The sequence below is a fragment of the Halichoerus grypus genome, chromosome 4 (genome assembly GCF_964656455.1).
Source record: "Halichoerus grypus chromosome 4, mHalGry1.hap1.1, whole genome shotgun sequence".
In the NCBI taxonomy this organism is placed as follows: Eukaryota; Metazoa; Chordata; class Mammalia; order Carnivora; family Phocidae; genus Halichoerus; species Halichoerus grypus.
Genome location: NC_135715.1, coordinates 182,905,206 through 182,977,294, shown reverse-complemented (window position 1 = coordinate 182,977,294; position 72,089 = coordinate 182,905,206). Strand labels below are relative to the sequence as shown.

The 72,089-nt window shown below is 42.4% G+C and overlaps 3 protein-coding genes across 5 annotated transcripts; 2 read left to right on the top strand and 1 right to left on the bottom strand.

Annotated features, from left to right (window-relative positions):
* Nucleotides 1-24,423: 24,423 nt before the first annotated feature.
* On the bottom strand, nucleotides 24,424-24,719 carry LOC144381531 (small cysteine and glycine repeat-containing protein 2-like). Its single transcript, XM_078070001.1, has one exon. It carries the CDS (start codon nucleotides 24,697-24,699, stop codon nucleotides 24,424-24,426), a length of 276 nt encoding a protein of 91 aa, XP_077926127.1. The 5' UTR covers nucleotides 24,700-24,719.
* Nucleotides 24,720-30,175: 5,456 nt separating this feature from the next.
* On the top strand, nucleotides 30,176-30,502 carry LOC144381530 (small cysteine and glycine repeat-containing protein 9-like). Its single transcript, XM_078070000.1, has one exon. The coding sequence runs from the start codon at nucleotides 30,176-30,178 to the stop codon at nucleotides 30,500-30,502; it is 327 nt and encodes a 108-aa protein (XP_077926126.1).
* Nucleotides 30,503-33,904: 3,402 nt separating this feature from the next.
* Nucleotides 33,905-56,686, top strand: SLC19A3 (solute carrier family 19 member 3). Of its 3 annotated transcripts, none has more exons than XM_036074164.2 (6): nucleotides 33,905-34,002; nucleotides 48,400-48,551; nucleotides 50,297-51,122; nucleotides 52,671-52,863; nucleotides 54,328-54,469; nucleotides 55,447-56,686. In XM_036074164.2, the coding sequence occupies exons 2-6, from the start codon at nucleotides 48,402-48,404 to the stop codon at nucleotides 55,621-55,623; spliced, it is 1,488 nt and encodes a 495-aa protein (XP_035930057.2). In that variant the 5' UTR covers nucleotides 33,905-34,002; nucleotides 48,400-48,401; the 3' UTR covers nucleotides 55,624-56,686. The 3 variants fall into 3 exon arrangements, with proteins under 3 accessions (XP_035930057.2, XP_035930063.2, XP_035930042.2); XM_036074170.2 differs by lacking the exon at nucleotides 33,905-34,002 and adding an exon at nucleotides 34,012-34,696; XM_036074149.2 differs by lacking the exon at nucleotides 33,905-34,002 and adding an exon at nucleotides 37,757-38,016.
* Nucleotides 56,687-72,089: the final 15,403 nt, after the last annotated feature.

Genomic DNA, 72,089 nt, shown 5'->3' with positions numbered 1-72,089 from the left:
ATCAAGAAAAAAAAAGGACTCAAATAAATAAAATCAGAAATGAAAGAGGAAATGTTACAACTGATAACATAGAAATACAAACGATAATAAGAGACTTTTACTTTTTTTAAAGGGTAGTTTATGGTAGGATCTGTATGTGCATATGTTCAAGAATGCTCACTGAAGCACTGTTGACAATATCAACAAACTGGACACAACCTAAATGCCCGTTAATGGTGAGAAAGTTATAAAAACAACTGTAGTAAATCTATAAGATGGAAAACTTTGCAAGAATTTCTAAAAGATATGGAGAGACCAGAGAGATGGCATGCAGTACTGACAAGTGAAAAACAAAAGTTGCACAGAAGTATATAGATAGAACTTAGTCTCGTTTTGCAAATATTAACTACATGTTAGTAAAGGTGTAGAAAAAAAAACAGAGTAGCTACCAAATGTAAATGTGATTATATTTAAGTGATGAGATTCACAGTGGACTTTTGCTTTTTACTTTGTCCACTGCTGGACCATTTACATTTCTCCATCATCATGATTTACTTTCATGATATAAAATCAACACTGCTTTAGATAGAGTGGTAGACAGATGTGCACATTCTCTGTAAGGCTGCATTGCCCTATAGTCTGTCTTAGCAGAGTCACATTACCCAGGAAAAAATAAGACATGAATGTTCACTGCAATCTCTTAGCAAAGTTCAAAAGTGGGAAGCAAACTATAAAAGTCAGGGGAAAACATCCTGAGCATGTTTACTCTCCCGTCTCTCGAGTACCTGCTGCATGGAGCATGGCCAACCTCTTCATCTGCTCACCTTCTGAAAATGACCCATGAATTCCCAAAGAACTCAGCCTTGGCTCTCTTCTTGCAGGATCCTACCTATTTTCTTTCCTCATCTAATCCGTCTCTGTCCTCCAAACACAAATCAATTTTGTCTTTCTAAACTTCTTTCAGTTTTCCACTCTCAGAACTGGCAGACAAACTCAAAACCTGAGGGATGGAGGGGAGGCCATGCATATTGACCCATGACTAGCATGTATCTGTGGAACACATGCTCTCTCTCTCTCTCTTTTTTAAAAAAAGATTTTATTTATTTATTTGACAGAGAGAAAGAAAGAGAGAGTGAACACAGCAGGGGGAGCGGAAGAGGGAGAAGCAGACTCCCCACTGAGCAGGGAGCCCGATGCAGGGCTCGATCCCAGGACCATGGTGTCATGACCTGAGCCGAAGGCAGATGCTTAACCGACTGAGCCACCCAGGCGCCCCCACATGCTACCTCTTTTATAAGGTACGATGCCTACACCTACATACCATAGTAATTCCACTTCAGTAATTTTCCCTATAAATAAGTAAGACACAAGAAGCTAAGAGCACAACATGCCTGGGTGGCTCAGTTGTTAAGCTTCTGCCTTTGGCTCAAGTCATGATCCCAGGATCCTGGGATCGAGCCCACATTGGGCTCCCTGCTCAGTGGGAAGCTTGCTTCTCCCTCTCCTTCTGCTATTGCTCCCCCTGCTTGTGCTCTCTCTCTCTCTGTATGTGTGTGTAAAATAAATAAATAAAATCCTTAATTTAAAAAAAAAAGAGGCTAAAGGCAAAAAAAAAAAGAAAAGAAGAGATCTTCTAAGGTGGTTATCACTGTTTGATTTAAAGTGCCCACGTTTAACAAAATAGCTCATGCTCTTTTGAAAACAAAGAACAGTAACTATCGAACAGTGTTAAATGATTAAGATACCATTTTCCCTGCTAGAAAAACAGAGCCTGGGGAAATGGCCATAAAAGTGCATTACAGCCAATTATTAAACTTTGCCCTTTACTGAATATGGCGCACTCTACTCTCTTGTGCTATGTGCCAAAGGGTCAGCGCAGAAATGTTGGATGATTATCTAGTGTGCCATTAACTCTTATTTTGCATAATTATTATTTAAGCGGATTAACATTCTGTGTGCTCTCTCTGCAGGCAGCTTTCCTCTCAAGACCAGAACTTGTGCAGAACATCACAAAAGTGCTTCAGCCCCAACTAGTAATCACAGTTGACATTCCTGCAAAGGCACACGGTTCCCAGTTAAAATATTAAATGAAACCTTGCATGGGACTAGTCACCTTCAACTTTTAAGAAGTGACTTCTGTTATCAAATATTTCCTGAGAGCAGGTTTTGAGAAAGAAAGGGAACACATGAGTCACTGAAGACAGGTGAAAACATGAGCCCTCCCCAGCACCACCACCAACCTAAGGCACAGAAGAGGAACAGGCGTGAGGACACCAACATCAACCTTGATCTTCCTCACCTATTGCTTCAAGCTAATCCTTCCAGAGCCTCTCCTGGGCTTCAGCCAATTGCCCTCGTAAGTTAGCACCATTAGGACACAGAGCGCTCCTGCTCACACCTATGCAGACAGTCATCAACATCAGACACTGCAGAAAGCTTCTGGCTAGGGGATGTGCTGAGAGTCCTCCTTTGTAAACTTTAGACTGAAAAATAGAATTGGTGCTCAGTGAATCCCAAACATGTCAAGAAATGTTACTGTGATCAGAGTCTTAACCAAAAAATGTCCAACGAAGAGAGTTGTCCTTGAATGCAGAATATGCTGTGACAATGTGATTGTGAAGATATACACTTAATAAGCTATTTTTAAAAACTAATGAAGCTTTATTTTTCATTATCAAAAAAAAAAAAAAGCCACCAGAAAAGTTATTTCTGTCTGGGAAAAGAAGAAAAAGTATTTTTCTAAACACTGCTCTCTTTTATTAGTTATGTGCCACTTTATTTCATATATATATGTACATACATATATATCCATATATTTCATATATACATATATATTTGATATATATGTATATACATATATATACGATTTTTTCAAGTGCAGAAATATGAATGAAGGAATAACAAGGAAAGAAAAGAAGGAGCGAAGTCAAGAGTGAGTTTCATTCAGAAAAAGGACACCGTGAGGTCTTAATAAGAAATCTCAAATTTAGACTTGATATCTCCAAAAGCAATCTCTGCAAAACAAGGATGAAAAAACATTATGGAGGTGTAATTTGGGTTTTTGAGACCAGTCACAGCATGAGAAGACACAGAGGCAGATGGCTACACCTCCAATCAGATCTCAGAACAAGAGGTCATGTGTGTGTCTCGGGGGCCTTTGGTCAAACCATTTTTCTCTTCCACTTGAATGGACCCTACTCAAAAGTCTTTGTTAGCAAATATGGCCTTGAGAGATGGCTAAGTAGGATGAGAGAAGAACAATTTAAAATATGTGAAAAAGATGTCTACTTTGAAGAAGAATAATTTACATGGATCATTGAAAACATGACATCTGAATTTCCACAAGATAGGACTGTGAAAATCTATCTCTTCTGGACAAGACAAAAGGTCATTTATCGTGGTACAGGTGAAGTTCTTCTCTTCCAATCTTACCTGCCTCTCTTTGGCATTATGCACAATTTAGTGTTTGGAGGAATTATTGGGTCCATCTTTCACTATGCATCAAAATAAGGTAGATGGAAGAGGAGGGGAAATGCACATAAAGAAAGATTTTTCATAACGGTTGTATTTTTCCTCTAGGAAGAAAACTGCTCAGGGTGGACCAGTAGGAACCAATTTGAGAAGCTGAACTCTGGGAAGCTCCAGGAAGGACAAGTAACTATCAACATTTTACTTGGCTGAAGTGCCAATGGCTTTTGTTTGATTATTTTCTTGCTTGCTTATTTATACTCCACTTGATTTCACAAAGGACTTGAGATGGCTTACAAAAAACACACAGAAAGATAAAGAGTTGAAAACATGATGGCAAGGGAGCACTAAGAGGAAATCACACTAAGAGGAAAAACTAATATAGAAAAACAGACATGATGCAGTCCTGCTCTTCACTGGAGTGGACAGAAAAATTGACTCTAAGCTTCTTCCCAATAAAGTCAGGCAGAGAAAGCTATGAGACCCATTTAACATTTTATCCATAGTGTGTTAAGTGCACGCACAAGAAATGTGTTCAGAAGAAACTTTTTTTTTTAATATTTTATTTATTTATTTGACAGAGACATAGCGAGAGAGGTAACACAAGCAGGGGGGAGCAGCAGAGGGAGAAGCAGGCTCCCTGCTGAGAAAGGAGCCCAATGTGGGACTCGATCCCAGGACCCTGGGACCATGACTTGAGCCGAAGGCAAATGCTTAATGACTGAGCCACCCAGGCACCCCCAGAAGATAACTTTTGCAGGGAGGGATACCGGATTATGACTTCCATTCAATAAGTTGGACTAACTGATTCCTTCTTGGGCCCAAAAAGACAATCATAGGGGCTCCTGGGTGGCTCAGTTGGTTAAGCATTTGACTCTCGGTTTTGGCTCAGGTCATGATCTCAGGGTTCTGGGATCAAGCCCTGCGTGAGGTCCCACACTCAGTGGGGAGTCCACTTCTGTCCCTCTCCCTCTGCCCCTTCCCCTACGTGCCATGCAAACATATATGTACTCTCTCGCTCACTCTCAAATAAATAAATAAATCTTAAAACAAAACAAAAAAAAGATAATCATAATGTTGCTGTGCCTTTCATGAACAGACATTTCTCCAAAGAAGACATACAGATGGCCAACAGACACATGAAAAGATGTTCAACATCACTCCTTATATCAGGGAAATGCAAATCAAAACCACAATGAGACCACCTCACACCTGTCAGAATGGCTAAAATCAACAACACAAGAACAATAACTGTTGGCGAGGATGTGGAGAAAAAGGAAACTCATGCACTGTTGGTGGGAATGTGAACTGGTGCAGCCACAGTGGAAAACAGTATGGAGGTTCCTCAAAAAGTTCAGAGTAGAACTACCCTACAACCCAGCAATTGCACTACTGGGTATTTATCCAAAGAATACAAAAACACTAATTCAAAGGGATACATGCACACCTATGTTTATGGCAGCATTATTTACAATAGCCTTAGGGAAGCAGCTCAAGTGTCCATCAGTAGATGAATGGATAAAGAAGATATGGTATATATATACAATGGAATATTATTAAGCTGTAAAAGAGAATGAAATCTTGCCATTTGCAACAACAGGGATGGATCTAGAGAGTATAATGCTGCACAAAGTAAGTCAGTCAGAGAGAGACAAATACCATATGATTTCACTCATATGTGGAATTTAAGAAACAAAACAAATGAACAAGGGAAAAAATGAGAGACAAACTAAAAAACAGACTTTTAACTGTAGAGAACAAACAGATGGTGACCAAAAGGGAGGTGGGAGGTAGGTGAAATAGGTGAAGGAGATTGACAGTACACTTATCTTGATGAGCACTGGGTGATGTATGGAACTGTTAAATCAATCACTATATTGTACACCTGAAATTAATATAACCCTGTATGTTAACTACACTGGAATTAATTTTTTTTAAAGTTGTGTCTTTCTCATTTTAAAAATAATTTTTAATAATTTCACAGTATGTATATGTATCCATATCAATTATATAGTCCTATTGAGGAAGGTCTTATATGGTATTAAACTGTACATAAATTGCATAATGCTTTATCTTGCTGTATCTACTCACTGTTTGTGAGATCTATATCCATGTTGACTCAGTTGTAACTAGTTCATGTTTTGTTTCCTCTTTCCCTCTACTGGGAATCAATTTGTTTAACTTTTTTATTAACCTTGCATTTTTGAAAATTATCAACAAATACACATACATTTTCAAGTACCCCTTTCTTAGTTAATCCTACCAAATTCTTTAAAATACTTAATTCCTTATTTATAAAATTGTTCTAGGAAATATTTTTTTAAAAAGAAAGCTGCCTGGCTCATTTTATAAGGCAAGTTTTAATATTGATTCCATACTAGGTAGGGACCATACCAGGAAAAAAAAAAATGTGTAGGGCCATTTCACTTACAAAATTCACTACTTCGATGGACTGAAGGAGAAAAGTTAAGACTACTTCAACTTATACATAAAAAGCATCTCATAAAACTGGACAACTTTTTATGTTTTTTTTTTTTAAAGTACCTCTTAGCTACCTAGAAATGTCCAAGTAATCTACAGTGAACCTTATATTTAATGGAGAGGCTTTAGGTATATTGCCATTACTATCAGGAATAAGACAAAGATTCCTAGAAATAGTAATGGAATCAACTGAGAAATCATTAGAGCTAGTGAGAGAGCTCAGCACAGTGACCACATATAGGACCAAATGAAAGAAATCAATAGCAATTCTTTATATACTACTCTTAAATGCAGGGTACTTAACCCCTGAATTAGCTTCCTAGGGCTGCTGTAACAAGGAATCACAAATTGGGTGGCTTAAAACAGCAGAAATTTATTATCTCATATCTGGAGGCCAGAAGTCAGAAATCCAGATGCCTGCTCCCTCTGAAAACCACGGAAGGACCCTTCCTTGCCTTTTTCTAGCTTCTGCTGGTTTTCTGGCCATCTGGCATTCCTCAGCTTACACCTGCACAACTCCAATCTCCGAGGCTGTTACCACATGACATTCCCCCTGTGTGTCTGTCCTCACATGGCCGAGTTTCTCTAAGGACGCCAGTCTTACGGTATTTGGAGATAAGACCTTTCAGGAGGTAACTAAGGATAAATAAAGGCTTAAGGGTGGGGCTCTAATCTAATATGAGTGGTGTTATCCTTATAAGAAGAGAAAGAGACACCAGGGATGCACACACACAGAGAAAAGGCCACGTGAGGACCCAGCCAAATATCTTCAAGCCCAGGAGAAAGGCCTCAGGAAAAACCAAACCTCCCCAAGCTTAGATCTTGGACTTCCAGCCTTCAGAACTGTGAGAAAACAACTTACTATGACTTAAGCCATCCAGCCTGTGGTGGTTTGCTACCACAGCCCTAGGAAACTAATATAGTATGCCACTCCTGGCAGATGATATCCTTACAAGAAGTAAGTTACAAAGTCGTTGAGTATGTTATATTACATTTCTTAGTAATTGACCCTTGAAATTTACCTAATATAAAAACTAAATATTATAAGACTAATTTTCTTTATCACAGGAGGTTCAGTTCAATATCATCTGATTTTAGTTTAATTAGTCTAACAAATATAAAAGAGAAATAATTTACTCAAATCAGCTGAAAATGTAGGAGACATTTAAGGCCCATGTTATTACTTCAGGGTCTTGCCAAGGCATAAAGACACTTGCTTGTTGAGAGAACTTGAATCATAGATTAAACAGAAGTCAGTAAGGCTCTGTTTTAACTTGAGGCATCTTTATCAAACAGGTCATATAACCTCTAACAGCAAAGAGAACCAGAAGTCAGGTCCAAAGAAAAAAATTGAGATAGACCAAATCTTACCTTTCCAACATTAAAAGGCAAGCCAAGTCAACCATCATTGTCCACCTGTTCATCCTTCCCAGCACACTCCCATCCTTCTCATTGATGTTCACCTTCTTCTCCCCAGACAGCCAGTAAACACAATCCCAGGACATTCCGTGCATAAGTATCTACTGAAGATTCTTATGTCTTTGCTTTGGCTGCTTTGAAGTGACCAAAGGTCTTTTGGATGGTAACACTCTAACCTGTGATAACCTGGATCATAGAATCCACAGAGGGTAAAGTAAACACAAGGGCAAAGTCCCAGGAGTCACGGTTGACCCAACGATCAAGAAGGAACAGACAGAAGGAGATGGAGGCAAGCCTTCCCAGAAACAACTGTATTTGAGAACATATCTTCGCAAATCAGTAGATCTTACAAATGAGTGAAGAAAAAACTCATGTGTTGAGTCATAAAATTCATAATCTGAGTGCATATGTGTGTATATGTGTGCATATATGTAAGTATATAAATATTATGTATAACATATACCACATACATAAGCTGATATGTATATATCAAAATATATGTATAACATATGTAAGGTAACATCTATGACATAAATAAACAATGTTAAATATGAGTAACATGTAAACATATAAAACATATAGGTTATATACATATGTTATAATTAGTGTCTACTTATTCTAATAATATTATTAGCAAAGTGTAATGTGTGCCAAGCCTTATGGATCCATACAAAGCATATTTTTAGTCTGCAATCTGAATCCATTAGTCTTCTTAGAAATGAATGCGAAAGATCAAGATCAGGTAAGTAGACCAAAAAGACAATTTTTTCAAGTCTAGATCTTTTCAGGTTAGCAAATCAAGGAAACGTGCCACTCCTCCAAACACCCATGTTGAGGGAGTAAAATAAATATACTGTAGGACACCTGGGTGGCTCAGTCAGTTGAGTGTGACTCTTGGTTTCAGCTCAAGGTCATGATCTCAGGGTCGTGGGATCGAGCCCCGCGATGGGCTCCATGCTGGGCATGGGGCCTGCTTGGGATCCTCTCTCTCTCCATCTGCCCATCCTCCCGTCAAATAAATAAATGAATGTGTACGTACATACAGGATGAACAGGATCGGAGTGATTTATGAGAGAATTTATTGTGTGATTTATTGGATGGCTTTTTTACATTGTTATCAAGTCCCTTCACTCCTTCACCTTACAGAGTGAGACAAACGACCTTAAAGGAAATGGTCAGGTCCTCACCGTGTTGACCATATTTAATATGAATTTAAAAACAGGCTGCCTTTTACAGTATCCCAAAGCTCTCAGAAACAAGAATAGAAGTCACTATGTATCGTTATATCACTGTATTATCCGAGGCTGCCCTAACCAAAGACCATAGACTCACTGACTTAAAACACCAAGGATTTATTTCCCAGTTCTGGAGGCTGGGAAGTCTGAGATCAAGATGCCAGTGTGGTTGGGCTCTGGTGAGAGCTCTATTTTCACTTGCAAATGGCCACCTTCTTGCTGTACCCTCGCAGGGCAGAGAGAATTCTAGCATCTCTTCCTCTTTTTATGAGGGCACTAATCCCATCATGAGGTCACACCCTCAGGACCTTAACCAAACCTAATTACCTCTCAAAGACACCATCTCCAAATACCATCATGTTGGGAGTTAGGGCTTCCACCCATGAATGGGGGGTGCATTATTCAGTCCACAGCAATCACCATTGGTATCTTGCCTATTTTGTGATTGCAGACATGGCCCTCGCATGGTGGATTTTGTATTACGGTTTTATCACTCATACCTACACGTCCGGTTTCCATTTGCCATTGTATCAGGTCCTCATTGTCTTTCCCAGGATTGCTGACATGGCTTCAGCTCTCTCCATGAACCAGTTAACTCTGTATGTTGCATTAAACACCCCCTCTCAAAAACCACCAGCCCGTAGCACTGTCACATCAGAGCCCCACCAGCAACACCCGTGTGCTTTAAGCGAGTTACTTAACCTCTCTCTCTGTGTAATGGGCATAATAATATGGCTTCCATCAAAACATGTACGTTCTTAGAAGAATGCTTGGCTTTTAAGGGCAATGTGAATGCTAGTAGTTGCTGTCACTATAAATTGTATGCCCTGTCTTGTCATTGCTTATCTCCAACTATACTCAGACTCTGTATTTCGGTCACACTCACAGCTTGCAAGCTCCCATATTTGTCTTGAACTTTCTCATCCCTCACTTTTTTGCCCTTCTCCTTGAAATATCTGCCCTCAATCATCTCTACCTGTCAAGACTTCACTAATTCTTTAAAACACACCCCCAAATGTCATGTCTTTCTTGAAGTTATTCCAGTCCATTACACTCATTCTCCATCCAACCAGTGTGGACTCCCTCCTGCCATGACACACCACATCACTGCCTTTTGACATGTTCATTATTCTGCCTTGTGTTCGTGGTTATTTGTGTATGACTAGACTGTAATCACACAAGGCATAATTAATTGTGTATTGACAGTCCCAACCCATGGAGGAACATAATTAATGTTACCTTAATGAAAATAACTCTAAGAATAAAACAGTAACAACTGTTCAGAGTTTATTTTTGTACTTTATTAAGAGATTTTTAGGGGAGTATCTAGAAAGCTTCTGTGGCCACAGAAAGGACAGAACATTTATGGTAAATACAGAAAGATTTCATGTCTAGATAGAAAAAAAACATGAAGCGAACACAGTAGAAGTCACGGTTGCTGAGCTCAATCATCAAGAGGTTCTCTCTCTTTTTTCTTGGATGACATTGTATACAATGTCCCCGTGACGATTTTTTAAATGACCAAAGTTACTTAAACTCAGAGCATGAGAACCGAGGGGGAAGTTGCCATAAAGCCCAAGGAGACAGCGGGAGTAGACAGATGGGCGGAGGGGAGCCCAAGTGATGGCAGCACCCGCACCCGGGCCGCCTAGTAGCAACATTGATTCTTGCAACAGCTCTTCTGCTGGCAACAGCTCTTGTGCTGGCAACAGCTCTTCTGCTGGCAACAGCCCTTCCCACCACCGCAGCCACACGAGCCACAGCCACATGAGCCACAGGAGTGACAGGAGCGGCGGCAGCAGCAGACCACGGGGACAGTGCAGCAGCACCCACAGCAGCCGGTGCAGCAAGGACAGCAGTTGACCCGGTAGCACCTGCAGGTGGTGCATCCGCCGTAGCCGCCGCCGCAGCCGCCACAACTTCCGCAGCCACCACAACTTCCGCAGCCACAGCAGCCCATGGTGTCAGGAGAGAGGACTCAGGAGGGAGTAGCGAGGAGGGAGACTCGGGAGGTGAGGGAGGTCTGATGCCACCTTCTGCTGGGGGAGCTCCTTATATACTGACACCCCCCTTATTTTTTAGCCCAATTTCCACGGAAGAATCTCACAAGACCTGTCCTTTACTTCCTTCTGAGCACCCTTGCCATGGTAACGCTGCTATTTTTAGCACAGCAGCATGCTTAATAAACTCTTGAGTTTTCTGTTATGAATGAAATTGTTGTGTGTTGCATCGTCAGTCCAGATGTAGAAAACTGGTGGCCAAAGCGGAAGAAAAAAAGCAGTTCCAGAGGCCTGACAAGGATGCGTGCGCCTCAGACAGGAGCCATCAGAGACCTTTCACGGGGTTCCCCTGCGCACGGCAACCAAAATGGAGAGCCGGAAGCATCCTGACAGCCTTCTGGTCGACCAGAAGTAGCTTATGGGAGGGATTCTAAGTCTTCCTTCTCTGGCTTTTAAAGGGTAAGCTTATAAAAGATGAGCATTCTGGGGGAGTGCAGACCTGCCGGAGCCGGGTTGTGCTGCAGCATAAGCCCGGAGACAGGCTGGGGTGCAGTGGCTTCCTTTCCGGCGCGCTGTCTGGAGTAGCTGGACCAGGCGGGTTCTCGAGACAATCCAGCCAGAACATGCCTCATGCCTCTCTGGACTCCTGATCACAGCCGCGGGCTCTCCGGGGCGGGGGACGCAGCCGGATGGAGAGCGATCATTTCAAATAAATATTCCCCTGGCCTTGGTTGGTCTGAAACGGGGGGGCCTGGCCATGGGCCTTAAACCTGAGAGAGGCAGGAGAGAAAGCCAGTCACCCAACAAAACCTTTCTTATTTTTTGTTCCCTCAATTATTTAACAACAGACAAATAAGAGCAGAAACTTCACTCTTGGCAGATTGACTTAGGAGCAGGCTGCCTACAATTATATCTTTAGCATCTGACATTACACAACTTTTTTTAAAAAATTGTAATGAGCAAGCAATTCTTGTGAACAAAGAATGTCAGGGAGCCAGGAAAAGCATATCCCAGTTTTAAGGGCAGACAGAATACATTTAGGGGTGCCTACTTTTTCTCTTTTCAATCTGGTTTTCACTTATTCTTTCAGAAAGTTTTTTGTAATAGGTGTGTCGTGGATCCCAGTACAGAGAAAAACAGTGTTTGTTTTATTTTTTAAACCTATGGTGACTAAGAAGTATATACAGAAACACGGAATTTTGCCTGGCTCTAGACTCAGACTCCCATGGTTATAAAAAAATAAAGATTGTTCTTAAATATTTCAGGCATTTATTTAACTCAACAGCTGTTCCATTGAATATTTACAAGGGCCCCAGGCGCGATTGGAGGCCCTGGGGCAAAAAGCACACAGACACTCACGTTCTCACGGGCACACACCTCGTAGAAGCATGTTCTCATCCAAATATAGATTTAAGAGGCAAGTAAAGGTTAAAATTAGCAAGGTTCGCGGACCAAGCCTTCAACAAGGAAGGGTGTACGAGGCCCCGTGAGATCCTTCCTGGGAAGACAGACAAACAACAACAAGGCTCTGGCTCAGCTTGTGGAGATGGTACAGAAGGGGCTCCCCCCGCGGACGGCGGCACCAGGCCTCCCTCGCCTCCTGAGTCTCCCTCCTTGCTACTCCCTCCTGAGTCCTCTCTCCTGACACCATGGGCTGCTGTGGCTGCGGCTCGTGTGGCTGCGGCTCGCGTGGCTGCGGCGGTGGGAAGGGCTGTTGCCAGCAGAAGAGCTGTTGCAAGAAGCAATGTTGCTGCTAGGCGGCCGGGGTGCAGGTGCTGCGGGGGCATCTGCTTGCTCCCATCGCTAAGGCTCCCCTCCGTCCCATCTGTCTGCTCCCGCTGTCTCCCTGTCACCTGAACTTCGTGGCATTTTCTCTTTGGTTAAGTATCTCATACTCGGACCTGTCCGTGAGCCTTCATGGTCTGAGAGCGCGAGCAAGAACATCTTGTACAAGGACATGGGGGGAGGGGGGGAGATGGAGACCATCTTGATTATTCCTCTGTGGCTCTGGGGGCTTCACGCTTGGCAGATGCTGGCAGTTCGGCTGACCCTGGCAGACGCCAGCCTGGCACCTGCCCAGGGAGTAGTTGTGGGGGGCAGACTCCCCAGCGTGTCCCGCTCTGCTGCTCCCTGGTTACTGGCCCTGCTGTGAGAGCTTTATGGCTTGGGCTCTGTGTTGGGACCTTGCTTGCATGTCTTCTCTGTTTGCTTTGGGTGGCTCACGACTTCACACTCAAAAGTGTCTGAACCAAAAGGTGTGAGCCCTTCCCAATGCCTGAAGAGCAGCCCACAGCAGCCCTGAGCTCAGACCAGTAGGATCATTTTACTCTGTGTTCATTGCTTTTGCCTGTCTCTGGGCAGAAGTGTCTGCCTTTCCCGTTTCTAAGCACAATGGATTCCTGATTTCTGAGCTGCGGCTTTGTATTTCTAGATACAACACTAATAATGTCTAATAAACTATACTAGGTCATCCTTGAAATACTGACTCCCAAAAACTTCTCATTTGGTGGTTACCTCTCAGGGAGGATGAGCGGGAGGTGTTGAGCAGGGAAGAAAGAGCCCCGCTGGGGTTGCCTACATTTACTATGAACACCAACTACTTCTGGAATGGATGGCCTATGGTAAATTTTTCAGTATTTTATCTCTTTCGAATCTATATTGTAACTTTTGAAAAAAACTCAGTTTTTTCAAGAAGGTCTTAAGTAAACTGACAATAATGGCTAAGCACACACAGGGAGCTTGAAAAAATCTCCTTCAGGCATCAGGATGCCTATCACGGCCATCCACGTGTATTCCTTCCAAGGCAAAATAATTTCCTGAAAATACAGATTTTGTATACAATTTAAATTTGACTTGGGAGTGGCATCTTTTTGACAAGCAGATTTCCTCATTTGAATTTAAAATTCGGGTTTAGCCACAAAAGATTAATTCCCACAGATTTTTAGCCAACTCAGGTCTGCCTACAACCTAAATATTCCCTTACGGGAAAACATAATACCGCTCCTCAGTTAGAAGTTTATTTTCACATTAAATGTACACAAATCAGCTTTTGGAGCTACGAAGCTTTGACGTGAACTCTGCCATCCCATTTGCAAAAGGGATTTTCCATAGAGGATATCATACACACCGCCACCATCAGTTTGTGTGAAATAAGCTTGGATAGAGATAACGAGGAAGTTTGGCCTTCAAGATCTCTTGAACAGTTTTTTTTCCAGTCCCCACTAGCTACTTTTGAAAAATGAATAGCAACCTGTTGGCATGGGCATGGAAAAGCTGTCCCTTTTCTACAATATTGGTGAGAATGTTAAGTGGTACTATTTCTAGAGACAGCAATTTAGCAATCCGCACGTTTTTTGTTTTTTGTTTTTTTTTAAGCACATGCCTTTCAACTCAGAAATTTCACATCTTGGACAAAGACATACTATTGGCAAGGCTATTCATTGCAGTGTAGTTAAAGACCAGGAAAAAAACCTAGATGTCTGCCATTGAGGTCACATTAAATGTTATATCTATACATCAGAATACTGCACAGCTGTCAAAAAGAGCGAGATTCTGGGGCACCTGGGTGGCTCAGTCAGCTAAACATCTGCCTTTGGCTCAGGTCATAATCCCAGGGTCCTGGGATGGAGCCCCACGTCAGGCTCCCTGCTCAGCTGGGAGCCTGCTTCTCCCTCTCCTCCCTGCTCGTGCTTTCTCTCTCACTATCTCTGTCAGTCTCTCTCTCAAATAAATAAATAAAATCTTTAAAAAAAAAAAAAGAGTGAGATCCCATGGCACATGGATGGTTAAGCATCTGCCTTCATCTCGGGTCATGATCTCTAGGTCCTGGGATCCAGACCCACATCATCAGCCTCCCTGCTCTCTCTCTCTCTCTCTCTCACAAATGAATAAATAAAATCTTAAAAAAAAAAAAAAGGGAGATCCTTGTGAATTTAAAAGGGCTTTAGAAGGGATGATTTGAGAGCTCAACAAGATCATTTATGTGAATAGAAATTTACCCAAAATATTATAACATGCAGTCAAGGGAAAGGTGTTACCAGCAAGGTGTGCATGAGTGGGGTGGCCATGGGGGGACAAAATGGATTAGGGAGATTTTAGAAAGAAAGACTTAACTGATGGAAATCCCACAGGCTTTTAGACGGTGCAAGCACCACCAAGCATTATAGTGTTCCTGTGACATCAGCTCCTCAGAGAAGTATTAATGCTCCGGGGAGTGTTCATACCCAAGGAGAGAGGTGCTCTGAACTCTTCTGCTTCAGGGGACTCACTGTGTCTCTTCAATTACCCACAACAGGCCTGGACCTGAGGCTGAGGGAATCCGGGCAAAATCGTGGCCCTGTTAGTGTCAGCAGCTGCCTTCATTGTGGGACACAGGAGTCTGACTTCCAATTGGCCAAAGTATTCAATGTGTCAGGCTTTGGGCTGAAAGTAAAGCAATTTGGGAAACAATCAGGAAATTCTCATAATTAAGTTAGGTCAATCTATAGGTTTCATTAAATAATCCACCCCAAGCTTGTTCTCTGCAGGTTTTCAAATTCCTGTAGGTCCTAAAGATGTTCTTTAGTCGGGGAATTAGACCTACACTGTCCCTCAGGTATCTAAGAAAACACACCCAGGTGAAGGAACTTGTCCCCAAACACATTCCCAACAGAGGTGAGGATCGTTCCACTCTCCACTGGTAAGAGCACTTTACCAAACATGTGGGGAGATGCCACCCAGAGACATGAAATGCTGCCCTCACTTCTTCCCTGTGTCCACCTGCTCTGACTTCAGATCTTGGAAACATTCGGAGAGAAAAATGGAGGAAACGGAGTGGTAACTCCCTCCTTCTTTCAAAATATTTTTTTCTGAATTTAAAATAATGTAAACTCATTATAAACAACTTCAAAATACAGAAAATTCTAAGGGCGAAAATTAACATTGCTTATAGTAAGCACTTCTACCATTCAGTTATATTTCTTTCCATTGTTTTCCTATGCTTTTTTTTTTCCCCCCAATATTTTTATTTTGGAGAATCGCAAACCTACAGGAAAGTTGTGAGAATACTGTAATAAGATCCTATATGCCACTCATTTAAGTTCACCAATGGTGAACATTTTGCCAGAATTTTAGTTTTCTCTCTCCCTTTCATTTGAGAATAAGTTTCAAATATGAAACTTCACCCTTAAAAATATTAGCATGTATTTCCCAAAAGGGATCTTCTGCAAAACTACCACACAATTTTCACACTTAAGAAACTTAACAGTGATACATGCTACTATGTAATATACAGATCATCTTCAATTTCTCTATCCCAAGAATGCCTTGTAATTTATATTGACATTTTTAGTAATTTTTCAACCTGGCTCCAACCAAAGATGTATTTTAAGTTGTCTTTCATCTAGAATGGTCCTCCAACATTTTATTTTTGTCCTGGCAAGTTGTTGTTGCAAAATCACCCTCAGAATGAATTTGTTTGTTCCCTCATGATCACATTCAGGTTAAACATATTTGCAGGAATACTACACAGGTGATTTTTTTCCCCCTCAGAACATGGCATTGAGAAGTATGTGATGTTGGGGTGCCTGGGTGGCTCAGTCGTTAAGCGTCTGCCTTCGGCTCAGGTCGTGATCCCAGGGTCCTAGGATCGAGCCCCGCATCGGGCTCACTGCTCCGAGGGAAGCCTGCTTTTCCCTCTCCCACTCCCCCTGCTTGTGTTCCCTCTCTTGCTGGGTCTCTCTCTGTGAAATAAATAAATAAAATCTTTAAAAAAAAAAAAGAAGAAGAAGTATGTGATGTCAGTTTATCCCTTACTGGTGATGTTAAATTTGATCAGCTAATTAATATGATGTCCACCACATTTTGTCATTGTTAATCTACTCTTTCCCTTTTAATAACCACGGTGTTATTTTCTGTGGATTTATATAACAAAATGAAGAGTATTACAAATACATAGGTTTTATTCTGATTTTTGACTTGCCATTTAATTGTATATAATTGCCCTTATATTAAATATTGGCTTTTTAGAAACTGTTTTTAATGACCACATAATAGCCAATTTTGGGAAATAATTTCCTCATATTCACCACTAAGATACCTAAGCAATTGGACATTTAGCTAACCATTTGGAAATATAAACTTGGATACCAACAACAAAAGAAAAAAATGATTTTTTTCCTTATTTTGAAAATTGTGTAGATTTATAGTTTTTAAAAATATTATGGAGAGGTCCCATGTATTCTTATTCTAGCTTCTGTCAATGGTAACATCATGCATAACTATAGTATAACAGTGATTTTTTTTTAAGTAAAAATTTCACGTCACACCAAATTGCCATAAATTCCAGATGGATCTTTTTATATTTCAATACTTATACTTTATATTGAAATATAAAAATTAAAACCATGCTGTAGTACAAAAACTATAGGAGAATAGTTTTGTATTCCTAGAATGTGGAAGATCTTGCTTACTATGGCACTAAGACCAAAACTCATAAGAAAAAAAATGAATACGTAGAATTTATAAAACATTTAAACATCTGCCAACAACTCAACATGAACAAAGTCTCATTTTTTTTAAAGTAGGAAAACCATATATGCTTATCTGACAGACAAAAGATAAATATATTCATATGTAAGGAGTTCTTACAAATCCACATGGAAAAAAATGTACAAAGGACAGAATCAGGCATTTAAAAAAAATAAAAACACAAACCAGGGCTCCTTGAAAAATGGGTGATTCCTGGTTTGGGTCATAAAATGCACAAGTTGAGCCCCGAAAGTCTTGTCACTCTGGAAAACAGGAAGCTACAAAGTGTAATGGGATCACATTGAGGGGACAATTTAAGCATCAAAAAGAATAATAACTGCAATGTACTGAAACACATTAGATATTTTTAAATACATGAGTTCAAAATAATACCAACAAATAAAAAATAAACCTCATCAGTCATCTTTGGAAGATGCCAGAAAATTAACACATTATTTTGAAACCGGTTTTATAAAAATGGTGGGCCAGAGAATCAGGCATTTATCCTGCCTTTCCTCCATAAAATGTACCTCAGAGTAACCAAAGAGTTGAGAAGAGGACATTTGTCTCTGCAGACGGAGTCCTGGTAACAAAGAGGAAGGAAAATGCAGCCCTAATGAATTCGTGGATGTCAGTAGTGACTAAGCATGGATGCCGATATCACACAGGGTGAGACAAATAGAGTGTGTGCCTCTTGATGGAAGACTTCAACACCACCTATGAAGCAAGTTTGTCCAAAACTGGATACAGAATCCTAGCAGGCCACTAGATGGGATTACTGGAAATCTAGAGGGTTAAACTGATTCCATGGAGATGCAGTCTTCCAACTCCAGAACTCAGCCATGGAAAACTAACCAACTCTACAGTAAAGACAAATTGCGAGGACACAGAGAGGGCTGCAGGGGAAATGCAGGTTAGAATAGACCATAGAGGCTCCAACCAGGTCTAGGGATACATGAGTCTTCTTAGAACCCTAACTAGATAATTGTTTTTTAAAATAAGATATTTGGGGAAATTTGAGCATAACTAATTACTAAGAGATATTAATTAAAAATTATTCTTAGGGGCCCCTGGGTGGCTCTGTCAGTTAAGTGTCCCACTCTTGATTTCAGCTCAGGTCATGATCTCAGAGTTGTGATATCGAGCCTCACATCAGGCTCGGCACTGGGCGCGGAGTCTGCTTGGGATTCTCTTTCCCTCTCCCTCTGCCCCTCCCCCACCTCCGCTCATTCTCTCTCTCTCTCTCTCTCTCTAAAAAAGAAGCATTCTTAACTGTTAGTCATGACGATGGTATTGTGGTTATACTTTAATTCTTACAAATTTGCTTCAAAATAATTGGCTATGAATTAATCATTGTTGAAGCTAGGTCCATGGGAGTTCATGATACATGTTTAAAATTGGGTTCTGAGGCGCCTGGGTGGCTGTCGTTAAGCATCTGCCTTCGGCTCAGGTCATGATCCCAGGGTCCTGGGATCGAGCCCCGCATCGGGCTCACTGCTCAGTGGGAAGCCTGCTTCTCTCTCTCCCACTCCCCCTGCTTGTGTTCCCTCTCTCGCTGTCTTTCTCTGTCAAAAAAATAAATAAAATCTTTAAAAAAAAGAAAGTTGGGTTCTGTTTTGGTTTTGGTTTTTTTTTACAGTGAACTTCACTAATTAGAAAAACATCAATTTTCTCATCTGCTGTATTAACAAAACATTGTATTAATCATATCTAGTGTTGGTTACAGAGCATAAAGAAACCGTCATACACAGTGGCTGGGAGTAACTGATCAACATTTTATAGAGAGCAATTTTGTAACTTTTATCAGCAAAACATGGATACCCTTTGATCTAGTCATTCCACCTTTAAGGGTTTGCTCCAAGGAAATGATCAGGAGCGAGAAAAGTTGTAATGCATAGCTAACATTTATTGAACTCTTATTTTGTGCCAGGCACTGACTCATTTAATCTGCATAATAACCGTTTGGATTCAGTATATTATTTTTTTAAAGATTTATTTTATTTATTTGAGAGAGAGGGAGAGAAAGAGCACCTGCAAGCAGAGGAGGGAGGGGAGGAGAGGGAGACAAGCAGTGATAACAGGGGATCTGCCCCAGCCTTTTGCTGGAATTCAGTCCCACAGACAGCTGTGCTGTCCTGTGCACTCTCTCGCTCAGCTTATCCTGAGAGATCCCTAGGGTTCCAGATCACACACCCAGGCACAGCTCACCCCACCCCCACCCACATCACCAGGGAGCCCCTCCACTGCCACCAACTGGCTCTCAGGGGTCCCTGCTCTGCTGGGCTGAGGGCAGAGTGCCCTGTTGGTGTCCAGGGTTCTTACAACCACTGGGCCCACTCCCCTCTTCCCTCTTCATCCCAAGGGTGGAGCAGAGTCTTCCTTTAATTCCCCATGACCTTTCAAGGCCTCAGATTGTAACTATTGACAAGTCTCTACAGGTTCAAGGACAACAGGGAGTGATTTAAAACCACAGCCAAATACAAGCCGTGCTCTTCACCCCGTGTGCCTCTCCCCACCTCTTTCCACTTTGCTGCCTACCCCTACTCTTCCTGCAGGACGCCCTCCAGCATCTTTGCTCCCTTTGGAGTCACAAACCACAATTAAACTCCATTGAAAGAAGAGATTCACCCCATGTCCTATTCTTAAATCTGCCTGGGTTGGCTCAGGTGGTGGAAGGTGGGAGTATCTGCTCCCTTCAGGGTAAATTTCACTTTAGTCCCACCCACACAGATGGGATCTGCCCCCTGCCCCCAACTTCACAGTAGGACAATTACCTAAGAACTCAATTAACCAACAGCCCTACCTCCTGATGCTTGGAATATTTAATTTCAAGCATCACGTGGGATGTGGCCTAGGAATATTTCATGTCTGCTGAAAAGTGCCAAACTCTGTCCTATTCATTTTCACACTCCCTCCTTCACTGAGGGTTAAAATTGAGCTGGGAGGTCTTTCCTAGAGACTCAAGGCCAGCGCTCCAGACCATCTGTGACCATTGGCTTGAACGAGAGGACGCACACTGTCCCCCACCCTCCACCCCAGGCAAGCAGGCACCTGAAGCCAGGCAAAGAAGAGAAACAGGTCTACCCAAACAGCCCCAAAGCAGCACAGCGAATGAAATATCATCTACCAGGTCCCGTGCCCTGATGGACCTTCTGTGTCTGCCTCTGCGGGGAGGAGGTGAATGCTTGTCTGTCTGCGTGCCCAAATCACAGGAGCAACTGAAGTCTGCACCCAAGACAGACACTGCCTTCAACTTCTCCTGTTCTCACCAAGGTTTTCCAGGGCACAATTAGAGGAGGGAAAACTGTTGACAACTTAAGTTCTACATGTTCAAAATTGGACTCTTGATCTCCCTACCAGTACGCCCCCAAAAAAATGCTTTTCTCACAGACACACCCCTCCCCATGAATCCTCCTCAACAGTGACTTCATCCTTCCTGTTTCCCAAGCCAGAGAGACACTGGCACCCAGGGATGCCTATCTTTCTCTCTGGTCCTGCACTAGATGGATCAGCAAAATTGGGTGCCATCACTGGAACCCAACCCACTCTCACCTGCACCCCTACCCCACAGGTCCAGGCCCCCCGGCAAGAGCTTCCTCAGGATGGAGCGTCTCCCACCCCCCGCCATAGTCAATTCTCAAGGCACAGTGACAGTAATCTTTCTGCAGAGAAAGTCAGGTGATCTCATCTCTAACTCACGCCCTCCTCAGGTGGCCTATGACACTCACCGGCCAGGTTGAAGTTTGTAATGACCTGAACTGACAGATGAGAGGCAATCCCCACCAACCCCACCCCCCTGCCCACCACCACCACCTTGCTGAACACCTGCTCCCAGCACCCTCATCTGCTTACAGTCCCATAGTCCACAGTGCTCTTGACCCTGACAAGTGGACACCTCACTCCCTCCGCACTTCCTGGTGTGTCTCAAATGTCACCCACCTTCTCCATGAATCCTATCTGAATCACTCAATTTAAAATTGAAATCCTACTCACCCTCCCTGCAATCCACATCTCTCCTGCACTGCTCTTTCTCCCCATGACATCATATTTTAATATACTTTATTTTTTAAGGACCTCCATGGCACAGAAAACAATGGACTGTAATCTGTGGTTCATAATACACTCTAAGCATAGTCTTCTTTATTTAGTTTGCTAATTATTTTGATAATGTAACAGGACTAAGCCTTGACAGCATAGTCTAAAAGGTTCCTCACCACCCCAACCCTTTCTTCTGTACCCCTACACCCAGGTTAGTCCTTACCCTAAAGCCTGTGCTCATCATTTCTTTGCTTTTCTTTGGACATGAATTTATTACATCTATATGCATTCCTTCCTGTAACTACACTAAAATTCATTGGTTCATCTACTCTCTGGATGATGGGAATTTCCATTGCTTCCAGGGTTTTGCTGGTTTTGACAGTGCTGCTATGAACATTTTTGTGTCTATCTGCTGGAGCACGTGTGGAAGAATTCCTACACACCTGAGAATGGAATTGTTGAGTCTCGTGGAAATAAATGAAGACCAACAAGAACAGAAAAGGTTATTTATTCAGAGCTCACTACAGCAGAGGGGTTGGCCACCATCTCTTGCACTTTGGCAGAGACTCAAAGGCAGACAGAGAGGGAGAGCTTTAGGGTGGAAAAGGGGAGGCTTCAGTTGTGCCCCGATGGGAGCCTGTGGCCCAAGGAAGGTGGAGGCGGGATAACTAGATGCAGGGCATCCTATGTGACTGGTTGAAGGGGCACATATCTGGCTCTCTCTAGTTGGTCCGAAGTTGCAAGCAGGGACAGAAATCTGGGAAAAAGCCAGTTACTGATCAGGTCCTGACTATCTGGGGCCTTTATTGCAGGAGTTATTACTTGACTCCCTGGATTGTTTGCTGGAGATAATGATCAGGGTTCTGGAAGTCTGACCTGCAGGTAGTAGATTGGCTGCCTGGACAGCTTACTTAGATAAAGGCTGGTTTCCTGGCTGGTTGCTGCAGATTATGGGTGAGAGTTCTGTTTCTATATATGGTTCGGCCATTGGCCATTTGTATGTTCAGTGTTTAGTCTCTAACATACCTTATAATACACTCATTTACTAAGTGTATTATCTCACTCCCACGACAAGGATGTTGGGTCTATGAGAATGGGTATTTTTATCTGTCTTGTTCACTGATGTACTCTTGGTGCCTAGAACAGTGTCTAGCACATTGTAGTTACTCCCTATGCATTTGTAAAATCAGGAAATACAATGTATAAAAATATCATGCTGCGGGCACATATTTTATTTCCCTGTTATCCTCAGAAGTAAACATTGTATCACTCACACCTAATCTCCCTCCATTAGTGCAGGAATGTTCCCAGCCCTGGATTATTTTCCTGTGTCCCACCATGCCCAGGTATGTCTGTCAGAGTTGGTGATCCCCAGGTGTACGCCGAAGCAAATGCATCTATTTCATTTTATTTTCCCGTTCCTTTGATGCACACATTAGTGTGATGGCTGGCAAGCAGTAATAAGTAATGCCTCTCCCAGCAGGTAGCATCACCCACCATCTCCTGGGTGTCTTTGAAAACAGACCTGGGCCAGGCAAGTGGTGCCCATTTCTGCTGGAGACTTGCGAACCAGGGCCCGGCCTCCGCAGAAGCATCCCCGACACTGTGATTTGGTGTGTGCTTTTCCTTTGCTCCCTGCACCCCGCTCCTGCAGTTCTGTTCAGGGCAACTCGCTGAAGCACCTGTTCTCTGTGAGTACTTCCCGGATGGAAGAGAGAGAGAGGACCCGAGACCTCGTGGGCTGGGCCATCAACCAGTGGGAGGAGATCACCTCTGCAGCCCCTGAGCAGCTGCCTGAAACGTTGAGGTGTGCTCTTCTGGCCCTGTCTCCGTCCTTTGATTTCCACAAGAAACAGATTTAAGTAGAAAAGTCTAAAGCATCGTTCATACAAAAGGGTACTGCATTCCGAATGTGGGTTCATCAATAACATACACTGTGTGTGGTTTCACCTTCAAGGGACACTGAGACATGTGGTCTGAAAACAACCCATTGTGACATTTTCAATATTTTATTTATGTAGAGAAAGAGAGAGCATGAATGGGGGGAGGGGCAGAGGGAGAGAGAGAGAGAATTCTCAAGCAGACTCCCTGTTGAGCCCAACGTGGGGCTCGATCTCATGACCCTGACTGAGATCATGACCTGAGCAGAAATCAAGAGTCAGATGCTTAACCAACTGAGTCACCCAGGCACCCCCTCCCATTGTGATATTTTAATTTTTCAGTTCTTATAATATGTTTAGGATCTAGCCCCGTGTCGGGGTCCCTGCCAGCAGGGAGCTTGTTTCTCCCTCTCCCTCTGCTGTTCTACCTGCTTATGCTCTCTCTCTGTCAAATAAATAAAATCTTTAAAAAATATATATGTTTAGATATGACAGAATATAGTCAAAGTGAAGAAAGTGTTTGGGTAACTCACAATGCTTACTAATAGATTTATTCACTTATGACCACACTAGTATTTTGTGACCACAACCTGACAAAGACACAGTTAACTAGTACTGGTGATGGAGTAAAAATTCTCATTAATATGCAGTCGGATTTTAGGTTGTTAATAGGACCAGACAGAAATAACTAAAACTTAAATAGGTACACATTGCTTTAGGTGTTGAATTTCCCCTGACTGTAGACACTGAGATCAAAATCTGTTAGAAAAGTTGAATCCAGAGGTGGACAGACAGAGTCCATTGATACAGTGTTCCCAGAATCTTTTTCCTGACTTGCACAGGGGGATAGTTGAGGCCACCAAATTATGACCATCCTATGAAAACCTATTAATGACGGATTATCCACTAATTACTCCAAACCCATCTCAAACAAACATCAGGGGTCTTACTTTGATGGGTGTAATCACATCCTTGGGTGAGACACAGTCGAGTAAGGACAAGAGAGGAGATGTCGGTGAGACTTTGCCAGTTTTATGCGGTTTATTAGGAAAATCATTGCCTTAGGTTTACAGAAACAGAAACTAGCAGAGATTCGGGATATAGAAGCCACAAAAAGAGGAGGAAAGGAGTAGAAACATACATTTCAGCAGGAACATTTCAAGAAAGCATAGCATTAAAAATCATCACTCTATTGTGTTGGGCTCATACTTTGGTGATGGATGGAGGATTGTGCTGGTGTTTTCCATTTAGAGGCAGGATCTCAGGGACCAGGCGATCTGTATTAAACTCCTCAGGCTGAGAACCAGTGTCATGTCACCCCTGTGACATTCAAATCAGGGAGGACTGGCAGGAAGAAAGAAAATCTTACCAATGGGACAGTTACCTGCAGCATCTTCCCAGAGGCCGACTGGCCGCCTAGCAGCAACATTGCTTCTTGCAACAGCTCTTCTGCTGGCAACAGCTCTTGTGCTGGCAACAGCCCTTCCCATGCGAGCCGCAGCCACACGAGCCACAGGAGTGACAAGAGCGGTGGCAGCAGCAGACCACGGGGGTACTGCAGCAGCCCCCACAGCAGCCGCAGCAGCAGGGGCAGCAGGCCGAGCAACAGCCCACCCGGTAGCACCTGCAGGTGGTGCATCCGCCGCAGCCGCCGCCGCAGCCACCACAACTTCCACAGCCACAGCAGCCCATGGCGTCAGGAGAGAGGACTCAGGAGGGAGTAGTGAGGAGGGAGACGTGGGAGGCGAGGGAGGTCTGGTGCCGCTGTCCGCGGGGGGAGCCCCTTATGTACCAACCCTGCAGGTAGGGACAGTGAGACACGTGACCACTTCCCTGTTGCTATTTAGTTCAGTCATCATGGGAAAAACCTCATAATATATTAATGACTTCCCTTTTCGTGATGTCAGCTAGATTTATTAGGTTATTTGTTTATTTTTCTAAGTCAAATAAATGCCCTAAAAATTCCAGTAAGGGCTCCTGGGAGCCATGGAAAAAGGGGATGCTGTCAACAGCCACGGACACGCTAAGGAAGCCCAGGCAACACAACATCCTGTGGCTGACCGCCGAGCAACAACTAACATCACGACGGGGCTATTTCCGCGCTCAGCCCAGAAGTCCTCTTACCAAAGACTAGAAAAATAAAAGGAGTGTCATGCTGAAATGGCATTGCCAACTGCAGAATCAGCCTTGCTACCCTCATCAGAGATTGTTTAGCAAAGAATGAAAGCCTTACTCCCCGCCACAGACTTGTAAAGCAGGTCACCGTGTTCGCTGAGCTGTACATTTCACCTAGCGAGGCTGCTTAGAAAGCACAAGTAAATATTTGCAAGGGCTCATCTTTTTCTGGTACGATTCTGATTGCATTTAAAATACGAAGGCATTTCCTAATTAGAACAAAAAATGAATCTGAGTGCTTGGGAAGTTTTTATCAACTGATATCTAAGAGGAAACTCTACGTGAAAAATGGTATGGCCCACAATGGCAGATAGATGAAGAGAAATATTTTAACTATGTACATCTATTTTAAAATTAATATTCAAAGCATATTTGAAAGCTACTGACATAATCCATATTGCCAGTTTCCACTAGTCTCATATAGGTGACCATACACCCAGCCTTAGATCCTTTTCTAAAACACACACCAAATAATGGCACAAAATGGTCCATTACGGGACCTCCCAGCACAGAACGTCGTCTATGTCAAAGGCTGAATGCTTCTTTATTATTGAGAAATATTTTTTTTAGGTGAGTCTCAGGCGACTATATTGCTTTGGAATAATAGATGAGGAATACTTCAGAAATACTTTGGAAAGATAAAACAGTGGTAGGGGTTCCTCACCTTGGCACTACTGACATTTTGAGCCAGACATCTCCTTGCTGTGGATGTTGCATTCTAGGATGTTGAGCAGCATCCCCAGCCTCTGACTAGTTATGACAACCTCTCTCCCGGTAATGACAACCCAAATGTCTCCATACATTGCCAAATGTCCCCAGGAGGCAAAATCACTCCCCACTGAGATCAGAGCCCTACTGAAATATAAGGGAAATAGCCTACATCCTAGCACTCGGGCAAAGGATGCGAGTTTAAAACTAGCCCTTGAAGTCCACAAAAGGATATTGTATGAAATTCTTTTTTCTTTTTAAATTTTTGGAGAGAATCCCCGGGACATATGATTCAGGAGGGGTAAAGTACATGGGGTGGCTGGTGAATGAGGCCAGGGAGGGCCTTGCCCACGCTGACTGACCCCTGCCCCCTGCCACCATACTGACAAAAATGTGTGTTGGATGGAGTCAATTGAGTTGTGTTCTCATCAGTTTCTTTTGTGTCAAATACCACTGGGAGGCAGGCAGGGAGTAGTAAGAAAACGACAGGAAATGCTAGTGATGCCAACAGAACGAAATCCTAGCCCCTTTTGAAAAATGAAGTCGAGCAAAGCACAAAAACAAAACAAAACAAAAAGCCACGTGAGTCTATGTTGTTTTGCTAGTCAGCACAACCCAACGTTCTATGTTTCATCCCCACAGGAGGGGGAGAAAGGAAGACAGAGAAACTCAGGCGATGCTTGGTGAGGGAAAGGGGCGGGTGCCTTGGTTGGGCCAGCAGGCTTGCCTTCTGACTCCTGGCCGCACAAGCACAGCTGTGAAGACAGGAAGCCAGGCAAAGGGGCCTGGGGACAAAAACTTTTTATACTACGTTGTACCCCAGGGAGCTCAAAATGGCTTCCAAGAGACCTAGGTTGCAGGGAATAGAAAGGCAGTAATTCAAGAAATAGGAAAGAAGCCATAAAAACAGAGCTGGGAGAATGCCGTGGACAAATCTGCCATCTTGTAACTTTGGCCCAAGGCTTATCCCATGCCTCCTTCCCCCTCTATTCCTGTTGCTTACAGGCTGGGTAGGAAGACCCCTTCTTTTCCAAGATCTGCCACTTCGTCCTCCTCAGTGTCTTTTTGGATACCTTCAGTGTGATATATCTTTGGCCCAAGTTACTTTGCCTGATCACATCTGTCTTAGTTTGGGCTGCTCGAACAGAATACCACAGACTGGGTGGCCTATAAAACACTCACAGTTCCAGAGGCTGGAAATCCAAGATCAGAATGCCACCATGGTGGGTTTCGGTGAGAGCCCTCTTCATGGTTGCAGACTTCTCGATGTATCTCCACATAGTGGAAAGAGGAGGTGAGAGCTCTCTGGGGTCCCTGAATAAGGGCACTAATCCCATTCATGAGGGCTCACCCTCATGACCTGATCCCCTCCCCAAGGCCCCACCTCCTAATACCATCACAATGGGGGTTAGGATTTCAGCCTATGCATTTGGGACTCACCTCCCACCAATCTGCCCCTTTCTCAGTTCACTTCTGTGTTCCTGATACAGGGATGAAAACATAAATAAAATATGATCCCAGACTTCAAGGAACTTAGTCTGGTCAGGGACACAAGGTGTATAATCTGGCAACATGAAGACAGAAAAAAGGAGTAGAAAAAGTGGCAAGGAAGGAGTGCACAATGCTTTGTGGGCAATGATGATATAGACACAAGATGTTTCAGTTGAGCTTTGAATAAGACCAGAAATCTCTCAAGGGGCCACAGGTGAAGAAATAAGGGTGGTGAGTTATCTTTCTTGAAATATAATTTTTTTTTAATGACCAGTCATGGTATTTTTCTGACTATAAAAAAATCCAAGAAATTAAACTTGGTCGTGAAGGCCAAGGTCATGTGCCATTCCCCCAGGCTTTGCAACCTATGGTGACATTTGCAGAGGGGACCCAAGTGATAACGAGACACTGGAGCTCCTTCAGAAGTGATGGGTGATCCATTGCAGGCATTTCTGCAGAGGGGCGTAGCCTCAAATAACCACTGTTCTTCACAACATACGTTAAATATGACAGGAATTAATTGTAATCCCTGCGAGTGATGTTGAATCTCAGTTACAATGGAAAGGAAAAATAGAGCCTGGACGTTTCAGCAGTAGGTTCTGAGAAAACATGGCTGTCCTTTTGTTATGCTCAGCCAGGGTGAGGCAGAGCTGAGTCCGAATCCTGGCTCAGACCCCAGATGTGACGCTCAGCACGTACCTTGACCCCTTTGAACCAATGTTAATAGCATTTACCTCCTAGGACTGCGCTGACATTAACCACGATAAAGTACCTGGAATGGAGTTACATACTACACACATGTGATTAGTTCCTTTCTTCTACAAAAGCTAGAAATAGAAGCTACAGTGACAAAGCCGGTTTCCTACATTTACTGTGAACCCAGTAAGTACTAGTCAAGATCTTGCTGTGATTATTTTAGGCTTGGCCATACAATCTAGGCAGGGCGTAACTTATATACAGTTGACCCTTGAACAATGCAGGATTGGGGCACCAAACCCCCGCACGGTTTGAAATATAACCTTTGACTCCTCGAAAACTTAACTACTAATAGTCTACTGTTGACCAGAAGCCTTACTGATAACACCAAACATTGATTCACACGTTTTATATGTTATATATATTATATACTATGTTCTTTAAAATAAGCTAGAGAAAAGAAAATGCTGTTAAGAAAATCACAAGGCAGGGGCGCCTGGGTGGCTCAGTCGTTAAGCATCTGCGTTCAGCTCGGGTCATGATCCCAGGGTCCTGGGATCGAGCCCCGCATCGGGCTCCCTGCTCCGCAGGGAGCCTGTTTCTCCCTCTCCCACTGCCCCTGCTTGTGTTCCTCTCTCTCTGTCAAATAAATAAATAAAATCTTAAAAAAAAAAAAAAAAAGAAAGAAAATCACAAGGCAGAGAAAACACATTTACACTATTGTACTATATTTATCAAATAAAAATCCACTTATAAGTGAAACCATGGAGTTCCAACTGAGTTGTTCAAGAGTCAACTGCGTATTTTTCAAATTAAACATGGATTATTTCAGTGACAAGACATTCTGGAAAAGGTAAAACTGGAGACAGACATTTGGGGGGAAACAGGGACAAATAGGCAGAACACTGCTCTGTATGATACTATAATGGTGGTTACCTGTCATTATACATTTACCAAAACTCGAGGAATTTATAACCCCAAAAGCGACCCGGAGAGTAAAGAGTGGATTTCGGGAGACAATGACACGTGGTGTTAGGTTCCTCCATTGTGACAACTGTCCCACTCAGGGGCAGGACGCTGATGGTGGGGGAGGCTGCATGTGGGGACAGGGAGTACATGGGGAATCTCAGAACTTTCAGATCAGTTTAGCTGTGAGCCTAAAACTGGTCTAAAAAATATAGTCTACTTTACTCTGAAACCAATAATACATTATATGTTAATTAATTGAATTTAAATTAAAAAAATAAAAGATTCCAAAAATACATAGTCTACTTTAAAAAAAAATAGACATGACTTGACCTCAACGAAAGAAACTGAGGCACAGAGGGACCATGGCTTTCTCTGGGCCTTGGAGCCAACTTGGCTCCGTCCACTACCCCATGAGTGCAGAACACAGGGAGACATGAGCTGGCGTGGGAAGCTCATTTTGAAATACATCATCACAAGCCCTCCAGCCCCAGAGCAATCCCTTTCCAAGTGACTTTCCCATATTTTGACCCATGATCCAAGGACAAAGTGAATCTGAAAATCAATGAGAAAACTGTTGGACTTTCTAGCCTCAGAGCTTTATGACATGTGAAAAGAGGCAAATGGGGGTGCTTTGCTTCCCCAAGGGGGATCCCACCTTCTCTAGCATTCAGCAAAGACCATCTGCAAGCAGAGAAGGGTCTGTCTGTAACCAAGGGAAAGACACGCACTCGGCAGAGGGACCCCGATGCTCACAGGATGCATGAGCTTTCATCAAGTGAGAGTCCTTGCACTTGAAGGTCATCCTTGCACTTGAAGACTGCTAGATGCAAACAAGATTAAACGTTTCAGAAGCATGTTGTTTTATTAGGTGCACAACTTGAGGAAGAAGCAAATGCTAAAACAAGCCAATTGTATGAAGTCAGAGGTGTTCAATGAGGAAATACATTCAGGGTCTTGTGGAATTCGGCCAAGGAAGCTGGTGGAAACCACAACAAGGAAGTGGCCACATGCCCCGGGTTGGGCCCCGAGGTGGGTATATAAGGGTCAGTGAAGCAAAGGGCCTCAGACCTCCCTCGCCTCCCGAGTCTCCCTCCTCGCTACTGCCTCCTGAGTCCTCTCTCCTGACACCATGGGCTGCTGTGGCTGCGGAAGTTGTGGTGGCTGCGGTGGCTACGGCTGCGGCTGCGGTGGCTACGGCGGTGGCTATGGCGGCAGCTGCACCACGTGCAGGTGCTACCGGGTGGGCTGTTGCTCGGCCTGCTGCCCCTGCTGCTGCGGCTGCTGTGGGGGCTGCTGCAGTACCCCCGTGGTCTGCTGCTGCCACCACTCCTGTGGCTCCTGTGGCTCGTGTGGCTGCGGCTCGCATGGGAAGGGCTGTTGCCAGCACAAGAGCTGTTGCCAGCACAAGAGCTGTTGCCAGCAGAAGAGCTGTTGCAAGAAGCAATGTTGCTGCTAGGCAGCCGGCGGCTCGGCCGCTAGCGTGAGAGATGTTTGGGGCTTTGCTCACGGCGCTTGGTAGGACTTTCCTCCATCCCTCCCGCCTGCTTGCTCCTGCTCTATGCACTTTGATGTCTTAGAGCTGCTCATTCTGTCCTGGTGCTCTGAAGTTTCAGCGCTGGTTCTTCCCCTTCAGTGTGGTGTCATGACGACACCAATTTCTTCTCCCTGTATTTTCCAGAAGGTAACGTCAAGCAGGAAACGGTTCTCTGTCATCTTTGAAATCTTGTCCCTGTTTGGAAGAAAGATAAATCATATATTGTCAGCCTTACAGAGTGGGAACACAGGCACCCAGGTCAAACACCGATTTATATTATAAGCTTGATAAAGTAAAATCGTGGATAGTTAATATTTCATTTTCTTCAAAAAATTACTTATGATGAACGTTTCTATTCTACGTTCCCTTCTTTCCATTTCTATGTCTCTGAAAAAAAAAGGGGGGGGCAATCTTTCTTAATAAAAAAAATTATTCACAATATTCTAATGTGTCTCTCTGTTGTATAAGACGTGTCCCCTCCCATGACTGAGGCCAATGGAGCAGAAAAAAAGGGTGATATCAAAAGACTTGGGATAGTTTACAGTTCATGGGTGATTGGCCCTATACTGTCCTTTCTTTAACAAGAAAGATAGAAATTGGGGGTGGGGGAGGTAGAACCCCAACTTTTGGTCATCAGGGTCATTGAAGGAAATTCCTGGGCTCTCCTACACGTGCCTTCCTGATGTCTGTGTCTGCAGCTGAATTCTGGTTGTAAGTATTGGACAGCCCCACACGGCAGGTCATGTTTCACTCCATCGCTCTATACATTTCACTCATTCATTCATTCAGCAGGCATGTTAAGTGCCATGTTAGGTACTTAGCCAAGCACCAGGGATCTGAAGAAAAACAAGCCTTTGCCTTCAAAGAGTTGATGTCTGAGAGAGAGAGAGAGTCAATTACAAAACAGCATCCTATGTCAGGTTTCTTTGGTCACCCTTTCTCCACTCCTGTGTCAACGACTCAAATAGATTTTTGTGTATATCATTGCAGCCACATTGCTAAGTACAAACATAAGAGGCACTCAGTTCATTTGCTGGGTAAGATGACCAAGTGAGCGGTTGACAATTTCCATGGGACTTTTCCCTGGCTCCCATGGCATTTGACACAAATAAGCACCTGTCCTCCCTAATAAACTTTTGTCTCCCAGCTTTTCGTCCTCCTCCTAGTGACTCCCTCTCATCCTCTATGTGCTTGCCCAGCATGGACACCCCAGTGCTCAACCCTAGCCCTCTCCTCCATCATTCTACATCCTCATCTGTCTCTTCTCTGTCATCTTTTTTTTTTCCTTTCCATAGCACCTAACACTTTCTAACATACCATAAAATTCAGGAATTTATCATGTTGATCCCATGGTGTCCCCTCTGTCTCACCCCACACAGAAATGTACATTCTACAAAGCAAAGATTCCTCACTCTTTTGTTCACTGACAGTATCTCAAGCACCTAGAACAGCATCTGGCACATAATATATACTCAATAAATAGCTTGGGTTTTTTTTTAAGATTTTATTTATTTATTTAAGAGAAGAGAGAGAGCATGAGCAGGGGTTGGGGGGAGGGGCAGAGGGAAAAGGACAAACAGACTCTCCACTGAGCAGGGAGTCCGACTTGGGGCTTGATCCCAGGATCCCGAGATCTTGACCTCAGCCAAAGGCAGATGCTTAACTGACTGAGCCACCCAGGCACTCCTAAATAGCTTCTTAATGAATAAATGATTTTGTAAACTTTTTTTATTATGGAACATGCCAAACATAAACAGAAGTGGAGAATATAATACAACACATTCCTAAGAACCATCACCCAAGTCAACAATTTTCAACATGGCCAGTCTCTTATCATCTATGACCTCATCCATACCTCTCCCACCACTGGATAATACACAACGAAATCCAGACCTCATATCACCTAATCAGCAAATATGTTTACGTTCCTTCAAGTGAATGAATTCCTCATCATCTCTCTCTGACTTAGACTGTGGCCAAGGGCTATCAGAGAAACACAGAAGTAAACTCAAGGTCCAAAATGAGGTCCTCTCTTGGCAAAAAGTTATGGAGGAAATCATGACACCCTGGACCTTTAAGAAAATTCTGGTGTTTTCTGGGAGGGCTTGGCAGTCAATGCACAAGGGCACTCTGTTGCACAATGAGCAGGGTACTCCCACTCCCAAAGGGTAGCTTGGTAATTTATAAATCGATTTTCTGCAAATCATAGGAAGGTGAAAATAGAAAATCTAAGCCAACAGGACAGTGACTCCAAACATGTAGGGGACTTTCAATCAATTTAACTTCCAGTCAGGGTCCTTAGAAACCAAACAGTATTTATCTTTGGGGAGAGTTTTCCATTTACCAACAGATAACGAGAAAGGTTTGGGGTTTTGTTTTGTTTTTTTCCATTTTAATCAATGAGAACTTCAAAATGCTTTTTATTTTTTTAACAACTTGCGCTTAACAAAAACTATTTAATAGTTGAACTATTTGTGTTAGAAAATTCTCTGTCTTGTTTCCCAAATTCCTCATATCAGTGAGCTCATAGGCAAAGGGAGGGGAAAAATGAAACAAGATGAAACCAGAGAGGGAGACAAACCCTAAGAGACTCTTAATCTCAGGAAACAAACTGATGGTTGCTGGAGGGGAGGGGGTGGGAGGGATGGGGTGGCTGGGTGATGGGCACTGGGGAGGGTATGTACCATGGTGAGCGCTGTGAATTGTGTAAGACTGATGAATCACAGACCTGTACCCCTGAAACAAATAATACATTATATGTTAATTTTTTAAAAATTTTTAAAAAAGAAGAAAATTCTTAAAGCACAAGAAAACCACACCACCTTACAACCTTAAAAATAAAATAATAAAATAAAATAAAACAAAACAAAACAATAACATAAAATAACATAAAATAACACAGTGACTATAAACATTAACTCTGGAGCCAGGATGCCCCGACAAAAATCCAGACTTCTCCGTTTACTAGACCCACTGCCTTCCGTCTCACTTTCTTCAGTGCAGAATGGGCATCCTAACTGTACCTCTCTCACAAGTTTTTGGGGAAAGTAAATGGATTTACAGGCAAGGACATATTTATAAATAGATCCACATTGCATTCAGTTCATCCTGCTTTATACATTGATATATCAGGATATTACTTTAAGTTGCTTCTTTCGGGTTCGTATACACTGGGTAACAGGTTAAGTGTTTGTCGGCCAACCTCCGATTTCCTCCTCTGAGTTTAAAGGTTCGGGAGGCCTGTAATTGCCATATGCAAAACGTTGGGGCGGGGCTTCAGGGCTCCGTGTGGGGCAGGCTCCCGCCCCCGCCCCTACAGTCAGCGCCAGGCTTCGCCCGATGGGTCGGCCGAAGGGTCCTGTCCCGGGTGCTTGGTCTCTGGGGATGTGAGCGATCTGGCGAGCAGACACCCCCTCCTCTAGGTAAGACTAGCTCTGGGAGGCGAATTCCTGGCAGAAACACCCTCACCCCTGGGCCGCAGCACTCTCCTGTTTCCCAGTTGCGGCGGCGCGGGTGGGACGCGTACCTGCGCTGCCGCGGGCAGGTTGAGACCGGCCCGGATTCCTTCGCGCGCCCCGGGGGGCATCGCGCTGCGGCCCTTGCGCTCTCCTTACCCCGTGCTGAGGCTCGCCCAAGTAGGTCCGGTGAGAATCTCACTTTCAACCATCTGCCAAGCCCATTCAATGAGACCACGACTCCGGTAAAGGGCCAGCATCCCCCGATGGTTACACCCACGTGCACAGATTCTAACTGAAAGGAACCCTGAGCGCAGAATTCTAAATCCCAATTCAAAAATGGAGAAATGCCCCAGCGAGGAAAAGGGGACTTTGAAGTGAAGAGACCTGGGACTCTATTGAGACTACCTTAACTGAGATTAAAGGAAAACACAACTGTACCTTACAATAATATTTCTGGAAAGGATACCTAATTCATCAGATAGCATGTATAACAATTATTTGGCAAGTCAGGGTTGCTGCTATAAATGTGCAAAAGGTGTGAGGATGTGGAGTGCTTAAAGATTGTAAAGGGTGAAGAAAATGTTTTCTACAGATACTCACACAGAACTGTTCCGCTGCTACCAAGACTGGAACACGTTTGTATCTCCTAAGGCAAAAGGTATGTTTTCATTAAGGTACATATTTTAAAAAGACCCAAACATAACTAACTTCCAAATATGTTTTTCTTCACACTGCCCTAGAAGTAGCTGAAATGGACAAAAATACTAGGTTTGCTCAGTCGTCATTGGTCCGAGATCATCAATGGCTTCTCAAAGTTGGGTAATTCAAGGATAAATATTCAAATGAATTTAAGTGAAGTTATTTACTGTGTTCTTTTCTGAAATTACTCTCTCTGAACTATGAGTGCCCAGCTGTGTTCATTCTGGTTGAATTTGCTACGTGTGTTTGCAGGAGGCAGATGGGAAGGGAGGTTTTTGAGCAACTACTATGTGAGCAGTTCCTGAGAGGAACTGTGAGGTGGGTGTGGTTATCCACATTTTTTTAAAATAATAGAGAGAGAGAGGGAGAGCACAAGCAGGCAGAGCTGCAGGCAGAGGGAGAGGGAGAAGCGGGCTCCCCGCTGAGCAGGGAGTCTGATGTGGGGCTTGATTCTAAGACCCTGGGATCATGAGGGGCCAAAGGCAGACACTTAACTGACTGAGCCACCCAGGCGCCCTGGTTATCCGCATTTTTTTAAACATTTTATTATGTTATGTTAATTACCATACATTACATCATTAGTTTTTGATGTAGTGTTCCATGATTCATTGTTTGTGTGTAACACCCAGTGCCGCATTCAGTACGTGCCCTCTTTAATGCCCATCACCAGGCTAACCCATCCCCCCACCCCCCTCCCCTCCAGAACCCTCAGTTTCTCAGAGTCCATAGTCTCTCATGGTTCGTCTCCCCCTCCGATTTCCCCCCCTTCATTTTTCCCTTCCTAATATCTTCTTTTTTTTTTTTTTAACATATGATGTATTATTTGTTTTAGAGGTACAGGTCTGTGATTCATCAGTCTTACACAATTCACAGCGCTCACCATAGCACATACCCTCCCCAGTGTCTATCACCCAGCCACCCCATCCCTCCCACCCCCCACCACTCCAGCAACCATCAGTTTGTTTCCTGAGATTAAGAATTCCTCATATCAGTGAGATCATATGATACATATGATCTTTCAGTCTTTCTCTGATTGACTTATTTCGCTTAGCATAATACCCTCTAGTTCCATCCACGTCGTGGCAAATGGCAAGATTTTGTGTTTTTTTGATGGCTGCATAATATTCCATTGTGTGTGTGTGTGTGTGTGTGTGTGTGTGTGTGTGTGTGTGTGTGTGTATACCACATCTTCTTTATCCATTCACCTGTTGATGGACATCTTAGCTCTTTCCATAGTTTGGCTATTGTGGACATTGCTGCTATAGGCATTGGGGTGCACGTACTCCTTCGGATCCCTACATTTGTATCTTTAGGGTAAATACCCAGTAGTGCAATTGCTGGGTCATACGGTAGCTCTATTTTCAACTTTTTGAGAAACCTCCATACTGTTTTCCAGAGTGGCTGCACCAGTTTGCATTCCCACCAACAGTGTAGGAGGGTGTTCCCCTTTCTCCGCATCCTCGCCAACATCTGTCGTTTCCTGACTTGTTAATTTTAGCCATTTTGACTGGTGTGAGGTGGTATCTCATTGAGGTTTTGATTTAGATTTCCCTGATGCCGAGTGATGTTGAGCACTTTTTCATGTGTCTGTTGGCCATTTGGATGTCTTCTTTGGAAAAATGTTTGTTCATGTCTTCTGCCCATTTCTTGACTGGACTATTTGTTCTTTGGGTGTTGAGTTTGATCAGTTCTTTATGGATTTTGGATACTAGCCCTTTATCTGATATGTCATTTGCAAATGTCGTCTCCCATTCTGTCAGTTGTCTTTTGGTTTTGTTGACTGGTTATCGACATTTTAAGAGCAGACTTGAGGAGGTTAAGTACTTGCCACAAACAGGGGTGAGGCGAGGAGGAACTGGAGCTTCAGGTTCCAAAGTCATGTTCTTTCCACTGAACCACACTGGCCACCACAAACCTGAATATGGAGGGGGGGAGCCTACAGCTGGGAAGGTCTGCAGTAAGATGTCAAAAATTTAAATAGTATATTCAGTAATTAACAACTATTAGCAAATCATTTAGATTCAGAGGAATAAATTGGAAGTTATTTGGATAGGCTAGAGACATGACGAATGGTTACAAATATTAAAAGATAATTTTTGGAAAAGGATAGAGTGATGACTGTCACACAGATATAAATATGAACATGTGTTAGAGATTTTATTAACTCATTAATGAGGAAACTGGTAAGGTCATTACAACCAGATCAAAGGAGAACCCAAAGAATGGGTATATTTATAGATCAGGAATACTGAAATCGAGGTAAAACTGGTTTTCCATGGGGGTGGGGGCACAGGGCTGTCCTTTCACCGGATAGAATTCCTTTGCTTGTCTATAGACAAGATTTCTTTCACATTGCTATTGGTTACCTGAATTTACGTAGTTGTAAAATAGCTTAAACTCTGCATAGTTTTTTTCCTTGAAGTTCAAATTTTTCCCTCCCGGGGTCCACACCCCTTGTACTGGACTAGTCACCCACAGGGCATTTCAGTGGCTAGACTTGGTCAGCTGACTTTCCATATAAGCTGTCCACTGGTTTTATTCCTCTTGTTGCACCTGACTCTAGATCAATCTAACCGTAGACATAGAAGAAACAGCCTGGAAAGGGATGATTGCTTCATCAGCAAATGTTTCACAGGACCCAAAAAGAGCCAAAAAGATGCCATACATGACAAAATGGAATCCGAAGCATGTGTTTTAAAGATCACTTGTATCTGCTCTTACAGTGGTTGGACCTAATTCACACTTTTTGAAGTTGTGTGGAGAGCTGCATGTCCGCAAACCTTCCTTAGTGTTTGTTTTTGCCATGTTTTTTTTTTGGAGGGTGGAATATAAAAAGCCTTATGAGCGGATGGTAGGTGATAGGACTACTTCCCGGTTTTCTGATATTCTAAGTCACTTAATACAAAATTCGAGAAAAACTAGATTAATTTAGTTCTAACATTCAGGGAAAAAGTGTTTTTGATATGTTTACCTCCCTGTCTGTGTTTCACAAAGATCTGTTTCTCTGTTTTTTTTTTTCTAATGAGATTCCATAAGAGGGTTACTGCGGAAGAGGTGGGTTCCAGTGTCACAAGCCCTCAGAAGGGGGTGGGCTCTGGTGTATAAAGCCATTGCTCTTGACAGCTCAGTTCTGAAGGACTCCAGATTCCCAGGAGAGGGAGAGGCATTGTGACAGGGACTCCCAGCAGGGAGCGTCAGGAAGGAGCAGGAGTTGGATCTGAAGGCAGGAAACTGGACTCAGTTTTAGAAAAAAAGAAACTCAGGACACAAAAGGAACAGGTAACTCTGATTCTCTCTGTATTATTTTGAAGAATGTTCTATGTAGCCAGACTTCCAAAGTTTGTTGGTCTATCCTAGCTTTGATTTGTGGGCAGTTTCTGTTCTAAATTTTCTAAGGAAGACCCAGTTAGAAAGACGCTGTTCTGTTTTCAGATTGTCTCATGTAGATTTTGGAAAAACCTTAGTGCTTACAACAATAAGAAAAATCCAAGGCTGCAGAGAGTCCCACACAGTGAACTGCTTTTAAGGAGTAGGGGATGGGGAGGGGGAATAGAATGTATTTTTTTTACTTGAGGTATAATTTACATATAATATAAAGTATGGATTTTAAATTTGAATGTTTATGATTGTGTACACACTTTTATCTATATCTCATCAAGATATAGGATATTCCATCACTCCAGAAAGTTCCCTTGTGGTCTACTGCAGTCAGTCCCTCCCCTGTCTCCCACCCTGGGCAACCACTGATCCAGTTTCTACACTGTAGATTAGTTTTGCTGGTTTTAGGACTTTATATACATTAATGGAATCACAGTTTTGTGTCTGGATTCTTTGGCAGAGCATAACTTTTTAAATATTCACCCAAGTTGTGCCATAGTTCATTCCTTTTTATTGCTGATTAAATCAGTATTAGTTGCTTATATATATATAATATTTTTTATTCATTCACCTTTTAATGGACATTTCAGTTGCTTCCTGTTTTTTCACTATTGTGAGTATGTGAATTTTCTTTATTTTTTTAAAGATTTTATTTATTTATTTGACAGAGAGAGACACAGCAAGAGAGGGAACACAAGCAGGGGGAGTGGGAGAGGGAGAAGCAGGCTTCCCGCTGAGCAGGGAGCCTGATGAGGGGCTCGATCCCAGGACCCTGGGATCATGACCTGAGCCAAAGGCAGATGCTTAGCCAACTGAGCCACCCAGGCACCCCGTGTGTGTGTGTTTTTTTAAGACTTATTTATTTTGGGGGGGGCAGAGGGAGAGAGAATCCTCAAGCAGACTCCCCGTTGAGCATGGAGTCCAATGTGAGGCTTGATCCCAGGTCCCTGAGATCATGACCTGAGCCGAGCCGAAGGCAGACGCTTAACAACTGAGCCACCCAGGTGCCCCTATGAGTTTTCTTATATAGAGTGCCAAATGATTTTCCAAAGAGTTGTTGGTATCATTTTACTTTCCCACAAGCAATGTGTATGAATTCTAAATCTTTGCCAACATTTGGTTTGCTAGTCTTTTTGTGCTCAGGTGTTCTAGTGGTTATAAAGTGCTCCCTGTGGTTTTCCTTTCCATTTTCCCAATGGTATCTCTTGATTAGCAGATATGTTTTTCCAATGAAATCCAATTTATCATTTTATTTTCTTTTAAGTTGAGTCCTTCTTATCATTTCAGTGACACATTTTGCTATCCCTGTGTCATAATGATCTGTTTTCTTCTAGACGATACTCTATGGTTCCTAGAATAGATTACGTCAAATTAGTTTTGGTGTGTGGAGTGAAGTAGAGATCAGTGAAATGCATTTTAAATAAGATGAGGGCTAAAATACAACAGCTCACTGGAAATTGGTGAAACCACCCTGAGATCCCTGATTTTGCAACAGAGGAATGATAATTAAGCAGCTCCCTGGGATCACTTCACCTTGCCTGCCTCCAGCATCAGCTGGCCTTGACTTAAGCAGACTGCAGTTCCTCCCATTATGTGGATGTTTCACTCAAAGTCCTATTCTCTTCTCCTTTAGTAGCAAGTAGACGGAAAGGCATAATTAGTTGTTGTACTCTGCTGTCAGTGACAAGCATATATTTCAGTTTTCAGTAGTCAAATTTCGAGTTTGCTTCTGTCTGGTGAGGGGCTTGGCTCCAGCAGTGTTGAAAAACCTGAAAAGTGAGTTTTTGGAAAATGGGACAAATACTGGCCCAAACTGTTTTTAAAAGGGCTTTGGAGCTTGGGGAGTGAAACTGTTTGCAAATGTCATCTCTCATGACCCACATCCAAGTCCTTTGGCATTTAGAGATGGTGAGATTCGTGGTTATTTTAAATTACCAGCCTGAGGCTCTGTTATTGGAAATTGATGTTTTGACTGCAGTAAAGGTTCTGGAGAATAATGCGAAAATTAGGCCAGCCCATTCTCAGATGCCGGTAGCCTTGTCAGGCACCTTCTCTGAGATGACTGGAATGTTTAGTAGGGAGGATCGGACAGGAACTGGGTGGAGAATGAGGATTCTGGATAGTTTTCTCCAAATGTATTAGCACCTCAGTTAATTCCAGCAGCATCTTCTAAACAAACATGAAAGAGGATTTGATAAAATGATTCCTTTCCACTGACCAAGTCCTGATACTCCAGGCTCTCTGTTGTGGGAAACCTTTGGAAAACCAGATTTGGGAAAGATCTTTGCTTTGACTGGGTCACCTTGTCCCCTGCATCAGGGAGCCCACAGCTCAGAAGGCTTTGGCGGTGGGAGGCGAATTCCATCTTGTCAGCGTGGGCGAAAGGAATCTGATCCCCTAAGGTCCCCCTAGCTTGGGAAGTACACCCAGGCCTCAAGGAGCCAGGAGGCCCACCAGTGTGTGCCAGTTTCTATAGTTCTTGCTTTTTAATAGTTGCCTATTCTGTGCAAGTGGAAATATACACTTAAGAAATATTTGTGGCCACAGAGTTTTATATATATATATACATACAGAGTTTTATATATATATATATACATATATATATACATACATTTATATATATATATACATACATATATATACACACATATAGCCTCTTGTTTAGGAAATAGGACACTGTCCGTGCTTGCGGTTTAGATAAGGTCCACATTGGCATGGGCCCAATATGGTTCTCCAGGGCATAGATGAACAATACCTTAAAATTTTTACATGCACAAATATGGAAAAGGTTTAGTTCACACAATGAGTCTATAAGTTAATTAAGGAAATACAGCCAAGTGGATGGCTGTAGACTGCAGCAACCAGGAAATGTGAGTTCTAGGTTTACTTTGCAACTCAGTCCAAATGGGAATCCTGGCAACAATAAACAAAAAGTTTCCTTTTCCCCATACCATAGAATTATAGTGACAAATGAACTTCTTTTGTGGTCAATATAAGAAAACTGGAAGTTTCGAGGACACTATTGTAAGTCAAACAACACTTATGATTATTATTATTAAAGCTATGCACATTTGTATGGAAAAGACATTGGCCTGAAGCCAGTTGGAAAGATTTAAAGACGTGGTTAAAGAACAATAAAAATGGGAAAAAGTCAGTAATACGGTAATAATTGGAATGAAAAAGGAGATGAAAACTTGAACTCTGATAGCAAGAGATTGGAAACACACATAAGAGGATGAATAAAAAGAAATTGTTCCAAGGAAGATGAAAAGAAAAATAATGAGAAGCCACCTTAGCCCAACCTGATCATGGTTGAATACTTGTGTTTCTGCATCGAGAAATCTAAAAACCATGTTTTCTAGGAGATGCAGAAAAGTCTATGAGCACCTTAAAACAAAGTTGGTTTCGCTATGCTAACCAGGGAATTGTGATTCTAAAGAAGGCTACAGCACCCCATGGACCCCGAAGAAAAGGAAGTGGCAGTAAAAATAGGTGGTCTTCCAGAAATAGACCCCACATAGAGATTGAGAGAAGAGACCGGAGTCTTGCTGAAGGGTCCCTGGCGAATTTTAATGAAAAATCATCATTATTTTCTTACCAGCAAAAAGACAAAGGAACACATCATTTCCAAAGTAATTTAGATGGGTCACTTCCCAGTACAAAGGTGTTTGTGGTTTCCCAAGCTCATAGAAGGTCACATGTGCTGGCTGGTAACCCCAACAGTGCACGTGGCCATTTACCACCGGGGCCCACGTGATGCGCTGCACGTGTGCAGATGGCGCAACTGGGTCAGAAGTAGGTGCTCTCTAGTACACTGGGCAGGGAGAGCAAGGAGACTGCACCCCGCCCAGGACCACTGGGGCGCAAGAGTAAAGCAGAGGCTAATGCCCAGAGTTCACCTCCTCCATCTGCTGTTGCTAGACCTCTGAAGAGCTCTCCTACACGGCCCAGCCAACGGAGGTAAGCTCTGTGGGAGATGTAGTTGCTGCTCCAAGTCTCCAGAAGGAGCAGCTGATTCACTCAGCCTTTCAGGTATTTCTGGCATTTTCACTATAGATTTCAAGTCAGGATAGTCCAATAAGCTGACTGAAAGGGGAAAGATCAACATCTTGCTTTCAGAAGCGTCAAGTCAGAAAATCAATCCTATTCATGTCCTTGAGTTAGAGTCAATGAAGTGAGGAAAGGTTTAGAGTACTCTCTAGGAGGAGGATAATATTACAAGTCAAAAATAATGATAAATGGAAAAGTAGCAAAAGGATAGTCTTTTCCAGGATGGTGCTTTGCTGTGAAGGCTCAGGCCCTCCCAAACGGAACAGGTGTTCTATGATGACCTTAACAGGTGTGCTTATGAGAGACACGAGTAAATATTTAGTCCTATATTTTCCTCTGCAACTTCTTTTTTTTTTCTTTCTTTTTTTCTGAGAGAAATAAAAAGCGTGGGTGAGTGAGGGGGAGGGGCAGAGGGAGAAGGAGAGAAAGAATCTTAAGCAGGCTCCACACCCAGTGCAGAGCTGGACACGGGGCTCAATCTCACAACCCTGAGATCATGACCTGAGCCGAAATCAGGAGTCGGACACTTAACCGACTGAACCACCCAGGCACCCCTTTCCTCTGTAACTTCTAACCCCATGACTGTGTCCCACAGAAAGATGTAATATATAGTGTGATCATTCTTGTGTATTTCTATATTGATAACCCAAACAAAGCTCAAAAAAATAGCCTCACTCTGCAGTGCACTTTGATACTTAATATATTTTATCTGCAAAGAAGACATTAAAAAAAAAAAAATCCTGTTTGCAACCCACTAAATTTTTTTGACATCCACAATCTGAAAAACATTATTCTAGAATAAACGGGAATTGGAAGCTCGAGGGTATGACCAGGCATCTCAACATGGAGGAAAGATTACTGAACTTGGAATTAGAAAAACCAAGCACAAGTCCAGGCTCTAATGTTGGTTAAAGGTGAAAACCTGCACACGTGTTACTGTCTCTGGCCCTCAATTTCCTTATCGACAAAATGAGGACAGTACCATCTTCTCTATCTACCTCACAAAATTGTCAAGGAAAAAAGTGAAATAATCTTCCAAATGTAGAAATTATAGATTGTGTAATTTGATTATCATCGTCATGGTCATGGTGACAGCAAAGAGCGGCATCTCCTCAATAAGATAAAAATAAAAGGCTGTGATCAATACTTCCAAGCTTTGTGAGACCATTAGCCAGAGGTTTCTCCAGTAAAGAGGGAATGATTTGGGCAGAGATTGTTCGGTTGGAAACCTAGAGGCCATGTTGACAGTGTCTGTGGGAATGGCCGGTGAGGAAACGAGAGGAAAATATCCGGGAGTCGGAATCGGTGCCACAGAAGTAGGAAGCATCTACCCACCCGTGTAGAGGGAAGATGTAAACTTGGCGCCAACAGATCCGACCCTGAACTCAATCTTAACCTTTCTTAGCGGAGTGGCCATGAGCTTTGAGGAGGCTCCGTTCCCACGTCTGAGAAATTGGGGACACTTCAGATACATATAAAAAATATGTAATTATAGGTGATCCTTGAACAACATAGGGATTAAGGATGCCACCCGCCTACATGGTTGAAAATCCACTTATAACTTTTGAGTCCCCCAGAACTTAACTACTAATAGCCTACTGTTGACCAGAAATCTTACTAATAACAAAAGTTGATTGACACATATTTTGTATATGTATTATATACTGTATTTTTTTTAAAGATTTTATTTATTTATTTGAGAGAGAGAGTGAGTCAGAGAGAGCACAAACCGGGGGAGGGGCAGAGGGAGAAGCAGGCTCCCCACTGAGCAAGGACCCCCCCATGCGGGACTCGATCGCAGGACCACAGGATCATGACCTGAGCCAAAGGCAGATGCTTAACCGACTGAGCCACCCAGGCGCCCCTATATACTGTATTCTTACAATAAAGTAAGCTAGAGAAGAAAATCATAAGGAAGAGAAAATAGATTTATAGTACTATACTGTATTTATCAAAAAAAAATCTGCCTGGGGCACCTGGGTGGCTCAGTCAGTTAAGCGGCTGCCTTCGGCTCAGGTCATGATCCCAGGGTCCTGAGATCAAGCCCCGCATCGGGCTCCCTGCTCAGCAGGAAGCCTGCTTCTCCCTCTCCCTCTGCTGCCTCTCTGCCTGCTTGTACTCTCTCTGTATCTCTCTGTCAAGTAAATAAAATCTTTAAAAAAAAAAAAAATCTGCCTATAAGTAGACCCATGCAGTTCAAACTTGTTGTTTAAGGATCAACTACATGTAATAATAAATATAATAAATATGTATTATATATCCTGTAATTATATTTATTTAATATAACCATATTTAATAATAATTATTTATATAATAAATATCTGTATATAATTATTATATAAAATATATAATTATAGATATATATATATATAATGTATATAATTAGGACTGTTCTAAGGATTAGAGACAATAATTATATACAGCAACTAATACGATACTTGGTGTAAAGCAGGAGCCGCGCAGACAATGGCTGATAGACTGTTACCATTTTACCTGTGTGAGATGCAGCCTCTTACCTAAGTAAGGACAAAATCACTGCCTTCAGACGGTGGGTGAGAGGTCATGCTGGGCTGGAGAATTTCAGAACCTGTGTGCTGTGCAACTGAAGAACAGAGCCATGGTATTTATTCAGAGCTAGACACAGACGCTCCAGGGCCCCTACCGGAAAAGGCTTTCAGCCGACTGGGACAGAATGGGTCACAAACAGGGAGTGATGTGCACACGAGAGAAGGGCTTAGTGGGTTGGGGCAGACAGAGTGTTGAGAGGCATATCCAAAACGTTAGAGTCACCTGAGGATGTTTCCACCTGTCCTGGACTCTTCAGGGCCTGGAGAGCCAGAAAAGAATTTCAGGGTCGCGTGTCTCGTGCAGTTTTGCAAAAGCTCCCTGGACGATTTCCATCCGCTTCCCCCTCTGCCCTGTTAAGCTCCAAGGCTGGGGCATGGAGCCAGTTTGCCCCCGGCGGATGGGAAAGGGACAAATTGTCCTTGGGCCTCCGGTGTCAGAATCGCTGTATATAAATGCAGATTCCGTGGCCCCCATACCTCCTGAACCACACCTTAGGGATGGAGCCCGGGAGTCCCTACTTTTCCAAGTGCCCACGCCATCTGATAGGCGAGTCAAGTTCACACGGTCTTTGTTAAGTGGCCAGAGTAGGAAAGGATTCTGGAATGGGACCAGTGCTAGACAAGGGGACCCTGGGCTGGGGGAAGGGGAAAGAACAGCCAGACATTCGCCGCTGAGAAGTCTCCCAGCAGGCAGGAACAAGGGCTGGAGCCCTGCAGGCTGAGGAACAGACACCAGGCAAGACTTGGCCTTGGAAAGGGTCTGGTCACTCGTGCTATTCTGCCCAGTCCTCCCGGGCTAAAGGATTCCTGCTAATGTTTGGTTAGATGCCTTCTCCTATTTCCTCTGGCAGAAAACCTAGCTTTGGGGCCTGTGTTTGTTTCTGTGGGGAGGAGGCTGGGAAAGGAGTGAGGAAAGGAAGCCCAGCATCCTAGGATGCAGGTGTGAGCCCCCCAGATCTTTCTCAGTTGTTTACAACTATGGTCAGAAACCTAGCCTCATTTTCTGCTCATTAAGCCAGAATCACTATGGATCCTCCAACGTCAAGAGAGGAAAGGGAAGAGAAATGCCATGTGCTTGAGCAGTAACTCTATGCCCAACATGGCGCCTCCAGATACCAGTCAAGGCGCTTGGTGCTCACAGAAAGCCCACATATGTAGTTAGCATCACTACCCCATTTTACAGATGCACAGCTGAACTGCGAGGCACGTGTAGAATTAAGGACCTCCCTGGCCTTCCCCTGATGCAGCTAGCAGTACACTCTGGAAATGCAGACAAAACTTTACTAGTTCTCAGTAGTGAGGTTTGCCCTTTATCCTCTTCCTTCTGCAAGACATACTATGTGTTGGACACTTCTAGGTATGAGGCATAGAGCCGTGAACCAACCAAACAAAAAGCCGTGCCCTCCTGCTTACACTCTCATGGGAGATAGACCGTCTTTTTCTGTGTGACCTTTCCAGCCAAATGCAGTTGGGTAGAAGTATTAGGACAGTTAAGAGATGAAGGGATAGGGGCGCCTGGGTGGCTCAGTTGGTTAAGCAACTGCCTTTGGCTCAGGTCATGGTCCCAGGGTCCTGGGATCGAGCCCTGCATCGGGCTCCTTGCTTGACGGGAAGCCTGCTTCTCCCTCTCCCACTCCCCCTGCTTGTGTTCCCTCTCTCGCTGTCTCTGTCAATTAAATAAATAAAATCTTTAAAAAAAGAGATGAAGGGATAGATACCCCAAGGAACTCTTAACAGCCCAAGGAACCATGGGAGTAGACTTAGTTCTCTGAGATGCATGGAGAAGATGATGACTTGAAGGTAGCAGACAATCCACGGTCAGCTAGATGGAGAGAATGTTCTAGGTGTAGAGTCAGCAGATGTTACCCCATTAAGACCATCCTTTGAAAGATAGCCAAGCCTCAGTAGTTGTCTTCCCAGGATAGACTTCTCTACAAGCACATGACTCACAAAGAAAGAAGGCCCCAGCAGTTTGCTGGTGTTTCTAGCAACAACTCAGGAAGAGATAAATCCCAGGCATTGAAGGCTGAGGGCAGTCAAACCCAGTACGCTATTAGCAAAATTTTCACATTGTCAGCATTGCTCGAAATTATAATCCCGTCCAAATTCTGATTTCCATTGTCTCTGCACTGTTTCCATCAAGGGTCTTGTTGACAAAAACAGACAGTGTTCCCCTCATATAACTTGAAAGAACTATGCCACTGTCCAGGGTCACCTTGTGAAAAGATAGGGTGGCCCAGTAGGCCCTCCCCACCTCGCTAGCCCCTAACAAGTTTCCTTTTCCTAGACACCTGGAATTGCACCCAGTGACATGCTCTTCTGGAGTGAGCATCACTGTCCCTCTCTTGGGTCCACTTTCAAACTACAGTTGACCCTGGAAGTTCTATGTAGTTAGTCATATTCTTTAGGATGAGTGTGTTCATGAAAACACTTTCTTCCCTTACTGCGAGGAAAGGTTGTCATTAGGTTGCTACCAGCAGCCCAGGAAGAAGGGCCACCAGAATGAGGCAGAGTGGAGCAGGGGAAAGGACCCAGATAGAAATCCAGGAGATGTGGATTCAAATCTTGATCATGTGGTTTGAAGGCAGTTATAGGACAGCTTGGATCTCCCATATGCTCAGCTGGGAATTTGGGGAAATGGTATCTATTTTACCGTTATTATTAGGACTTAATTAGATAATATGCAGAAAAGCATCGTACAGCAATTTAGTTTCCCCATTCCCCATGCTGCATAAGTTAAAGCTGGATCCCAAATATGAAGGAATGAGAGGGAATTTTCCTGTTTCAGATTCTCCATTGGACTTTCTGTCTGAAGTTTGCATTTCAAGCAATTTTATTTGTGACTTGGAAAAAAAAGCGTGAACTATTAATTAGCTCCCTGCCCCACTGGGTGGTGTGAAACTGCAGACAAAGAGAAGAAATGGGCCCAGTGGTAATGAAAAGGAGATTAGCTGTCTACAGAGTGATGCCTTGCATTCCCAACGTAGACTTAGCATCAGTCTGGAATGGGGGGAAATAGGGGAAAATGGCCAGTCAGATCTTTATCTGGCTTCATTTTTTTTAACTGAAGAATTATAAATTCTCAGATTGGAGACACCTGACAAAAGTATCTTGGATGTGTATCATGTGTCAAGCACCATACAAAGCAAGGGATAGTCTAATGGGGAGATAAATGTGTAAATAAACACATGCCATTCAGTGTGTGAAAGATCTCAGAGTCACAGTACAAAATAGAGTGGGCAGATTAGTAGTAACTTGATCTACTAAATCTGTGTTAAGTTGGATTTGACCTCCTAGAGGTACTTGACCTACCACATGTACACCAGTAACTCACCAGCCAATGTTTTACTTACTTTCAAGCATTAATTAACCCATGTTTACCATTTATTAGTAACTACTCCTTACCATGTTCGTGATGGAGAACACTAAGGAGGTGTAACCGGTCCCAGCCATAATGAGTAAGAAGCCCATTGACAAAGGAGGGTTTGACGGGTGCACCTAAGGAGTATTTGAGAACACTTACTCATCACTCACCTTTCCATTTCAACTGCAGACAGATGAAACTTTACCCTTTCACAAGACATTTAGAAATCGGTTTCTCATTATATCCAGGATGCCAAAAGTAAGTAAACATCAGCTAATTTTGACTTTGTTTGCGTTTGATCAGCCATGGATTGTTTCAAAACTTCACCAAGTCATTCCTGGATTTATCCCACGGTGATCCTGTGCTTATTTGGATTTTTCTCCATGATGAGACCCTCAGAACCTTTCCTTATCCCGTATTTATCTGGACCAGATAAAAACCTGACCAGCTCAGAGGTAAATTGACATACATACAGACATATCTTAACATAGTTTAACTTTACAGGATTTGAACAGGACGTGGCATTAGGGCTTCATTCAACCTGAGACATTAACCCATTGACCTCTCCGATCCCATTTTCACTGTATTTGTCATTTAATACAATGATTCAAACTACTCTTCCCTCCTCACACATACAGAAATGGGACACCATAGCACATTATATGTCTAATAAATATTTTAACTTTTATGGAGTTCTACCATTAGTCTTAATGCATGGTAACTTTCAGGCTCAATTGATTCTGTTATACTAACCCTAAAGTAAAATCTCTGCCAGGCGCAGGATCTAGTCCTCACAAACTTTTGGGCTGCTGAGGCATAAGCAGGATCTGATAAAGAATCGTATCATTTTTTGAGGACACTTACTCAATTGTGAAAAACTATCGACCAGCCGGTGAGACATTAACAGCTTTATTTCTCAGTTTTATCTTCCCCTGAAGGCCAAATTCTCTTACTGAAAAGATTCACCTCCTTTTTTATAATAAGGGCAACAGGAAAACACACTCACCCAACTGGAGAATTACCCTGTGATGCTTTTATCATCTCCAGCCATAGCCACGAAAACACTGCAGAGTGTGGCTTCACCTGGAAGGTTCCTCAATACTAGTTAATTTGGCAATGAGGTGCTATGGACAGAAAAGCAAGCTTGCTGTGCGGTGATGTAAAATCACTTCGTGACAACCCTGTTTCCAATTTTTTCCAGGTGGAAGCCTATCACGATTAAGACAAAACAAAGGACAAACAAATACACGTCCCAAATCAACCAGTGAACCCAGTGGGGTCTGCTTCTGCAACCACTATGGACCAGTTAATGTACCCATGCTCAGAGGTGCCACTCGGTCCCACTAGCCTTTCCAGTCACTGAGCTTTCCCTCATCATTGACCTTGGGGCCCACGGAGGTTGCTGTAAACAGCTGAGGCACAGAACAAAGGCTGGTCTGACAGAGCTGCCCCCACGCCCATATCCTGCCCCAAAGATCAGCCCCTTTGGTCCCTCCTTTCTAGGACTGATCACTGAGGTCCCCGGCATTTCTGACGACAGCCATGAGATACCCACATCAAACTGAGGCCAGAATTGAGTAAGCAGAGATTAACCAGTAGAGTTGGGAGGGAAAAGGCTTTGGGAGCCCAGCAAATTTGGCCAGGAAGAAAATCCAGTGCATTACTTGCTCCCACTTTGTAATTCTGCAAGGTTAGTATTTATTCTTTGCTGTCTTCACGTATGTTCATTAGACTATGGACATTTATGACACGGTGATGGATCAAATAAACAAAAAGGTGGTCGCTTCTTCTAACATTGTCTAATGTTAAAATCTTTGAACAAGAAAGGAATGGTATTTTTTAAGAGCCTGAAAAACTCCGAAGTGTCTGTTGAACGATTTGTAACTAATTTAACTCAAATGTACATACTATTTAACTTTAAGAGAGTTCAGATTACACATTAAGCAAATATATTCTTACGTTGGGAGGCACATACATTTATAAATTGGTTTTGTTTTGTAGAAGGGGAAGGAGCTCTCTTTTCCTTGAAAATCAGTTTTCTCTTGTGCTTTTCCATAATAATAAAGAACATCCTATCCCACTGGATGCAGAATTTGCTATTGGGCAAGCCACCTGTACTTTAGTAATGTACTACCTAAAAAGGTATCCCTTTTACCTCCCGGTGCTGCATGGTTATGTGATCCACTTTTCAACCTCACAGATCACCAATGAAATCCTTCCAGTTTGGACATACTCTTACCTGGTGCTGCTTCTCCCCGTGTTCATCCTCACCGATTACGTCCGCTACAAGCCAGTCATCATCCTGCAAGGGATCAGCTTCATCATCACCTGGCTGCTGCTTGTATTTGGCCAGGGAGTGAAGGCCATGCAGGTGCTGGAGTTCTTCTATGGCATGGTCACCGCCACCGAGGTGGCCTACTATGCCTACATTTACAGCGTGGTCAGCCCCGAACACTACCAGAAAGTGAGCGGCTACTGCAGGAGCATCACGCTGGTGGCCTACACGGCGGCCTCGGTGCTGGCCCAGATCCTGGTGTCGCTGGCCAGCCTATCGTACTTTTACCTCAATGTCATATCCTTGGTCTCCGTCTCTGTGGCCTTTCTCTTGTCACTTTTCCTACCAATGCCTAAGAAGAGCATGTTTTTTCATGCAAAATCCAGCAAAGAAGTACGGAAGCCACCGAACAAAAACGTGGCGTTAGATGAACCTTACAAATTTAACACAGCAGGCGGCGGAGAGAAGCCCACTTCAGAAATACCCACCATTTCAGGGAACCTGGATGGTGGTCCGTTGAGCGGCCCGATGCCACGAAATGTAGCGTTGAGTGTTTTTGTGCAGTGGTTCCAAGATCTGAAGGAGTGCTACTCCTCAAAGCGACTTTTCTACTGGTCCCTGTGGTGGGCCTTCTCCACGGCAGGTTTTAACCAGGTTTTGAACTATGTTCAAATCCTGTGGGATTACAAGGCACCATCCCAGAGTTCTACAATCTATAATGGGGCAGTAGAAGCTATTGCAACCTTTGGAGGTAAGCAAACATTGATTTATCTTCCTTTGATGGGTTACCCCCTTTAAGTTTATGTCTTCAGTTGCTAAACTCCATGGTGGTAAACTAGTTCTGTTCAGAGGGCTATCAATATTTTTTTAAATGGGATTCACTGGAAAAAAGAAAAAGAGGACCGTGACACTTCTATTCAGTGTGGTAGAATTACAGCTGGTAACTCAAGAGCTCAGGAGTAAGCACCAAACGATTAAATTCGGGCCAAATTCCTAAGATTCCAATTCATCATCAGGAAAGGGGTTAATAATGCCACTTATTCTTCCAGGTTGTTTTTATATCCAAAGGAAAATACTCACCTTGTATATAAGTAAGAAGTTTTTATTATTTTAGTAATAGATTGAACTATCAAGGCTTCCAGATTACCACTGGAAGAGTTTTGTCACTAAAGGATTTGATTTAGCTAGTACCCACCTTTAGCAATTCTAGATTCCATGCCAAAAATTTCCAAAAGTAGCTTTCTTAAGAGATTTAAGTGAGAAGTAGAATAAATGTGAGAGTCAGGATTCTAATATCAGAAGGAAATCTGCCTTTGAAGTTTACTCTACAATAAATATTTATATCCTGGTAAGTGGAAACTTAAACTCAACTGAGACTTTAAAGATATTTTCTAGGAAGTAGGAGATTTCCACACCCTCATTTACCAAAAATTTCAGAAAACTCACGTGGTGTCTGTTCTCCTATTGTCTCTCTTTTGGGAGGCTTCACCTTAACTCCTGCACACCAGGACTGCACTAGAATTGGTTCACTGAAATTCTTTCTCTTACGTTCCAAATTCTGGGGAGGAAAGAATTTTATTTCTTTTGTAACACTGGTTCTTTCCTGGATCACACTGGAAGAGTTAATTAACCAAACATCAGTAATTTGAAACATAAATACCTTTCATTTTGTTAAAAAGAACTATAAATAGTAACCCTAATGACTGCTAATTATTCAATCTCTTAAACTCCGTAAGTCAGTATAGAGTTCGCTGAAAACCTCAAGTAAATGAGGCCAGATCTCAAAGATACTGAGATGGAGACCAGAAGATTAAGATTACTAATAAAGATTAAAATTTTCTACTCAGTGCAAAACATCCATTACCCGTTGAAAAAATTTACGAGAAACAATGAACAAGAAAGGCAAGTATGGACAGGCTAGATATACACCAGAGCGGCCCTTTCACTCTTCTTCTATGTTGTAGCAAGTGACTGGGTTTATGTATTGTTTCTCCCCAATCTGCTGTGATAAAGAACCTTTCTGGCCCCTCCGCAGGGTGCACTGCATGGCATGTGGTAGATGCTAATTAAAAGTGTGGCAACTACCTGATTGAAAGAAGAGGAGGTAAAGAGAGAAGTCAAAAGAAAACCTGGTTGAGAAAAAGATAAATCCACATTTAGGTGGATCATTACTATTTTTGTGAAAGCCACATATTCATCTTGTAGATTTGCCTAAGACGTGGCTTTTTAAAGAGAGCATATTGACCTATCCCACATGCAAAGTCAATGTGTTGGATCTCCCTTAATGTTTCTTTTTCAGGGGCAGCGGCTGCCTTTGCAGTGGGCTATGTGAAAGTCAACTGGGATCTTCTGGGAGAGTTGGCTCTAGCCATTTTCTCCATCATTAGTGCAGGCTCTCTGTTTCTTATGCACTACATGACTGACATCTGGGCATGCTATGCTGGTTATCTGATATTCAAGTCCAGCTATATGCTTCTTATAACCATAGCAGTGTAAGTATTACCAACCATTTCTCTCCACTCCTAAACCCACACCATATTCTCTCTTCTGTAGCATTTCTATAGTTCCTTGCAGAACTTCAGAAGGATTTTAATCAATTGCAATATTAAATGTTGATTACATATTAAATTGGACACAATTAAGCCATGTTTTCATTTAACTATTTGCCCTGTGATTGTTGCTAAGATTAGTCATCAAAGAAAAAAAAAGTTCTGTGGATTCAAAAAACAAAAGCGATGATACACTGTCAGGTTGTGATTTTTATTTCAAGCTTTTTGCCATAACAAGGTGTGGAGCAATCTGATTTTGAATGATTAAGTTTACTGTTAATTTCATTTAGTTGTTTGTGTAATTCCAGGCATATACTTTTGTGTAAAGCAAAATATGCTCAGCAAATTATAAAAAGTTGGATATTGAAAAAAGTATATGCAATGATTATAAGAAACTATATATCCCAGAAATCATTTTTTTAAATGAAAAACGTTTTGTTCCATATAGAAGTTCAGAGAAAGCTGGCTATTGGAAATGTGCTTTGATATTAACCAAAAGAGATAAGAAATATTTGAATTTCAAATCATATGAAAGAAGTAGAGCCAGAAACTTTATTAAGTTTTCGGATTTAATGTGTGAAAAATGTTTGATAAGGAATTGACGAAACAGAAATATAAGCAGACTTTGAAAAGATCATGGAACAAAAGAAAGAGAATAAGCTTGTTGGCAAGTTTACTTTTTTTATGGAAATATGTCAGTTTAATGAATCAAACTCATATCTCTTAAGTCTCTCTTTTTAATGCGAAAGGACATTGTTAAGGTAGGATTACATTACTTTTTTTCATTTTAAGAATCTTCAGAACCAAAATGCTTTTACCTTTGCCACGGAAGAGCTCTAAATAACATACACTGGCCAGTCATTCATGAGTTGTAAGATGTCAAAATCTATTTAATTATTAAAAGCAAATTAATTACAGATTCATTCAGTTGCATAGCCAGTCATGATCTGGATCTTCCAAAGAATAAGTAACTCACCTACCAAAATTTAAAAGCTGTTGATACAATTGACAATAGAAAGAATAACTCTCCAAATGGTTCCACAGATTGCATATTGCTTGTGTTTTCATAAAAATTCACTGTGAAACAGTATCTAAAATCAGATAGCATCAAATATTCTCAGGTTATGAGAACTTAGAATATTTAGGTTTCATTTCTGGGAAGCATTAAATTGGATAGGAGGAATTGTGTCATATTTCCTCAACTGGTATTTTAATTCAGCCTTCAACTGTATTTTTAAAATTAATTCCCTTTCTTTGCTCTACCTGTTTGTCTAAACTGGAGGAGATTTAGCCAAAGAGTACTGGTAACAAGACATCACTTTTATCTTCAGTTTCTGTCTTTTAAAGGTAAGAGTCCCATGTGTATTTTGTTAAAAGAAAAAAACGTAATTCAAAGTTTAATGATAGATTTCAGATTGCAGTTAATCTGAGTGTGGAACGCTACGCCCTGGTGTTTGGAATGAACACCTTCATGGCCCTGGTGATTCAGACCATTATGACAGTGATCGTAGTAGATCAGAAAGGACTCAACCTGCCAATCAGCATTCAGGTAAGCTGCAATATTGCCGTTTTCCTAGTCAGGTAGTTGGGGGAATGTAGAATACTTAGGTAATCTGAAAGGTTTTCTCAGCCTCACCACAGCCAATGTTTAATTTCTTGAATTGCTTAGTTGGGCAAATTTTTTTTTTTTTTAAAGATTTTATTTATTTATTCATTAGAGACAGAGAGAGAGAGAGGCAGAGGGAGAAGCAGGCTCCCAAGGAGCAGGGAGCCCCATGCGGGACTCGATCCCAGGACCCTGAGATCATGACCTGAGCCGAAGGCAGATGCCTAACCATCTGAGCCACCCAGGCGCCCCTGGGCAAATTTTTAAATAAGCAATTCCTTAATTGTCATATTGTAACACACCAAGTAGGTTCTCAGCAGTAAACACAGTCAGTTAGCCTTTGCCTGTAGCTCCTAACACCTCATCAGGTGCTACTCCGGTAACTGTGTCCCCGTATGTCTGCCCTTCTTCCTGTCATCCCCTCCCAAGGGTTAAGAGATTCGACTAGAAATGGTACATGGCTGCAGAGCTCGGTTCCTTTTCCCTACTCCACTGAGGGACTTGAAATTAGCCCAATTTCACATTTTACATTTGGATCTGGGAAAGGGGGGGATAAGGCATGTAGGAAGTAACATCATTATCTAAAATTCACTCATAGCATTGCACTGTCCTGCAGACATAAACACATAGATCAGTGGGATTTAGTGTTTTTTCACGATTGGTGGTGTTAGCTGGGGTTTTAACCCAAGTAACCTTGGCTCCAGAGCCCACATTCTTAGTTACTGCATTTCTTACACTTTTATAGCTGATTCTTCTAAGATAGAAGAAGAAAGTATTGTGTAAATCTAAATGACCCATCTTACGGTCCTGGGTCTTAGTTATCCCACAATCCAAGCAAATCAGCACCATCACTGTGTTTATCAATGACATAGACAGTCATATTTTTGTGTGTCTAGTTAATTCTATTTGTTTTTCTCTAGTTTTTAGTTTATGGGAGTTATTTTGCAGTTATTGCCGCCATTTTTCTAATGAGAAGCATGTACATCATCTACTCAACCAAATGCCAAAAGCAAGCACAGAGCTCTGCTATAAGTCAGAATCCAGATGAGCCCCACCCAGAGGGAATAAGGAATGTCATCATGGGAACAAAACTCTAACTTTATGGCAGCCACTGCATCCACTGAGCAAGAACCCTCTTGGTCACAAAGTCACCAAGTGCCATAAAATGACACACTTCTTAAGTCTGGATTTCAATGAACCTTTTCAAGACCACAACAAAATCTCAGTTTTAGACCAGATACTGTGTCCAACTGGATGCAGTTGACAAGGCCCATCATCTCAATCAAATAGCCCATGTTGGGGACTCCAGCAAGTAGCAAGGATTGGGAAATTCTGGTTTTGATTACTCCCTAGGACATATAAATGGCATGGACACAAGCCACGAGAAAACTCCAGTCATCCTGCAGTTGCTGTTCCCCATTCATAAGCAGAAATACTAACTGGACTGACCCCTTTGCTTGGTTTAGATATTTGTTTTATCTTACCAAAACAGGCAAGAGATGGGATATTTTTTGTCACATAACCATTTTCCTCCTTCTTCCATTAAGTGTATTTCTATATAACTTGCAGTCCTCTGCGAGAATTTCAAGGTCTGGTCCCATTTCTAAGGACCTCTTCAATCCTGACAACATGGATTCACAACATGGATCCACAACATGGATTATTCACATGCTATATTCATAACAATAATTCACAAGCTATTTTTTGATTATATCACCATTTAATTTTGTCATGATTACTTTTTACTTTGTGTTCTGCTGAGCTTTGTTGTTGAAACTCTACCTCAGGAATAGCCCCAGACATTCTTGTGTGTCCATAGAATGACATTCAAGTCCATCCCTGGTGGCCCTAGGGGAGGCAATGAGCTTTCTCCCTACCATGACCCCAGATAGGTGTTTTAATGCTATGTCAATGTGATCTCTGTCTAAGAAATTTCCAGGAGTTCTAAAAGTATTTGTAAGTAAGAAAACACTGATGGGGCGGGGGGAACACCTAATTTTTAAATGGCAAAGATTGTGCTACATAAAATAATGTGTGCAAAAATAGTAAAGAGCCTTTCTAAATTTTTGATGAATTGTGCTGAGAATCGTCTGTGCTTGTGTCCTTTGAAACTGCAACAGAGGAAACATGGAGCAGTCTGCCATGGAAATAAAGAATGCTGATTCAAAATTTGTGTTTCAAATATCCTTTTCTCCAAATTCTAAAATTTGATTACTGGACTGAAAATAAGATTCGGCCCCAAAGCCAACACTTACTTAGTAGGGAAAACTAATGACATTCCTACTTATATCAAAACCAAGGAAAGGATGATCACTATTATTCTCCTTATTTAATTTATTGTACTAGAGGTATAAGCCAACACAACTACACAAGCAAAAGAAAGAAAATGAGATGAACTGTAAAAGAGAAAGCAAAACTATCACTATTCCAGACACAAGTATACACCCAGGAGACTCAACTAAAAACTAAGATCGCAGTGCAGAAAGTAAGTATATAGAAACCAACTGCCTTCATGATACAACAACCATTTAGAAGATGCATAGGAGTAAAAGACCCAATTTATGGTAGGACAAAAATAATACAAAACAATTACATGTAATCTATTTAATAAATGTGTAAGGCATATATGAATATGCCTGCAAAAACTTCTGTAGATTACAGAATAACACCTAAACACATGGAAAAGCCTATCTTGTTGTTGGTTAGGAAGAAAAAATATATAAAGATATCATGCTTTCTTTTTTTTATTATTAATATATAATGTATTATTTGTTTCAGAGGTACGGGTCTGTGATTCATCAGTCTTATATAATACCCAGTGCTCATTACATGTGTCCATCACCCAGTTACCCCATCCCCCCCCCCCAGCAACCCTCAGGTTGTTTCCCATGAGTAAGAGTCTCTTATGGTTTGTCTCCCTCTCTGGTTTCGTCTTGTTTCATTTTTTCCTCTCTTCCCCTATGATCCTGCTTTCTAGATGAATTTATAAGTTAAATACTGTCTCAGAGGAAAAACTACAGCATTTTTTTTTTAAGACTTGTAAGGGTGATTCTAAATTTTATTTGGAAAGTTAACAAAGAAGAACCAAGAAAATGCTTTGCCAAGTGGGAAAATGAAATTAAATTATTTTCAGAGAATAAAATCCTATTTAAACTCTCAACTGCAGTAACAGCAACATGAAGAGACAGTCCACTGGAAAAGAGTAAAAAGTTCTGAATCAACCCCTAGTTCCTAATGGGTTAGACTATGATTAAGATAGCATCTCATACAAAAGGAAGAAAAAGATGGAATATTTAATAAATTGGAATTTTTTTCAAAGGAAAACAAAGTTGGACCCAAGAGTGATAGAATAACTCCATCCATATGGAATATCTAGTATTAATGCACAGTTATAAAAAAAACTGAAACCACAAAAATACTAGAAAAAAAACATGTAACATTATTGTATAACCTCAAATCTTTCTAAAGTAGTATAAAACCTCGAAGTCATTTAATAAAATGAACTGACAGCATAAAACTAAACGTGTAGAAGAAAAATCACTGCAAACAAACCCAAAAGACAAACGATAATCTGGAGTAAATATTGCAACACTTCAAAGCTGCTTTCCCTCATTTATAAAGAACCAACACCAACTGGTAAGAGAAAGATCAGTCACCTGAGAGGAAAATGGGCAAATCATGTGAACAAGGAATTCAGAGAAAGCGAAATACAAATGGCTCAGACATGTAGAAGATGTTTAAATTAACTCATGAGGGAAATGTTTGTTAAAGTACAATGAGATATCATTTTTCACCTGGCAGACTAGAAAATAATCCAAAAGTGTAACAATACACTTGGTTCTCTGGGAAAGGGGCAGCGGGCAGTCTCAAAGATGGGGGATGGGAATATAAATTAGCTTCATTGCTGTGAAGGAAAACTCCGCACTCACACAATTACAAATCCCACCTATAGATTTCTCTCATAGAAATACACCCTACCGATGTACTACCTGCCTGGAAAATGACTCACACAGATGTTTTTCATTACAGTAGTGTTTCTGAGAACAAAGGATTGGAAACTGTTTAAATGTCGCTACATGGGAACAGGGAGAATGTATTATGGTACACCAATATATTCACTTGTAATAATATTAACTGGTTAAAAAAAATGAGGAAGATTCTTACATAGTGATAAAAGGCTCTAAAATAAATTATTAAGTGGAGAGAAGTCAAATGCCAAAATAATGAATGTGGGAGCTCATCATTTGTGCAAAAGTAAGGTGAAAAGTACCTATATCAGCTTATATACACATACAACTTTTCTGGGAGGACAAACAAAACTAATTACAATTACCTGCTAAGGAGTAATGAGGAATGTGGGGGGTGGGAGGGAGTGGCATCTTTCCATGGCTTTTGATGTTTGCACCACATAAATTACCCATAACAAAATTGAAATGCTAACTTTTAGAAAGTGTTTCGCCTCTTGGGATATAAGTTAGCATCGAAGAATAAGGAGCTGGAGATTTTTATTTTTCACATGTAACCATTCTGAAGTTTTTTTCATTTTTTGTAATATACATGAATAACCTAAATGTACGTCTATAATTAAAAGGAAAAAACGCAGAAGACAACAGTATTTTGGTTTGGTTGTTTGTTTAAAGATTTTATTTATTTATTTTACAGAGAGGGTCACAGCGAGAGAGGGAACACAAGCAGGGTCAGTGGGAGAGGGAGAAGCAGGCTTCCCGCGGAGCAGGGCACCCGATGTGGGGCTCGATCCCAGGACCCCGGGATCATGACCTGAGCCGAAGGCAGATGCTTAACGGCTGAGCCACCCAGGCGCCCTGACAAAAGAGTATTTTGAAAAGAAATTTTTTTCATTTGGTATCATTAAAGAGAAAGGTTTTTTAATATTAAAACATAGATTTGCTGTAAGGTGTGGGGTTTCTTGACTGGTTAGAACACCTTATGGAGAAATACGTTAAATGCTTTGTTTTGTACGTAGAACGACTCGTGGAAACAACAGAAATAGAATTCATAAATAACAGGAGTAAGGGGACAGAAATGGCAAGAGAGTAACCATTTCTGAGTAGAAAAAGGTTATGATTCTTGCTTGTTTGCACTTGCCCTTTGTCTATACTTAGCCCTTGATGTAGGTGAAATATTTAGATCTGGTTTGAGGAAATGGTCACGTGAAGAGGCACGTGGTGCGCATTTGACAAATAAGCAGGGTTACCGGGTCTTTAGGGAAGAGGCACACACGGTAGTGGGTGTTGAAAGGTCCAAGGGAAATGCCTGCCAATCTCATGGAAAAATGACAGGTGTCTGGGAGGGGTGGCCCGAGGCCTGGCCATGGCCTGCCCATGGCCTGCCCAGCAGCTCTGAGCTTGCAGGGCTGCTTCCCACACTTACCATTCAGCTTGGCCAAGGTGACAGATGCACCCTGTTGCCATAGCAGAATACAGGCTGAATCACTTCGGGTGGTTTTCCTCATTTTTCCGCATTTTTTACTTATTTAATTTCTTTTAACCTTTTGACCCTCTTTACCTGTTTCTCTCATCCCCACCCCTGACAAATGGCCTCTTCCTTATTATTTATTCCAACATCCAGAAAAGAATCTAGAGTTCTTTCTCATTTATATCCTTACTGGAAACAAGAGTTTTTACCACGTGGAAGGAAGACGGTCCCTCTACTGGACAGAATCCACTTGCATGTTTGTCCATAAGAATTATTTCATGTTGCTTTTAGATATCTGCAATGTCCAGATCTGGAAAATAGCTTACCTGGTAATGAAAAGCTAGAATCAGGTAACTGGGGAAAATGTGCTTTAGAGTCTCGACAGCATCTGGTCCTTTCCTGATGCATAGATTATTTCCTACATATCAAAACAGCTCATATTCAGTTGAAAAGTAAAAAAGCAAGACGAAAGCAACAACATTCTGACCTGACCATTGGGTGTCCCTTTACTCTTGCAGAGGCAGAAAAATATCACCTGTGGGGAGTTGGAGGCGGGGGGAGGGGTTCAGGTGGTGTCTAGGTGTCAGGTGGGAGGGTGCCCTGGGAGTCTTCTCTAAATCTGTGGTTCTAGAGCTTTGAGCCACTGAGCACAAAAATCTAAAGAAATTCTGAATTAAGTTCCTTTGATCATGGCACTCTAAGGAAGATGTTGGCTTGTATTTTTCCCCCCTGCCACCCATATTCTCAAAAAGATCTAGATCCAAACATCAAGTCTCTGTTTGACTTTACGGAGGAAATTGGCTTCAGCGGGGTGTAGCCCTCAGTGTCCGGACTACGCCTTGACAGTTTGGCGGGGAGGGAGATGGCTCCGAGGACACGGAGCTGGGCAATCTCTGATGCGGGAACGGGAGAGGCAGAGAGCGGAACTTGTCCAGAAAGGAATAAAAACAAGCAGAACTGAGAAAAGAGAGCTCGTTGAATTTGCCAACCTCCTGTCTCCCTGACAATACAAGAAGGAATGGGATGGTCTGATGTGGTATTTGATGGAGCTTCCGGGGATTTGGGCTCGTGCCATCAACCTGCCCCGCTGAAAATATTCCTGTGCACTGCATGATTCGGGGAAAGTTACTTCACGTTTTTGCACCCCAGTGTTCTCATCTATAAAATGGGGACAAGAGCAGTCTTACTTCATAGGATTTTTGTGAGGATTAAATGAGCTAAGACGTGTATATCAAGTACCCAAGAGTGCCCAGCACACAGTAAAGGCTCGGTAAGTCTTGGCTGATATTAATAGTAATAATTATTTTTCTAAATGTGAGATGTCCAGGCATACACGTTTTCTTGGGCTGCCTGCGTTTTGATTGAGAAACCACATTAGTAGCATTTTTCTAGGACAGTCGCAATTCAAATATCTCTTAATACTGCCTAATTACACTGCAGAGCATACGTTTTGAATTTTGGAAACTATAGCCATTTCACTAATGGAAAAGGAGAAGAGACTGTCTGTATTAGGCTGAAAACCTTGAACTGCCCTAGTGGAGATTCCATCTAAAGTAGTAACACCTCTTATTAATAATTAATTCAGTGCTTGGTATGAACCAGACATTGTTCTAGTTCCTACAATTAGCTTATTTTTAATCAGAAGCCTTCAAAAAACCATACTTCTTCCTTTTCTATTTGCAGCAGAGAAACAGAAATTAACTCTCCTTACTTCCTCTAGAGTCAGCTTCTGCTCCAGCCGATCCTGGCCCGGATTAGAACAACATATGCTGGCTTTATCTAAATTTACTGTGGTTTTCCTGCTTAAACACTGAAGAGCAAATTAAAATGTTATTTTATGTGAAGATATGTGAAATTTAACTAAATGCTTACATTTCCATTGTCAGATGTCCCATTTTGGTAGACCGTATCCCCAGGGTCAGTCTGTAACTTTCTAGTCAGAGTTTATTCTAGGGACACTGTAGGAATTGGTGGGTTACAAAGAAGGTTGTAAAACATAGTTGCCAAAATAATGTCGACCTTTTGGGCAACAGGAAGCAAGTCATTTACAAATTTATCTTCACCAGTTTAGCTCCTCCAAACCTTCAGAATTAAAAAAAAAAAAAAAAAAAAAAAGGCTAGTATGGGGGGCAAAACAATATTAGGGAACTTAGCTGTGTCCACTTGACAGACACTGTTACTAGAAGTATCACATTGGAGTTTCTCCTCCACAGGCAGGGTGACTCAGAAAGCTAAGGGATTTTTTAAAAAGATTTTATTCATTCATTTGAGAGAGGGACAGAGCATGAGCAGGGAGAGGAGCAGAGGGAGAGGGAGAAGCAGGCTCCCTACTCAGCAGGGAGCCTGACGCAGGACTCGATCCCAGGACCCCGGGATCATGACCTGAGCCGAAGGCAGACTCTTAACAAACTGAGTCATCCAGGCGCCCCTATAGGAAATAAACCGAGGGTTGCTGGAGCAGAGGTGGGGGGGGGATGGGGTAACTGGGGGATGGGCATTAAGGAGGGCACGTGATGGGAGGAGCACTGGGTGTTATACGCAACTGATGAATTATTGAACACTACACCTGAAACTAATGATGTACTATATGTTGGCTAATTGAATTTAAATTTGAAAAAAAAGAAAGCTAAGGGATGAATCTTGGGGGGTCGGGGGAGGCTACAGTACCCACAGCAAATTCCTAGAGTATCTGGGGGCAGGCACATCCCACACTCTGTTCCCTTCTACTAAACACAAAATGAGAACCTTGTCATTTCTTTTTGTTTCCTTTCCTATCTTTCAAAACGATAATAAGGACAACTGACCTAAACTAAGCATGCATGTGAGCTTCGAGGTTATTATATAAATTCCACAGTGCTGGCTGGCGGATGAATGCCAGCCTGTGAGCTACACCCACATAGAGGAAGAAAAATGCTGGCCGCGAGCCAGCGGAAAACGTCTGGAAGGAAGTGGCTCAAAAACAGGTTGTAGGTGATACGGCAGAACAAATGCGGGCAGCACATTAACAGTGTCCATACAGGGAGGCAGATGCCTGAATCTTCCTCCTGAGAGACCAAGTTGCTTTGGAGATCCTAGAAAGGGAGACTTTCTCAAAGGAAATGGAAGGGGGAAAATGCATCACGCTTTGGAGATAGGAATTAAAGTCAAATATCACGGAAGAGAAAGGCAAGTGTGTGCACTCAAAAATTCAACCCGATGAGATGTTTCCAGGAAGAAAATTGGACTTTGGATGAGACCCGGGGAGCGAGATTAAAATAGGAAGCTAGCCAAGTAACAGCAGGAATGTGTCTGACTGGTCTTCTGGCCACTCACAAAATTAGGCGCTGAGAAAATCCAGAAACTTAGCTTCTCCAAGCAGTTGTTAATATGATAGCAGTGATTTGTGTTTAATACAAGGAGAAATCAATTCTCTGCCGATGCAAAGGCGGAGGCCTCCTTACTCTGTGATAATGAACTCTGGTCCTTCCTTCCTGTCTGCCGAGGATTGCAGCGTGCCACGGCGTGCCACGGCGTGCTTCATCGCTCAATCAAAATGTGCGGCAGGTGTTACAGGTCTGCCCTACAGACCGGAACTTTGAGATCGCGGCTGATGGCAGCTGGCTTTGCGTCCCAGGGGAACAGAGGACAGAATGCCGCACTCACCTTGTGAATTTTGGGTTTTTTGCTGACTAATGCTCTCCTTTTGCGTAAAGCCTCCTCTCCACAAAGGTAAGCCCACACACGTTTTACTTATCTGCCGGAGGAAGCAGCTGATGAAAAGACACCTTTCTAGTTTTTGCTTCAGACCCTGGTTTCACCAAATACAGGACCGCTCTTGCTTCATCTTCACAGAGTAAAATAAAGTATGGAAAATTATTCATCCCAGAGGGGGGAAAAATTGTGCCAGAATAGAGAGGGCAATAGCAAAATAATAATTTGTATAGAATTCTGATTTCTACTCCTTGTTATGGAGAAGGTACGTGAGTCAAATAATAATTTAAATGTCATCGCTTTTTAGAATTTGCCCAGGGTTGGACAGGGCTGCAGCATTTACTCAAAATTGTGTACTTATTAGGTGTAACAATAAAGGCAAAGCATCCTTGAAGCAACCTTCAAAACTCTGCTAAGCAGCCCCAGCAGCAGCTGGATCAGGAGGTTCTGGAAGCAGGGACAAGAAGGGGGTCTAAGCCTCATTGCATTCACGGGATAGAGCCAGCTTGCAATGTGAATGCTCTTCCCCTTCCATCTGAACTTTCAATTTAGGAGGCTTTACAGACGGGCAGGAAGCACTGCATCACTGAAAGCCTGACACTGGTAGATGTCACTAGCAGGAAATAGTACAAGATCTCTTTGGCCCAAGGAACAGCTTGTGGGGGCTTAAACGATCCAAAGAAAACTTCTGTAAATGTCCACTGAACTGATTTCAAAGATGCATGCTGCCTTACTCAGCCATAAAAAGAATGAAATCTTGCCTTTTGCGACAACATGGATGGATCTGGAGGGTACTATGCTGAGGGAAATAAGTCAAGCATAGAAAAACAAATGCTGTATGATTTCACTTATATGTGGAATCTAAAAACAAAATAAATAAAACAAAACAGACTCACAGATACATAAAATAAATAGAGAAGGAGGGGCTGGAGATGGGCAAAACAGGTGGAAGGATGAAGAGGTACAAACTTACAGTTTTAAAATAAATAAGCCATGGAAATGTATTATACAGCATAGGGAATATAATTAATAAGATTGTAATAAATTTGTATGGTGACAGATGGTAACTACACTTACTGTGAGGATCATTTCATAATGTCTAAAAATATTAAATCATTATGATGTACATCTGAAACTGATAGGATATCGGATCTCAATTATACTTCAATAAGAAAAAGAGAATGCATGCTACATTTATTATCAGTTGGGGTAATACGTGACATTTAATGATGCTCATCCTTTAATTTTTTTTTAAGATTTATCTATTTATTAGAGAGAGAGAGAGCATGCTCATGTGCACAGGGGGAGAGGCAGAGGGAGAGAGAGAGAATCTCAAGCAGACTCCCCGCCAAGCAGGGAGCTGGACACGGGGTGGGCAGGAGGGGCTCAATCTCAGGCCCCTGAGACCACGACCTGAGCCGAAATCAAGAGTCGGATGCTTAACCAACTGTGCCACCCATGCACCTCAATGTTCATCATTTTACATGGCAACCTTAAGCTGTACGCCACACAGTTCTAATTTGGGGAGTAGCCAGCAAAGGACAGAGGAGAAAGTAAACAAGACCATGGACCAACTTGAAAGGGATGAGAGAAGGGAACAAAACTAGCATGCCCCACCCAGCAGGTAGAAGAAGAAGAGTTCAAGCCTTGCATCCTTACAGAACTGGATTCTAAACTGCATGACCCTCGGCCAGCCACATTCTCTCTCCCGGAATGTCTGCTTTCTCAACTGCCAAGTGGAGACAATATCTACTTTGTGAACTTTTCAGAGGATTAAAAACAAGGCATAGAAAGCATGTCATATAAATGCCTGCCTAAGCAGGTATTAGGGTCAATGGCACCTACCAGTGGTATTATTTTTACATGCTTGTTGATAGTATGGGTTAGGAAGAATTGATTTGGTTTTGATAGAGAATTGCATACTTGGAGTACACGCTGAGCACTTGGAATCTCAGGAAATGTGGACAGACAGGCACAGCCGGATTCAAGTAGGTCACTAGAAGTAATCTTTACAGGTGGTTATTCAAACTGAAGAGGTATCAGAAGAAGACAGGTTGTATTTGACTATCCAGGGGCTTCCAGGGGGTATGGAGGGGATGAGACTTCCGTGGGCTGAAGAATTTCAGATATTTGTGTGCATACATACGTCTTTTAAACCATGTAGCCCTGCCACACCCCCCTTGTGCAGCACTAACCCAGGTAGTGTGCTGACCTGGCACTCAGGTGGTCCCTTTTTGGGAAAGCAGTCTGTGCGGAGGTATCGGAGTGGTCCTCAGCTTTGGGGTGGGGTGCATCAGAATCCAGAGGATCTCTGAGTAGCAGCTGAAAATTGCATACAGGAGATTACAATACCCCTTCTTGGAAGGGCACTCTAGGAACTCCATGGAATAAGGGGAAAGCCCTAGTGGAGAACTCAGTTTTGAGTCCAATAGACAAGATCAGGAATGCAAAATCACCAGCTAAAAAATGTACTCTGAAAAAACTTTAAGATGAGGTTTTTTCCCACACAGATGTGATCAAAACATGGACAGGCAATGGAGTTTAGGGCATTCGTATGATTACTGTAGAAATTATAAGGGAAAGAAGGAAAGGAGAAGGCTGGGATATTGGAAGCAAAACAGAGACATCCCAATGGAGCTAAGGAATGGTACGATCAAGGTAGCTGATGACATAAGCAAGAAGAGGTAGTTGTAGATAGAGCCAGTTGACGAGATCCCTTATTAGAGAGAGAATAGGGTGTGGCCATGAGAATGGGGAGCTGAGACAGAATGGAAAAAGGAGTCCCTGGAAATGAAGACTGAGGAACTGGGAAGATGACATGCATTTCAGATGGATATTGAAGAACTGTAAGATAATAGCAGGACTTGGGATGAAGAATTGATGCCAAGGATTTGGAAGACGGAGGAAGAGAGATGAGCAAGTCAGTGAATATCAGCAACTAGACCATGACAAAGTGGTCAAGTTAAGAGAGTTCCAAAGAAATGAACATTTTTATTTTCTGCCAAAGGATTGAGAATAATTGTCTGGAGGCAGCGTGGAGAATCAAGGACAGTATCAACTACCACATGTAAACACCCAAAATCACAGCTACAAAATGATGGAGCTGGTATTTGAACTCAAGAACCTGGAAAATACTAGCAGCATTATCACTCTCCTTAGCTGTGAGGAGTAACTTCCATCCCCCTTCTCTCTCAATATCACCACCTCCGTTTCTATATTCTTGCCCAATCCCAGCACTTTTGCCTATTCTTCTCCTCTCTCGAAGAAGGCTGGGATCTTCTCCCATCCCCACCAAGTGGGCAATTGTGTTTCTTCTATTAGGTTGACTCTGGTCTTCTCAAACCAAAATTCAGAGGGCAGAGGAATTTCAACATCTCCAGGATGGTAGAAATAGCTGTAGGTCCATGAAAGTCATGGAGAAGAAAAGACCTGAAGTTCAGCTCCAAGTTCAATTATGGAGTTGTGCAAACAACCCAGGGTCAGGCTAGACAGAAATATAATGAATGAAAGAAGAGCGTGGGCTTCTAGGAGCACAGAAAACAGATGACTCTAGGTAAGGCTCATCTATGGCTCCTCAGTCATTTCATCGGTTACACAAGAAAGACCTAGAAAACCCTAAAAGCATTCCTTATGGAAGAGCAAATCCCTACTTTCTGTGAAGTAGAAGTAAATGGAAAGCAGTTATCTCAATTTAACCACTAGCAAATATTTTTCATTGTCATCATTCCTGTTTATTGATGTAATTGTTTCTGATTTTTATTGCCACCTACTCTGCTTAAGTAAGAAGTTATTGATATAAATTGGATCAGTATTTACTTTAGCTCGAGGAAGAGGACAATCAATCTAATAGGTCTCCAAATAAACCAATCTTCATGTTGGTGCACCTTGTGAAGGGGCAGAGAGCGTGGTGGATAACATGACCACATCGGGAAGGTCATCCTTCCCAAAGTTCTTCTCCCACAGAAAGCCGAGATTCCACCCAAGGTTACTCACTCTTTTCCAGGGAACATCATCTTCCATGCTGAACATTATATCTAACCTCCTTTCAAAGTGAAATTACCAGAGGACTCATTGATTGTTACTAGCAAGTGAGTGTGAACTCACTTGTGGAAACTTGTATCTCTCACTGTAGACAGCACTGCTCCAGCTAAGAATACCAGAAGCTGGGTACCTAACATACGAGTTCTTTAACACATCACATCTATTTTTGGGGTTTCTTTTATATCTAAGACCGCATGCACGCATGCACTCACGTACTCACACACACACGCATGCACGCACTCACGTACTCACACACACGCATGCACACACGTACTCACACACGCACGCATGCACTCACGTACACACACACGCACGCACTCACGTACTCACACGCACGCACGCACTCACGTACTCGCACGCATGCACGCACACACGTACTCACACGCACGCACTCCTGCACTCACGTACGCACACGCACGCACTCACGTACACACACACGCACGCACGCATGCACACACGTACTCACACACACATGCACGCACTCACATACACATACACGCATGCACGCATGCACTCACGAACTCACACATACACACGCACGCACGCATGCACACACGTATGCACTCCTCACTCCCTGCTCGATTACCTCAATGGTCCGTGGAGCAGGAGGGAACCTTGTGATTCAAGGAGAGAAGATAAGCTCTGTGAGGCTGAACAGGGGAGGTCTACTCAGAGGGTGGACTTTTTTTTAATTTATTCATTTTATTTTTTTTATTTTTATTTTTTTATTTTTAATTTTTTTTCTTTTTTACTAACGTACAATGTATTATTTGTTTCAGGGGTACAGGTCTGTGGTTCATCAGTCTTACACAATTCACAGCGCTCACCATAGCACATACCCTCCCCAGTGTCCATCACCCAGCCACCCCATCCCTCCCGCCCCCCTCCACTCCAGTAACCCTCAGTTTGTTTCTTTAGATTAAGAGTCTCTTATGGTTTGTCTCCCTCTCTGGTTTCATCTGTTTCATTTTTCCCTCCCTTACCCTATGATCCTCTGCCTTGTTTCTCAAATTCCGGAGGGTGGATTTTATCTTAAGTTAGCTAACCTCACCAATATCTGTGCTTCTCTGTCTGTTGGCAACTCGATGTCATCCCCACCACCGTCGCCACATTTCAGGGCCTCCTCCTTCCTGCATGGGACAACATCTGCTTGACTTTGCTTCCCTGTATGGTTTCGGGTCAGTCTGCTCATGAGAAGCACTCCTGTGAGATTCGGAAGATAGGAAATAAAGAAGTGGCCAGTATTTTCCAAGGCAGTTACCTTAATTGCAGTAATACCCAGGGTAGAATTCCTTCTCAGAGAGGCCTTTGGATAAATGTAAATACCCATCACCTTAATAACATTTAAACCCAAACTTCCTGAAGCCTGTAAGAATACTCTCTAACATACCAGGATATATACAAATAAAATGCCATTAAATTTAAACAATTACCAGAAAGTGTCAAATATTGTACTTTTAAGCCCAGAAATGCAAGTGGAAATTTGTCTGTAAATTCTTATAGCACTTCGATTATCTGGGTCCTATTAGAACTATTTTATAAAACACACTGGTTTTTGCCATTTTAACCCATAATGTATATAACTCCTATTGATTCTATTTCTCTGGAGAACCCTGACTGATACAATAATCAATCTTAGGTTATATACTTTGCTAGCACTAGGTAATTTATCCAAAAAATGTTAATTGAGCACCTAGTGAATATGAATATAGTAGACACCAAGATGTCTCTGGCTCTTCTGTTTTAAAAGGAAGAGATGAACAAAAACCATTAAGCATATTAATATATAGCAAGTGGTGACAAAGCAATAGTGACAGAAAAAAACAAAACAAAACATTTTGGACAGGGTGTCCTGAGAAGTCCTGTCTGGAAAGGGGCCTTGGAGCACCATCTGTATGAAGGTATGGGGCGCAGCCTGCAGGCACCTGGAGGAAGAGTATTCCAACAGGTGGGCTAGGAAGACTCACGGCCCCAAACAGGAAGCACATTTGACCCACGTGGGCACTATCATTGCACGCAGGCCTGTAGGTATTTCCCGTGGCAAGGACATTGAGCCGCACTCAAGAGACAGGCCCTGTCGCTACCCAGCAGCCATGTTATCTTCCGGTCTCTACTTCTAGAAAAATGAAGAATTAGGACCAGATTGGTGTTTCTTTCCCAAATACTCGTAGTGGCCCTGCATTCTACATCCTCCTCACAAGGATTTCCAACGTACAAATAAAGACTCTGAGGAACATTCCAGCAAAGGAACTCATATAACTTTATTTAACCCAATGCTTCTGAACTTATTTGGTCTCAAAACTCTCTTTCTGTTATGAATAGAATTTGAGTTCATTGCAAACACTTTTAGAAATACCAGACGCTAAGAAGCCAATTTATCTTTCAGTACTAAAGCTGTCTGAATAATGGGACATAAAATCACACACCCCCATTGCCCCTGCTGTCCAGCTAGCAGGCCCTAGGACTTCAAAAAGACGGGACTGGAGAGAGAACAAACTTTTAAATTTATTTTTGGCAGTAGAACCTTTCTACATATAAATTCCTATATGGAAAAAAAATAATAAATTCCTCCGTGAACCGTCAATAAACAAATCAGATAAAAATCAAAGATGCCTGGGCTGAAGCAAAGGTCTGGATTTTTTTTTTATTATTTTATTTTATTATTTTATTGTCTTGTGTTAGTCACCATACAGTACATCATTAGTTTTTGATGTAGTGGTTTGGATTTGATGTGACATCAGCGGCTGTCTCCATGTACCGGGATCACACTGCCCTCTAGTGTCTAATCTTCAAAGAGAGTAAAGCTAAAACTACTACAGAAATCTCTTTTCAAACTTCCAGCCTCAGAGTTGCACCTAACTGCTGTTTGCTAAGCTGACTCTCAAAGTGAGGTCCCCAACTGTCAGTCAGCATTGCCTGGGAACTTGTTAGAAATGAAAATTCTCAGTCTCAACCCCTCCCCGCCAAGACCTGCTGAGTCAGTAAGTGGGGAAGAGACCCAACGGTCGGTGTTTAAACACCTTTTCCAGATGAGGAGAAAATCACAACTCAGCCCATCACCCTCAGGTGGGAGTACCATGTTGCTTTCAATTAAGAAAAAAAAAAAAAACTTGGAACAGCCTGTTGACAACCAAAAATTCACAGAGGAGTTTCTCTACCTAGGATTCGTTCAGCAATTTTCACTTTCTGCCATCCTTTCAGACTCAATGTGAGTTATACCCATTCCAACAATACCACTGGACCCCATTTATCTGTAGCATTGCCATGAATGACAAAAGCAGGTTCTAGAATGAACCTGGTCATCTTTTCTTTAAAAGAAAATTTCTGTAATGGTAATGCCCATGGTAAAACATAGGGTTTGCTTGTGAAGTAGTGGTGAAAACCCTGTAACTCCAGCCTGTGTTTAATATATACACAAGATGGTATTTCCATCATAAGTCTTTTTCCTGCCCGCCATGCTGAGTTTATGCTCTGTTCAGACCAGGCAGACCAAATACGGGGGCGTGAATGGGTTAGAGCAATTTTACTACAACTACAACAAAACCGGCTTTCTTCTTTCCTTTCTTTCTTCTTCCTTCCCCAAAGGCGTCCTGACTACTTGGGGTGAATGAAGGCTCTGTTGGCCCCAACCAAAGGGGTCCTGGGAACATCAGCTTCCTGTACAAAAGACACCTTCTTTGCCTTTAAGACACCTTCAAGTTTAGAAACACTTGTTTCTAAAATTTGATAACTTGATAAAGAAGACAGACCCAGTAAAAAGGAGTGCCGTCATTATAAACATTAAAAACATCAGTATCTCAGCGGGAAAGTCAATATAAAATAAACTTATGAGTAATGACTAAGTGCTAAGGAAATTTATAAATTTTTATTTAAAATTACAGTCTGCTTAGACGGGTGACCCTAAAAGAGTGAGGCACTCCTTTATCATTTCTGCAATTCATATATGATGAGAACACTTCAGTTTTTTGAACCACCACCATATGGAGTATAACCAATGTTTATTACCTAGCTGAAGATATTTATAGGTAGCTACAAAACGAACTGGGAAATTTCACTACGTAAATAAAGACTCACTTATTCTATTTATGGTTAACAATAATGAAAGTATGAATACAAGGAAATCCAGGATAGAATATATTTAATGAAAAATTTTAAATGTGTAATATATCATACATTTTGTCCAAATTATCAAAAATTTAAATTACAAGGGGAAGGGAGGGAAAAATAAAATAAGACGAAAACAGAAAGGGAGACTAACCACAAGAGACTCTTAACTCTAGGGAACAAACTGAGGGTTGCTGGAGGGGTGGTGGGTGGGGGGATGGGGTAACTGGGTGATGGACATTAAGGAGGGCACGTGATGTGATGAGCACTGGGTGTTATATGCAGCTGATGA

Excerpts from the sequence above, each read along its gene's own strand:
- LOC144381531 (XM_078070001.1), bottom strand. The coding sequence starts at position 24,699 with ATGGGCTGCTGTGGCTGTGGAAGTTGTGGTGGCTGCGGCGGCGGCTGC.
- LOC144381530 (XM_078070000.1), top strand. The coding sequence starts at position 30,176 with ATGGGCTGCTGTGGCTGCGGAAGTTGTGGTGGCTGCGGTGGCTACGGC.
- SLC19A3 (XM_036074170.2), top strand. The coding sequence starts at position 34,618 with ATGTTTTCTACAGATACTCACACAGAACTGTTCCGCTGCTACCAAGAC. Across the intron at positions 51,123-52,670 it reads AGCTATTGCAACCTTTGGAG|GGGCAGCGGCTGCCTTTGCA; the intron begins GTAAGCAAACAT and ends TTTCTTTTTCAG. Across the intron at positions 54,470-55,446 it reads ACCTGCCAATCAGCATTCAG|TTTTTAGTTTATGGGAGTTA; the intron begins GTAAGCTGCAAT and ends GTTTTTCTCTAG.